Here is a 72,089-nt window from a genome sequence, read left to right on the forward strand (position 1 = left end):
CTATTGACCAGGTAACATGTTGTCTCCACCACCTCTGCCCAGAATTCTTGTCTGAACCCGGCACCACTAAGCATGCTTCTTGCCCTTTCGATCAATGCCTTGTTCATTCTTTCTGCAACTCCATTTTACTCAGGTGTGTATGGAGTAGTCTTCTATCATGTTATACCACACTTCTTACATAATTTTTCACATTTCTTGCTGCAAAACTCTCCACCATTATCTGCCCTCAACACCTTTATCTTCTTCTCTGTCTGGTTTTCCACCAGAGCCTTAAATTCTTTAAACTTGTCAAAGACTTCAGATTTCTCCTTGAGGAAATATATCCATGTATTCCTTGAGAAGTCATCTATAAATGATACATAGGACATAGACTTACCCAGTGATGGAACCTTCACAGGTCCAAACACATCACTGTGCACAAGCTTTAATATCTGTTTCGCCCTCTTACCACCAGAGGAGACTCACTCAATTCTGCTTCCCATATACACAATTTTCACAGAAATCAAAATCCAGAGAGCTATTAGTCATACCTTCTACCATACCTTTACCATGAAGTATTCGAAGGCCCTTCTCTCCAATATGTCCAAACCTTTGATGCCATAGCATGGTCTTTTCTCTAGAGACCACTAGATTTTCTTCTCCACTTTCAGGAACAATAGAACTGTTGCACCCATCAATAACAGTGCTACCTTGGAGCTTGTACAGAGTTCCAATATGAACTCCCTGCATCAATACCAGTGCACCAACACCATCTTGCAGGTATCTTTCTCGAACACTGTTTTTACACCTGCATCATCCAGCTTGCTTACAGAAATCAGATTTCTAGCCAATGCAGGAATATGCAAAACACCCGCAAGTGTTCTAACCCTTCCACCTTGCAACTTCAACTTTACCTTTCCACGACCAATGATTCTAGCCTTCATATCATCCCCTAAGAAGACATCACCACCATCATATTTCTCATACTCGCAGAACCACTCTCTATGGGGAGTGAAGTGAAAGGATGCACCTGAGTCAATCAATCATGCCTCATGATCTACATTCATGCCTCATGATCTACATGTGTACTTGAAGAAGCCAAGTATACATACCCACCTTCATCTGAGGTGGTTTTCACCTCTACAAAAGGAGCATCATCAGATCCCTTTCCTTTGACAGGAGCTTTAGATTTACAGTCCCTTTTGTAGTTCCCTTCCTTTCCGCATTTCCAACACACCACCTTTATAAGTTTTCCTGGAAATTTAGATCTCCCTCTAGATTTAGATCTCCCACTCGATGACTTATTTTTGTTTCTATTCTGGGATCGTCCTCGTAAAGACTAGGCATTACTCTCCATATTTTTCCGTCTCATCTCCTCTGTCAGCAAGGATGAGACTATTTCATTAAACTGCAAGGCAGTTGCATGGCTACCTATTGCAATAACTAGACTATCCCACGAATCTGGTAGGGAACACAACAAACTAATGCACTTATCTTCATCTGAAATTTTAATATCAGCAAACAATAACTGACTTACCACAGTATTAAATGCATTCAGATGCTCTGTCACCTAGTCTCCATCTTCCATCCTCAGGTTATACAGGTTTTTTCGTAGGAAAAATTTATTCACCAGAGACTTAGATTGGTACAAAGTCCCTAACTTGTCCCATAAAGCCTTCGTTGTAGCTTCCCTTGATACATTCAGCAACACTGAATCTGAGACACACAATCATATTGTGCTCTTTGCCTTCCAATCCAACTTTTTCCATTCTTCATCGAACACTCCGTTGGTTTAGTACTTGGATCTACCGCGATCCACTAATCTTTATACACCCACAGATCCTCCATCTTGAGTTTCCATAACTCAAAACTCTGACCATTAAATTTCTCAATCTCTATCTTTCCACTGCTCACCATCTTCTTTCACCACCAGAATCGATCCCACAGATCTCCCACTGAACTGGGTCTACCATAGGCCCGAGCAAAACCCCTCAGCAACAAAGGCATCCCCTTGAAGCCAAAACAGCTCTGATACCAAATGTAGGTTTTAACCTCGTACAAAAATTACCTGCATACGAATTCGAAAACACATAAAATAAACAATAGCGAGAGAATAACACATAAAACACATATACACAAAGATTTTCCCCTAGATCCCAAAATCAGGACTACCAACTTGATTTTTCATTATTTTCCTTTAAATGTTACAATACATATTTATACATGCCGAAGCATCCAATACCATGGACCGAAAATCATCGCGCCCAAAACCATGTGTGAAAACCATGCACAAAACCATAGGTAGGTCCGGCCACCTAATATAGGGTCCAAAAAAAAATTCCCCAGGGCGCTGCCCCAGACCTCATAGAGGGGGGCTACCCGCCCCCCTCAAACCCCTTGTGACCTCCTCACTGCGCAACGAAGGGGGGGCTACCCACCCCCCTTAAACCCCCTATGACCCCCCCACTACGCAACAAAGGGGGGGCTCCCACCCCCCTTCTAACCCCACGGTTAACCAGGGGAGCTAGTCGTGGAAAGAATATAACACAACCCAACATCTTGATGCTAATTTACCTACTCTTGCCCTTCCTCTTGATATGTGTTTGCATGTTTCACAAATTTCTTCAAATGATAATTGGTATACATCAACTCTACTCATGAGATCAAGGAGATTAATCCATTCATCCCTAATTGTTCTAAGTAAAAGGGTTTTTAGTGTGTCGGATTCTAAATGATGTAGTTTTGTCCTCTTAACATTATACATAAACCTTTCTATTAGATCCTCTAGACTCTCATCTTCTTTTTTATTCATTCTAAAGATTTCTTCTTTAACAACATGATCTTTATATTTTCTAGAAATATCTTTTTCATCTCACTCCATGATCTTATTTTTTTTGCTGAAGCAAGAGTAGGACCTTCTTTACTATTAATAATATACAAAATTTACAAAAAGCCACTATGAAAAGTGGCGAATGAGATCAGCCTCCCAAAGGAACCGAGAACGGGCCTAGGCAGAAGACTCGGCACAAAAAACTTACCTTTCAACACATCAAAGCTAAACAGGAAAAGCCAAAAATAAACCTAAGTAGTGGATGGACCAGAGCGAAAGAAAAAAGGGCCCCACTGGCCCTCCAAGACCTGGAGAGAACCGAGCCCCACCGAAACCATACAACAAAGAGGGGCCCACGCTAAACCCGCCAAAAACCAAATCTTTTATCAGAATCTGCAGTGAAGAACCATCGGGCCCCATCCAACGGCTCCAAACAAAATCGCAAAGGAGAGAAGCACGCCGCTTAACTGTCATCACCTCCAACCTGCTCGACCTATCGTCACCATTGATTTGTAAAAATGGATCTGACGGTCAAACATATCGCTCCCGCCAAGAATGCCGGACATTAGCGTGCGATGGGGCCCCACCAAACTGCTCGTTCAATCCCGAGCGTTGATCTCCCTCGCTCCATCGAACGACTGAGCTGAAAATCACGCGCCCGAAGTTGTCGCCCTTTAGGGAGTGAGGAGAGTGGTTTTTGGATCGGGCCCGCCACCACGTGTCCTACTCTCTATGGCATCACTGCCAAAAAATAAAAACCACTTTTGACATAAAAGCGGTGTGATTGCTACGAAACCGCTCCCTGGGCGGAATTGACATCAGCCAATGAACAAATAGGGTGATCCAGAAGTTTAGATGCTGCTTTCTTCGGTCAGGGAAACTCTGTCGCCAGTTGCGGAGAATATTCCTGATCGTGGTCAACAATGCCGCCAACTTTGTCTTACCTCCCATCGTGTACCTTTCAGTCCAACCTTGTGAAGCCCTCTGACCATTGTCCAAAACTAGTTGGATTCCATCTTTTTGCTTCTATACTCTTCTTTGTCCTCCTCCGCCTGGTTATGACAGAGTTTTTTTAGATCGCTCTGCGCCATTGTGCTCCACCTCCTTAAAATTGTGTTGTCTTTGCAGCTGACACCTTGATTGGCTAGAATGTCCGCCAATTTGTTGGCCTTTCTCCTCACATGATTAAATCTGAGTGTACGAAGTTCCTGTAGATGTACTTGAATCCTATGTAGAACCTGAGTTAACCTCCAGTGTTTTGTGACCTTTTCCGGCCCAGTTCCATCACTGATTCTCTTGGCTGCATTTATAACTAACTCTGAATCCACTTCCATTATGGCATTTTGACAATTGTTTTGTATCATAAATTATAAGCATTGTTCCAAGGCCATTAGTTCTGCCATGTTGTTAGTTTCTTTTTGTAAGTGTCCATGGAAGAGGGAGATTATGCTACCTTTATCATCCCTTAGAACTCCCCCAAAGCCAGCCACCCTCGGGTTGCCTTTGGAAGCCCCATCAATGTTGTACTTTAAAAAACCCTCAGGGGGAGGATGCCAGAATTCCTCCACCTTATCTCTCATGCTTGCTTTCCTGTCAAGACCTTGAGGAATAAGCCCCTGCATGTCTAACAGCTGGAGGATTCTTAACTCTTCTCCTGAGGGAGGATTTTTGGGGAGATTCCTAACCGTGGTGCCAACTGTCTCCTTAAGTTGTTTTACGATCAGCTTCACCAGGCTAAGTGAGTCAGTCTTTACCTCTTTGAATATTCTTTTGTTCCTTTCTTTCCACACATTCCAAATAATGAAGCTCGGCAAGAGATCCCAGGCTGAATTGAGAACTTCATTATCAGAAAAATTATTCCTCCAATTGTTAAGAGTGTTAGCAATACTTTCTTTGTCTCTATCAGACTGTTTGAAGATGTTGGTAAAAAAATCCCATATCCTATCGGTGAAGATACAGCTGTTGAGAAGATGCTCAATAGTCTCCTCATGGGTCTCACAGAGATGACATCTGGAGGGTCCCAACATGCCCCTTTTTTTAAGGTTGTCCCAGGTAAAATTTTTCCTGTGGTGAACTAACCACATGAAGAGTTTGATTTTCATCCAACCTTTGTGTCTCCAAAGCTTCTGCAACGTTTTATTTGGAGCTTGGGGTTCCTGATCAAGGAGAAAACCTTTAGCTTCTTTAATATTAAAATTTCCCTCTTTGTTGTTACCCCATCTCAGTTGGTCCTGCCCTTCCGTAACTAGAATTATTCTCTGATACAGCATTCTCTTAAGGGACTCTACTTTACTGTCAGGCATTGGCATATTTTTCCTTCCAGATGCTTGCCCATTGAGCTTTAGGATCCTTAATCCACCTCCACCAAAGTTTGGCTCTAAGAGCCTTGTTGAGAATCTCAGGATTGTCCAAACCCAGGCCTCCTTGGTTCTTGGGTTTGTAGATCTTTTCCCATGAGACTAAAGCCCATTTTTTTGTTGTTTCCTCTTTGCCCCAAAGAAAATCTCGTTGAATATTCCGAAATTGTTGTAAGACTTCTATTGGAGTTGGGAGGGCTGATAGCATAAAGATTAGGATCGCTTGGAGAACTGCTTTAGTAAGGACCAATCTACTAGCGAAATTTAAAGATCTATTTGTCCATTTCCTGACTTTGTCTTGCATTTTACTTGCAAGATCTTATTGAATTAGTCTCTAAATTCATGAACCATTTAAGAGCTTTATCCTTCAATGTTGTCGGAAACAATATCAGTTTTTGAGGTTTTAATAAGTAACCATAAGATCTACAAATAATTTCAAATTAAAAGAAAAAGGTTTCTTGATCCTCTGACCTTAGACCATTAAATTTTGGAAGAAAAGATGGAGGGATGTTCTTCATGTGCACACTAACATCAGTATCTTGAATGGGGAATCCGAGAGGATCTTCCTCATTGTCATCATCTCCATCCATTTCTTCTACATTCTTTGCCATCTTCTTCTTCTACATGCAAAAGTGAATGGTGATGTGGCTCTTACTGCACCACATGATCAAATGGGGGTTGGGTTGGTGTTCGGGATTTTGTTTTCTTTTTATGATTGAATGAAAATACTAATGCAATACACTTTTCTATTTTTGAAATGAAATATGCATAATGCAACTATTTTTTGTTTTTGTGAAAAGTAAAAAGAAATGAATCAACTAGGGAAGAAAACAATGCATACTTTGACACCTCCCCGGCACGATGCCAAAAAGTGACGAGCCTCGGTATTGCAGCAAGAATGCTGCAACTCCCAATGCTACAAAATTTTAATTATCAGCCCGAGGTTCGTACAAACTTAAGAGGTATCGACACTATATGTGCAACATACAATGTGTCCTTCCTTTGCTTTCAAGATGTAATGGAGTGCATGTACTGAACCCAAATCCTAAACTAATTGCAGAAAATGAAATGCTTGAAATGGAAACCTTAACCTATTGCAAAAAATAAAGTACAAGGAAAAAAACATATTCTAATTACATAAAGATCATGAACTAAATGTAAAAGAAACCTAGCTTAACCATATTTATCACGTGTGATGATTTAAACTAACTGAGCATGAAATCTGATCTAGAGAGTACTAACTGTTGTGTGCATGTGTAAATATAAAATAACTCATTTTTTAATCTTTTTGTTTTATAAATGCAAATGCTAATCCTCACTTGTTCTTTGGCAGGGAAGACAGGAATGGAGGAAGAGGGTTAAAATGGTCTTGATGGCATGGAGGTCAAGTAGAGGCCTAATCCTAACTTCAATGATGATTTTTCTCAATTCGGGCTCAAAACAGGCCGCTACAGGATTTCCTACAAGATGTACTAGTTTTCCTACAGGATCCCCTGTTTTACTACAAGATGCTACATATTTACTATACAAAATTATAATTCATCGAATGACCAAGCAAATCAAATCCTAATTGGATGGGACAAATTTTGTTATTGGCTAGGATGTCTTAAGTCTCCATTCCAAATGGAATCACTCAAAAGACCTTTGTTGACCCATGCTAAAAAATAGCAGAAAATTACTAGTCGAAAATCTAGAAATTTGAGAACTAGTGAGCTAATAAATCTATAAAATGCCTAACCTAATCAAGTGCAAATGAAATGGGGTAATTTTTGTTATGAAATAGAATGTTTTTGTGATCTAATTCAAGTGGATCAACTTGATCGTTTGCATGCTCTAAAAAATAGCAGAAATTTACGGCTAGTTGCCACAAAGGAGTTCCAAAAATCTAGATTTGGGAATAAGAAGACCAATCCAAGTAGCTCAATGATTACTATGACCTTCCAAATCTTTTCCAAGGATGAAATGATGCTTGTAATCCTGCAAAAGAACTTACATCAACCATTTAACCCAATCCTACAACAAGAAATCATTAATACTAAATGCAAAAATAGAAATAAATAAAAACAAGAGATGCACGTGAATAAGAAGTGAAAAGAAGGAAAGAAAATGATACATAAGGGCTTTGAGGCTCCCATGATGGCCAAGCCCAAGGAAACTCAGAGACCTATGGAGGAGAACAAGATTTAGAAGCTGAACATGACACAAATCTTCATTATTTTCATCAATACAATTACAACCCTGCAAGAAAATACAATGGAGTTGCAAAAATACGAGTTCTCTCCACAAGAAAACTAATCAAAATCTTCCCCTAGAGGCAAATTCGACTTGGTACTTATACAAAACGATTAGAAATCATTCCCCGTGAATGGAGGAAGCTTTCCCCACCAAAAGCTCTTGATTAGTGGATCTGGTTCCCAATACTAGGAATCTGCATTAAATGGCAAGGAACACATTCCTAGATTTTCTCAATCATTGGAGTTCCACCATCTGTGCCATAATTCCATAATATCTTGTTGATTTATTATTTAATAGTGATCCTCCTGTAATAGGGAGTAAGTCCCTTAATTATCTCCTCCTCTAAATCTTCATAATCTGCCCAATATTCTCGTAATATTCCACAAAAATAAATAATAATAGGCACAAATATGCAATTATTCATAAATCTTCCTAATGAATATATTAAAGTTAAAAATACATTATCTAATGCAAAAAGAGAGGTTTAATGTGTTGAAGGATGGTCATAGGCCTTAATTTATGTTTAATTTAGAGGCATGGGCCTTAATTTATATCTAATTTAGAAGCCCATCAATCACCAAGCAAAGAAAAAGAGCATATGTCTGAAGAATTTAAGAAGGAAAAGCCACCTACAATTGATGGGGATATGAATAAATAAGAGGACGCAAAAGCATGGTTGCCAGGGGTGAAGATTTTTTTTAGAATACATGACTATTATGAGAATATGAAGGTTATAGTTGCTTCTTACAACTTAAAAGGAGAAGTCGACATATGGTGGGAGGACTTGCAGAATGTTAAAGTCATTATTGAGAAATATTTGACCTCGGAGGAGTTTGAGAAGCTTTTAAGATAGAAATACCTATTTAAACGCTACTATGATAATAAAGGCAAAAAGTTTCATTAACTCAAAATGGATTAGTTAACCAGTGATGAGTATGTCACCAAGTTTTTGGAATTGTTGAGGTATGTACCATATCTCAAGGATAAGAAAGCCAAAATTCAGAAGTTCATAAGCGGGTTGCTTATGATATTCAAAGATAAAATTGAATTGTTAGAACCTCAAACCCTGAAGGATGATATCAAGAAATTAGAACACAGCTAGGAAGAATCAACATGCAGGCCTGATATTAAAAGTAATTGGTAGGCCAAAGATAACATTGGACATAAGAGGAATTGGCCCAATAAAAACTCAGAAAGGAAAGAGGGGAAACACCCAACTTAGACAAGGCATTTTCAGTAAAGAACCAATGTTGTTGTTAAGAAAAATGTGTAGCAACTACCGTTAACACAACCCAAGTTTGAAGGCCGGGAACCACACAAGTGTTGGACTTGTGGTGGGAACCACAAGAGGGACTATCCACATCAACAGGAGGTCGGACCAAAGGTTTACCACACCCAGGAGGCAAGCACAGTAGGTGAAGTAACTCAGAGTAAGCCAAGAATTTACACAGCAGTGGACAACTGTCAAACAGATCACCAAACATCCATCATTGAGATGGAAGCTAAGCTACAAGAGCAAGTAATTTCTATTTTCATTGATCCAAGCTCTAATTATAGCTATGTCAACCTAGAGCTTGTTGAGAAGTGTGGATTGGACAAGGAATTGCATCAAGAACCTTGGTTGGTTCATTGGCAACGAGAACGAGGAGAAGAATCAACCATTGGGTAAAGTCATGTGTATTTGAACTCAGTGGCATGCCCATAACAACCGACTTGAATGTGTTACGATTGGTTGTGTATGGCATATTACTTGGCATGGACTAGTTGTACTTACACCAGACCAAGGTAGATTGCTATGAAAAAGCAATAGAATGCTTAGATGAGCATGGAACAAAAAGAGTGTTGCAAGGTAGGAAAAATCTCATATTAGTGAGGTTGATCACTGTTATGCAAGCCAAACACAGTAGAAGAAAAGGATGCACATTGTTTGCAGTACAAGTTTCCAAGAATGAGGAAGTTGACATAGAAACAAAAGATAAGGAAGTTGAATTGCTTCTAAAGTACCTTTTTTGCAACAGTATGTGAACATCTTTCTAGTGGATGCCCCTGGATTTCCTTATCACAGAGAGAGAAAATTTTCTATTGAGATGATACTTGGGGCAGCACCAACATCTAAGGATCCATATAAGGTGAGCACCCCAGAGTTGGTTGAGTTAAAACTACAACTGAAAGAAATGCTTGACAAGGGCTACATAAGGCCAAGTGTGTCTCCCTGGGGAGCATCAATATTATTTGTAAAGAAGAAAGATGGAACCCTTAGATTATGCATTGATTATTGACAACTGAATAAGGTAACCATTAAGAAAAAGTACCCACTACCAAGGATTGATGATCTCTTTGATCAATTAAGGGGAGCAACAATTTTCTCCAAAATTGACTTGAGGTTGGGCTACCATCAAGTAAGAATCAAGGAGGAAGACATTCATAGAACTGCTTTCAAGACAAGACATGGACACTATGAATTCATAGTGGTACCCTTTGGGCTTACTAATTCCCCTACCACGTTCATGTGCCTGATGAATGGAGTGTTACATCCTTACTTGGACAAGTTCGTCATTGTGTTTGTTGATGACATATTGGTTTATTAAAAAACGGAAGAAGAACATGAAAATCATCTGGCTACAATGTTACAATTGTTGAGAGAACATAAGCTCTATGCAAATCTTAGCAAGTGTGAATTCTTCCAGTCACAAATACATTACTTAGGGCACATCATCTCTAAGGAAGGCATATCAGTGGACCCTGAAAAGATCAAAGCCATAAAGGAGTGGCCAACTCCAAAGAACGTGGATGAGGTTATATCATTCATGGGATTGGCAGGATATTACAAGATTTTTATTTATAATTTCTCCAAGATAGGCCATCCCATTACATCCTTGTAGAGAAAAAGGAAAAGATTTGAGTGGATGGCACAATGCGCAAAAAAAATTGAGCAGTTAAAACGATTGCTCACCAGTGCGCTAGTGCTGAGAATTGCAAATCTTGACAAGGATTTTATGGTGTGTATAGATGCCTGCAAAGAGGGACTCGGTGGAGTCTTAATGCAGGAAGGGCAAGTCGTGTGCTATGAGTCTAGAAATTTAAATAAACATGAAGAAAATTATGTGACACATAATTTAGAATTGGCTGCCATCACTCATGCCTTAAAAATGTGGAGGCACTACCTCCTTGGAAGGAAGTTTATGCTCATATCAGACCATAATAGGATCAAATATTTGTTTGGACAACCAAAGTTGAATGCTAGGCAAACAAGATGGTTGGCCATGCTCAACGAATTTGACTTTGAAATTAAGTACATAAAAGGTAAGGAAAGCAAGGTTGTTGATGCTTTGAGCAGAAGAATCCAAGTAAATCACTTGGCAACCGTAAGTTCATATGCAACAGATTTGGAAGAAAGAATCAAAAGCACTAGACAACAGGATGAGAATTCCAACAAATAAAACAAAGGTTGTGACAAAGTAGTGAGGATGAGGGATATCACCTTAATGAGGATGACTAAGTCATATTCAAAGGTAAAATTTATGTGCCTAACAATGATGAAATGAAAAGACAAATAATGAAAGAGTTCCATGTTAAGCCTTATTTAGGCCACTCAGGGTATCAAAATACCGTTACAGCCATTAGAAATTACTATCACTGGTTGAATCTGAAGAAGGAAGTGGCAGATTTCATATCAAAATGCATAGAATGCTAAGAGGTAAAAGCCGAGTGCAAACGTCCACAGGATTGTTGCAGCTTATCCCTATTCCATAATGGAACTAGGAGGTGATTTCTATGGATTTCATTTTAGGATTGCCCAAAACATCTAAGCAACATGATGCAATCATGGTAGTGGTGGATAAGCTTAGCAAGGTAGATAATTTTATGGCAGTCAAATCCACCAATTATGCTAGTGACATAGCACAAATCCTCATAAAGGAGATTGTGAGGTTACATGGCATCCCCAAGAAGTTTGTGTTAGATAGAGATGCTAGGTTCACTTCCAGGTTTTTGAAGGAACTATTTGCACGATTGGGAACAAAATTAGCATTTAGTACAACCTATCATCCACAAACAAATGGGCAAATAGAAAGGATCAATTGGATCCTTGAGGACATGTTAAAGATGTATGTGATGCCAACCCAAGAAATGGGAAGAACATCTTCCACTTGTGGAATTTGCATACAATAATGGACACCAAGAGTCCATAAAGATGAGCCTCATTAAGGCATTGTATGGCAGGAGTTGCAACACTCCTATTAGTTGCAGTGATCTATTTAACAGAGTCCATGTAGGACATGATATGCTTAAGGATATAGAAAAAAAAGTTTAGATCATAAAGCAAAATTTGAATGTGGCACAAGATAGACATAAAATCTATGCAAACAAGCATAGGGTACACAAAAAGTTCCAAGTTGGAGAGCATGTTTACCTAAGAATTAAACCCAAGAAAAATTCCCTAAGGATGGGGACACGTGCCAAGTTAGCACCGGGGTATTGTGGACCATTTGAAATCCTTGAACGAATCGGACCAGTAGCATATATGTTGGCTTTACCTCCATCAATTAGAGTTCATGATGTGTTCTATGTTTCTTTAGTTAAAAGGTATGTACATGATTCTAATAATGTGACTGATTAGTCTGTGCTACAGGTTGAACCAGAGGGAGAGTTCTAACAAAAGCTAATGTGCCTTCTAGACTGGAGAAGTCTCATGCTCCGGAATCAAGCCATAAAGCAAGTGAAGTTGTAGTGGAAGCACTTTGGGCCAGAGGAGGCCACATGGGAAATGGATGATTCCATGAAAGTTAATTATCCCTTCTTGTTTGATGGTTAAAGCGTGTATAATTGTAAATATTGTATAGAGATGTGTGTATAAAGATCCAAGAAACAATATGTGTTGTATAAATTGCATTGTAAATATTATACAATATTTGAAAAAAAGAAAGAAAAGGGGATTGAGTCAAAGGGACACAAATTCTAAAGCTAGGGAGGAGGATTGTTTGCATGGGATGCTATGGTTTCTTGTGCAGATAAATAAACCTGAATTGCATGACAACCGATAAAGGTTGGTTGGTCCATGAATTAATGAATTAGCTCTTGAAATTTAATGGGTTGTAAGAGAGAGTACTTAGGTCCATGTTGCTTTAGAAGCAACCACAAGAAAAGAGGACAAAGTATTGTGAAGGGGCTGCAAAATACCAGGAAATAATGACGTGATAGTAAATGCATGCACATGCAAGAAGCACGAAAAAGGAGAGAAGGCACCATTCAGGGGGGGACACTAAGAAAACCCGATTAGAGAAATCACGTAGGAGAGAACCTAGGGGATTTTTCACACAACAAGTGAAGCAAAGACCTTATTTTTTGGAAAAATAAGGGAGAGGCAAGCAGGGAGGTAGACAAAGAAGGAGGAACTAGAAATCCCGTGAGATATTTCAACAGGCAGCGTCGAAGAGAAGATAAAAGAAGGGGTTTGATTCTCTGTCCCTAGAGGTTGTGGGTAGAGTTGATAGTCTTTGGAGCCTATAATAGCTTGGGGTCCATGGAGGCTGTGGGCTGAGATATGATCCCTGGAGCCCTATAAAAACTTGGGTCCTTGGAGGCTGTGGGTTGAGACAAAGGTCTCTGGAGCCCTGTAACAACTTAGGTCCCTGGAGGTTTTGGGTTTGGATGGAATCTCTAGAGCCCTATAACAACTTGGGTCCCTTGAACTTGTGGGTTTGGATGGAATCTCTGGAGCCCTGCAATGACTTGGGTCGCCTGGAGGTTGTGGGTTGAGATAACAGACTCTAGATCCCTGTAACAACTTGGGAAGAGACCATCCTAGAGAAGCACTAAAGGAAGGCCAGACTGAAGGCTTGTGGTTAATGTGTTATAATTACTGATCCAGGTCCGAGTGTGAGGAAGGACCTTTCCAAGACCTTTTACTTTCGTGATGTGTTAAAATTGCATTTTAAAATAACATTAACAAATACAGCTGCAGACTGTAAAGAAGAGGAACATATCAATCATCAACACATGAAAACAAGACGTTGATAACGGAGTTCGTCCAGGAGGGACTACGTCTCCGGGCCCCGGTGTCAAGATGGTATAGGCCGTTGCATTATGTGTTGTCAATAAGGTGATGTACATAGAGATGATGTCTCGATTATACAAGGAAGAATGCCCTCACGCAGGAGTGGCTCTAGGAGATGTTCCACAACTAGAACTCTCTATCAAAAGACTCCTATCAGTATGACACAAAAACAAGCATGGTGCGCATCCCGCCAACATGGCACAAAAGGGATGTCAAAGCAAAACACATGCATGACGACAACAAGAGTATCCCAACAACATACAACAAGGGATCTCAAAACATAACATTAAGAGTTATGACAGAAATTACATCACATAGAAAGATTCCACATAAAATGAAGCAAGGAATCATGACAACATGAAATTAACAAGTCCTGCATCAACATCAATCATGGATCTGTACAACATAATGTAGAAAGAAGAAGCACATGAACACATCATATACCTCACAACCAAGGGCTGAAGAAGCGGATGTCTCACTGCTGAAGCTGCTCGAACCATTGCTCTCAAGGCATCAATCTCCTGAAGATGGCTGCTCGCACATGAATGTGGACATCTGCACTGGCACTTAGAAAAGTGACTAGAAGAAGAAATAAGAGAATAAGAAATCTGAAGACACCATTAGATTTGTGGTGTTGAGTAGTGTTGAATCGATTGTCCAAAATTCGAATTTTGAGAAGTTGAGAATTCTGGGCTCAAGGAATCTTCTAGATTCCCCCAGGATTCCTCAAAGATTCTGTTCCATGGATGGACTGTAATTCTACAACTTAGATGTTGAATCTGATCGCTCCATTGTGATCCCTATGGAAAACCATGAAAAACAAGTATAAACTTGACTATATTCTGAAATGTCAAAATTTTACCTCCTTGGGAAAATTTCATGGCTCATGGTTCCGCTCCATGTTTTTGCTGAAATCATGGTTCCATGTGCATTATGGAACTGACTGGAAAATTCAGACCTCTGATGAAGAAACAAATAGCACCATGGTGTTCGTGGCGATGAGAGGTGTAAAAACCATATAAAACTTGTCAAATTCTGACAAAGTGAGAATTTTGCCCTCCTGCAAAATTCATGGTTCCTGCATTAAAATATTAATTAATCTACTACCTTGAAATTCATGCCTGCATTCTGCCTCGAAATTTGTGCCTATAGTCTCTCTCCTCCTCCTCGAACTACGTACAGAGGGAAAATTCTGAGTTTAAATACAAACTCATCGGCGGATTTTCCAACGAATAGGCCGTTGGCCTGATGGTAAAAGAGGCTTATGGTTACGGAGAGGTTGGGAGATCAAATCCCGCCTCTTCCCCTATATAACTTTTTAACCACAAATTTGTTTGAAATAGGGGTTGGGTCCGCTTTGGGTTCCCCGCCCCTTAAACTCCGCATTAATCCATTATCAGCAGTAACATATATCGGCGCATATACATCGCAATCGGCGGTCGGAACAAGGATCGGTGCTTACATCGACGTGAAATATGAGGTCCTGCTGATATCCATATCGGATATCGGCACAAGGACCGCCGCTTATATCAGCGCGAAATATGAGGTCCCGCCGATATCCATATCAGCGATCGGCAGTTACGATTGCACATATATCGGCGCTTTATCCGGGATGTCGTCGATTTCCACGTCTACAATCGCTCTTATCGGCGGACGACGATATATATATCGGCGGACGACGATATATATATCGGCGATCGGCGCGACGATTTTATATCGGCAATATATATATATATATCTATATATATATATATATATATATATATGTTTGGTTGGGCTGTCAATATATATATGGCATAATATATATGCGGGATATATGGAGGAGTGTTCGGCGGAAGTTATTGCCGTCGATCCCAATCCCATATACATATATATATTCATGCGATTATTGTGATAACTGGTTAAAAAGGGTTCGGCGGGGTTTTTTGCCGTTGATCCCGAAACCATGTCTTAATGTGATTTTTGGGGTTTAAAGGGGCGATTGCGATTTGTTTATATAGTTATTAATAACTATTAAACAACATTTTGTTATATGGTTATTAATTTAACCATTTCCCATGATTTTTATCTCTTATGCCAGTTTATGAGACAAATGAGAGAATGCCACGTGTCAATGGCTGATGGGCTGCCATGTGGGTCTCATTTTCTTACTGGGATGCCATGTGGCATGCTGTGGGCCCCACTTTTCCCCTATCATGTCAAACTTTGAAGAGCTCTATTTTTCGCATACGAGCTCAGTTCGACGAGTCATTTGCACCACCACGATCAGGACGACGAGGTCTTCGATCTGGTCCTTGTTCGAGCATAATTCAAACACTTTGATTTTTGGGCCATCTTTGTCCCGTGTGTCTCTCTGGAGCCTCCTGGATCAATTACAGTGGATTTTGGACTCCCTAGAAGGGGGTGAATCATTGTGTGTGCATGTGGGAGTGAGGTGGAGTGCCTCTCGACTCCCTTTGTGCAAAGTAGCAGTCAACTAGTGCAATTGGGGAAGGAGGTCCTTTGGAGTCCCTATTTCAGTTGGTAGTTGGTGTTTTAATCCCTTGAGTAAGCACCCCCCTCAGACTTTGGAATCTAGCTCGAAGGTGACAACTGCAAGTAGACGTGGCTACAACTGTCTATGGTTGGGTGGAGAGCCCTTGTCCCAGACTCAGTTGCTTTGCAAGTTCAAAGATAAGTATTTGTGTATGCTTATTTACCTTTTAATGAACCATGTTGCACTATTGTTGGCAATGGTTCTGGATCCAAGGATTGCATTTGTGTTGTTAATGCTTACATATGTGGGGCATCTTGGTGGGGATATGTCACTGACATATGTGTTGATTATTTATATGTATGTGTGGAATCTGAAAGCAAAATGTTGTGTGGTAATATGCTAATGGTGAACCCACAACATCTGATGCATAAATGTGAAAACGAACCACATGATAATCAAGGCTATGCTACATCCTTGAGTTGAACATTACTTTGAATAAATGCTTAGCTATATTGAAAGTAGTAAATAAGTAAGCAACCAAGGAATATAACGCCTTGACGCAGGCTGCAACAGAAGCTTGAATAAAAACTTGAAAACAGTGGGCTCAGAAACCCAATTTATTAATATGAAACAATTACATGAAAGACCCCCACGTAGTAGGTATGTATTTTCTTACAGTCGTTGTTACCAAGTTACAAGTTGCTGTGCCACATGGCAAGCAACACATTAATGTTGAGGGAAGTTCCCCTAAGGCTAATTGAGCCCATCAACTTTACCTAAATGGCCTTCAACCTTGCATTCTCATTAAGTTGGATATTTTCCATTGGAGTCTTAGTGTTGTCAGTGAGGCACTGAAATGCTCTGTGTGGTACTATAGAACTGCTTACATGCTCGACATGGTGTGTGGTAGTGATCCGTAAACTACCATGGGTATTCCACTAGACAGTTCATCACAACAGATCTAACAATATTATATTAAAACTCTGAAAATTCACACTATTACAGTTTATTAAACTTTAAGATCTGTGGATTTAACTGTAATTAGTGCATGCATGCGAATGGAAATAATACAACAAAGTAGAGAATGACAAAATAAGCACACACGCACACAAGAAATAATATATGCTCTCTGGGAAACCCTTTTGAGAGAAAACCCAGCTGGAAGGTGAGGTCGCTTTGCTATCTTTCTCTGTCTGGAAATATGACTGCAGGTACAAAGAAGTAATTCCTGTGGCCTGTGGGATGCTACAATGCACATATCATCTCTGTGTGCTATACCTCCTATCTCTCTTGGATATCTTTGCTAAGCTACGGAACAAAACTCTCTTGAAAGAATGGAATGCCTCTTCCTCCTAGTGGCCTAGTTATAATACAACCCGATAGCCTACTAGTGGTTAAGTTTGACAGCATCAACTCTTAACTAGAGTTACAAAATAGACTCTACTAGAGTCTTTTACATCAAAAACACGTGGCTAGCCCTTTTTCCATGAATAATGGGGCTTGATGCGACATCCTCCCGAACTATAGGTGTGAAAACCGGAAGATCAACTTCTGAGTGGCATAAGTTTTGCATACGGACTCTGATTGACGCACTTCTTGTGCTGTTGGAAAGGTCTCTATGTGTAGAATAACATGAAAAGCTATGCGCTTAAGCGCGAAAGTTTACCCCCCAAAAAACATCATTTGATGCCTCAAAACGCTCTCGAAAGGTTTCAGACCTTGTTTTGCCAAACAGGATCTCGCCGGTAAAAATGGTCCCGTGAGCTAATTCCTCCACTTTTTCCACTCCAAATGCATCGAGATGGATGACAAACAATATAATGATCCAATTCGGATAAGGAAATAGACACAAGAGTGCCTACGTCGCCATACGTGGAATTCCCTACCTAAGGACAGGGAAGACCCACAAGCTGAGGACACATTGAAGAATCTATCACACAAGCTCAAGAGGGGTAACTTTGATGCAGACTTGGAAGTCTACCGAACTACTAAAATAGAGCCATGGTCGAGGAGATTGGATCAAGGAGGCCTGTTCAGTGGCAGAGCTTGTCTCTGGGGAGATTAAATAGATCCTCGTCTGAAACATTGCATGAGGCAGAGCCGAAGTCCCTTGACCAAGTCATGGCGGAAATGATAGGGAAGGATTCATTGTGGCACAAAGGAGCAAAGCCTTGAATTTGTAGGAAGGAACGAATATCCTTATCCCTTAGATGGTCAAAACCCTAAACTAGAAAAGCTTCCTATTGGCGGGGCCAAATTTCCCCTTTACACAATTGGTCATGAGCGTGATGATATGGCTGGAAAGTTTGGAAGCCTCGAATCTCGTAAGTTGTTTCAATTGAGCATCGGGGAGTCAAATTTAAATATCAGCGGGGTTGGGACTATCAAAAGATAGAAATGGGAATTTCCCTGTTACTTGGAACTGTTAAGTCGGAAGGTTGGAAGTCTAAGAAGGACCATATCCCGTAAGTTGTTGCAATTAAGCATTGTGGAGTCAAATTTAAATAGTGTCGGGGTCAGGGACTGTCAAAAGACAGTGACAAGAACTTATTTTCGTTACCTGGATCCATTAGTTGGGAGGAGGGGACAGAAGTGGTTAGCTCGAAAGCCCATAAGCCTATCTAAAAGGGTTATGGGATTTCCTTGAGCAAGAACAAAGCCCATAGGGTCGGAAACCCAACAACCATTTGTTAATTGAAATTCTTAAAGGTTGTGGGTCCCAAGGATCGTTAGTTGATGAAGCACGGGTTAACAGAGAAATTCTCTGCTACCCAAGACTGTTAGCCCATAGGTTATTTTAATAAAGCACCGAGGTTGTGGGGCTCGTATGGGAGTGAGCAAATTGGCGGGATAATGGTGTAAAGGTTACGTGGCCATTCTGGAATCTCGTAACTATTTTTGAATTGAGTTTTTTTTTAAGTGCTAGGTGTTTCGAGGTAGCGGGATGACGTCGGAAGGTTGTGGATATGGGCCCACTCAAATGCGGCATGTTATTGGTTAGAGGGTTGGTCCACCACCACATAGGTCTGGGAACTTTAGTCGAAAGGTCGGAACCCTTTAAGGGATTTTTAATTGAAATTTTATAAGCGTTCCGGGGACCTAGGGTCGCAGGATTGGATGGAGGGGGCCCATAATAGTTTGCGACTATATCCATTCGTAATTTCTCACTGTAATTCTGAGGTTTCAACTAGGATTTGACCTCGTTGGTTTGGATGAAGCGCTCAGTTAAAGGCAACTGAATTTTTTTCTTACTTTACTCCATTCATCTAATGAGAAAGGAAGGGTTGGGTGTGTTATAGTTGGCAACAAATGTTAATTGTTTGCATATATTTGGTGTTCCAAGTTCTTGTAGTCCCTGTATCTAAGATCTAATGACCCACTTGCTTAAGTGCGTCTTCATTTGATATAAAACTTCTCTCCATTCTAACTTCTCATTTGCTTACTCAAATTTTCGCTAGATTGAGGGTAGACTGCCACAGTGGCAGACTTTGGATTAATTCTATGTTGTTGTTGATTGAGTTAAACATATTTTTATTTTTTAATTGGATTATTTGTTTATATATATATATATATATATATATATATATATTTATTTTTCAATATATTCAATAAAACTATTTTAATTTATTTGGTCAAGTAGGTAGGACCTATGTCATAGGGTTTGCTGAAATTGAACCATGAGATTCAAAATTTGGTGAACTCTAGGAAATCTATAGAAATTCATTCAAGTTTGTTAGGTTCGAGGGCCAAGCAATGCAAAAAAACCTTGGGCGAGCAGGTTACGGGGCATAAAAATTCTTATGTTCGAAGCCAAGCGACAACTGCGAGCAATGCATAAAAAGTTGATGGTCCACTTGAATCATATGCTCTTGAAACTGGGCAACTCGAACCATACGTTAAGCTCTTGAAATCAGGCTACACACATAAAAATTCTTATGTTTGAGGCCAAGCAATAGTTGCCATAGAAAAAAAACCCCAAGTGAGCAAGTTACAGGAAATAAAATAGTTCATTTGGTTCGAGGCCAATTGGCACAAACATGTGAGAAAATTACTGGTTGCAAATAAAATGGCACAAAGTTGTATTTCTAGGCTAAAATTGCACACAAATTGTCTAGTTGAGTTATAGGTCTAATTGTGAATCTACAAATTGCACCCGAGTTGGGGATCTGGGTTAAATTTGATAAGTTATGGTTAAAATCTCAAACTCTTCTAATGGAATCGAGGAGGATGAATGACACTATTTATTTTATCCATTCTCGAGAGAAAAATATGTTTTATGAGAGACTTTTCCGCGTAAATCACATGATATTTCATTTATCGATGTGTTTCGAACCAACCAGTGTGGTTCATCGTCAGGACAAGTTGAAGAATCAGATCCAGCATTGCATGTTAAATAGTCCCAGCAGAACCTCCAACGGCTATAATCCTAGACCAGGCAACGGCTATATTGACTAACGGCTATATATGACTGGGGGACAGTTAGACGGACCAGGGGTATAAAAATAAGTTAATTTCATAGCTAGTTAGTTATATTATTATTAAACTAAAAGTCAAAGGGACAAATAATTATCCTAGGGGTTTTATATATATATATATATAATTTTAAAAGATTATTAAGTAGATAGTTAGTTATAAACAGTATTAACTAATTAATAAATATAAATATTAGAATAAGTCAAGTGTTAGAAAAAATAAGATTTTAAATATTCATATTTAATTAATTGTCACATTAACCTAGAGGTATTTAACTAATTTAATTGTTTATATGAATTTACCTAAAGGTCTTTACTATTTTATGAAATTTTTATTTATAAATATATATATATATATATATATATAATTTATTTATTTACTTTTTTTTTTATCATTCATATATATATATATATAAATTTATTAAGATAATAGTTAGTATAAACAAAAATAAAATGATAGACTAAGTCAAAAGTTGGAAAGAAAATAGTATAATTAATCGTTTATCTTAATTGTTAGAATTAACATATGATTAAATTGAAAAAAAAAAGAAGGACACGAACAAGCCAAAAAAAGAGGGAGGGAAGGAAGGGAAGAAAACGACTAGGAAGAGAGTGCTGGGACCCAGCAACTACTAATCTTCCAGCCATCTTCTCTATTAAGATTGCTCGGCCTTTTTTCAATCTCAAGGGCTTCCCTAAATTTCCGATGATGGAATTGGGAAACTCTAGCAATCACGCTAGCCTCCTCAATACACACATGATGCTTGGTTCTTTCTGCATGTTCAGCTAAAGCGAAAGATTTGGTTCTCTTGTGATTAAGGTCAGCTGCATGCTCACTAATTTTTTGATTAGTGTAAGGATATGAAAGGGGTATATATTATCCCTTGTTCCTGTGGGACCCCCTATATTGGTGAGACTGGTCGCTCCATTAATCAAAGGATTAGTGAACATGCAACTGACCTTAAACACAGGAGAACCAAATCTTCCGCTTTAGCTGAACATGCAGAAAGAACCAAGCATCATGTGTGTATTGAGGAGGCTAGTGTGATTGCTAGAGTTTCCCAATTCCATCGTCAGAAATTTAGGGAAGCCCTTGAGATTGAAAAAAGGCTGAGCAATCTCAATAGAGAAGATGGCTGGAAGATTAGTAGTTGCTGGGTCCCAGCACTCTCTTCCGGTCCCAACACTCTCTTCCTAGTCGTTTTCTTCCCTTCCTCCCCTCCCTCGTTTTTTTGGCTTGTTCGTGTCCTTTTTTTTTCTTTTCAATTTAATCATATGTTAATTCTAACAATTAAGATAAACGATTAATTATACTATTTTCTTTCCAACTCTTGACTTAGTCTATCATTTTAATTTTGTTTATACTAACTATTATCTTAATAATTTTATATATGTATGTATGAATGATAAAAAATAAGTAAATAAATAAATAAATAAATTATATTTATATATATATATATATAAATAAAAATTTCATAAAATAGTAAAGGCCTTTAGGTAAATTCATATAAACAATTAAATTAGTTAAATACTTCTAGGTTAATGTGACAATTAATTAAATATGAATATTTAAAATCTTATTTTTTCTAACACTTGACTTATTCTAATATTTATATTATATATTTTTATTAATTAGTTAATACTTTTTATAACTAACTATCTACTTAATAATCTTTTAAAATTAATTTATTATTTATATATATATTTAAAACCCCTAGGATAATTATTTGTCCCTTTGACTTTTAGTTTAATAATAATATAACTAACTAGCTATGAAATTAACTTATTTTTATACCCCTGGTCCGTCTAACTGTCCCCTGTCATATATAGCCGTTGCGTGGTCTAGGATTATAACCGTTGGAGGTTCTGCTGGGACTATTTAACATGCAATGCTGGATCTGATTCTTCAACTTGTCTTGACGATGAACCACACTGGTTGGTTCGAAACGCGTCGACAAATGAAATATCATGTGATTTCGCCGAAAAGTCTCTCATAAATTTGATATGGATCACAGAAGCCTCAATTCAACAAGAAAATATGTTATAAATTAATACTTTTAGTATATTATATAATATAAATTAATATAATTTATATTTATAAAAAACTTATATATATAAAATTCCACGAACTTAATGGTGAATTTTATCCAAATTTCATAAACAAATTTGAATTTGGATCGAACTTTATCGTTATCAAACTTGAATTTGAACTAGAACCATGTGACATTGGGCAGGACTACCCACTACTCGAACTCGAATCATGTGACATTGGGTAGGACTACCCATTATTTTGAACCGAGTTGTCTTTAGTGCGACTTTTTAGAAGCTTTTCCGATGGATTTTTCCGGCCTAATTTCTCTAAAATCCGATAGGAATTTATTGAAATCACAAGTTTGATGGGTAACCCTTGCACAATCAAAGTGCCCTAGGGGTTTTACAAGGTGTTACATACATATATACAATCAAAAAACCAGTTCAAATAACAGAAATTAAGATTTCACCTCAAGTTTTCCGCCAGATTCCAGCACCAAAAAGTCCAAAAAGTCGCACTAAAAACAACTCCATTTTGAACCAATAACCATAACATGAAGCGATGCCTTAATAATACAACCAATCATAGTTTATTCAAAACCTCAAACTTTTAAAATTTAAAAACATAAAATTAGAATTTGATTATTTATAAATACACAAGTCACAAAATCATTTAATATAATCTTTCTAGATACAGCCATTTGATTTGACCACTACCTCAATCCTAGTCTATAACTTTGAATTGGACACAAACCCTTATCTTTCCACCATTAAATTTAATATTTTTGGAAAAACAATTTTATTTTAAAATGAAATTAAATAAATTAAACAACTTAATACAAATTTTTTTTATTGATCTTTATATTTGTTGGCCTTTCCAATTCTGGTTATATTTACTCTTTTTTAAAGATTTTTTTAAATTAATAAATTAAAAAACTTACTTTGAAATATTTGACGGATTCCAACACTGTTCGTGAAAATATTTCTTAACACGTGAGACACTCCCCTGGTCAATTGACTTTGTCATGATGTTTCATGTGAGTTTCGTCAAAAGAAGGGCTTTGGTCACATGGGAGAGAAATGAAGAGAATTTTGACCAATTTATTGCTAATTGGGCCAAGCGTACAGTTTCTTCGTCACTTGTGGTGGATTTCGATATTTCATCCATTTATCTCGTTCGTCATCTCTTCTGTTCGAAAGCATGATTATTGCAGGTGGTTTTGCATGATGGAGGTATTCTCGATATTCTGCTGTTCAGGTAGGCCATGACTGTAATATTTATTTATCTCACAAGTCATCTCCTTTGTTCCAAAGCATGATTTTTGCAGGCGGTTTGGCATGAAAGAGGTATTCTCAATATTCTGCTGTTCAGGTAGGCCGTGATTGTAATTTTGTATGTTGAGTCGCTGTAATTCAATGTGTTTCAGGCTTCGAGACTGGCAAATTCAGGTCTTGTAGTGGCTTCAGTTCTGTGAATACTGCAGACCTGGTATCAGATTAAATGGGGTGGAAATCAGGGTTTCAAGTGATTTCAAGGACAAGGAAACTAGGGTTTCAAGTGTACTTAAGGATGGGAAACTGGGTTTTGATGTAATTACCATATGTACGAAATCTGGTTGAGTGGCTGCTAAAAGAACTGCGGAAACTAAGGATTGCTGTTGGGACGGGATTTATGGATTGTGCAGAGGTTTAAATGTGAATTCGTCGTTGGGAAAACGGGTTTTGGGAAAAAAAAAGTTTTGGAGCTGGAAAGCAGGGATTTAACTTAAGTGAGGGAACGGGAAACTAGGGTTTGATATAATTGCCGCGGCTCGGTTGCATACTTGGAGTTTGGAATGGGGATTCCTTGTATAATGTCGGCTAAAGAATTGGGAAACCTGGAATCGGTATTGGCACAGGGTTTGTGATTATTGCAGACGGTTAATGGTGGGATACTGGTTGTTAAACTCGGTTTTGGGAAAAAAAGGTTTTGAATTTCGATTAAAGAGAAATTGATATACTGGCGTGCAGTTGTGAGCAGAGTTCATAAATTTGTGGTGCGCTGGAAGATTTTCAACTTGCTCCTGACCGCTTGGTGTACGAGAAAATGTGTATACTCTGTGTAGCATCGCGGTGGTCCCGGCGAATTTTAACGATGATGCCCTGGCTGGTAATTCCATTGATTATATTCTGGGCATTGTCACAGATGTTGCCGCCGGGATTCAGGTTTGAGGTAACCTCCCCAAGGCTGGCATGCGTTTTCGTGCTCTTGATTACTCTTGGATGGTATGAAGTCTTAATGCCACGGCTTTCTGCGTGGAGGGAACAGAGGCGTGATCTTTTGAGAGAGAGGAGAAGAATTGCAGCATTAGAGGCAGCGAAATGGCGGAAAGAGGCCACGCGCAGGTGCAGGAACTGTTTGACGGCATACAAAGATCAGAATCCTGCAGGTGGTAGATTTATGTGTACATATTGTGGTCATGTTTCTCGAAGGCCTGTGTTGGATATATCCAATGTTGCAATTCACGGAAATTCTGATGGAATTGCTGCAAGTGGTGCTCCCTTACCTGCCAGTATTGCACAGAGTGGAATTGGTGATTTAGGTGGAAAAAACCTGAGGCTATGGAATGGAAAAGAGTTGTCAGATAGAGCCAGTTGGACTGGAGGGAAGTCATGGATGGGTGGTCAGCTTTGGGCAAGTGGTTCTAGACTGGGCGGATCTTGGTTAGGATTAGCAAGTTATTGGGGGCACAATGTTGTGTCATATAAAGGGATCTTTGGTGGAGGAGAACAGTTTTCAGTGGATCAGTCTGACTCCAGTGCTGAAAATTTTTTGTTAAGAGTTTTAGGTTTTTCCGTATTTTGTACCAGGTGGGTTTGGAAAAAGTTATTCAATGGTGCATCTTCAGCTGAAGATGGAGCACTAAATGCTAGCCTGAAGGCAGGCTCAAAGAAGGCTGAAGATGGCTTCAACTCACAAGGCAACAAGGGAGAAAAAGCCAGGAGGAAGGCTGAGGAAAAGAGGCAAGCTAGATTGGAGAAGGAAATGCTGGAGGAAGAGGAGAGAAAACAAAGAGAAGAGGTTGCCCGATTGGTGGAGGAAAGGAGGAGGTTAAGGGACGAGAAACTGGAGGCTGAAAAAGTAAACGAAAGAGAGGTAGCTCCTGAATTGGAGCGGGATAATAGGAGAGAGAGGGAAGCAGAAAGGAGGCGACAGGAGAAGGTAAAAGAGAGGGAGAAGAGTTCTGGTAAGGATAAATCTTACCCTGATGGCGAGGAGGCAAAGAAGAAAAATTGTAAAGAAAATGAAAGGAAGTCTGAATTCGATAAGAAGGGCGAAACAGAAAGAAGAGATGTGCCAAAAAATCCATCTCAGCATTCAATAGAAAATTGTAAGATTATAGAGACCATCCCAGCGCATGGAGAAGCAGGTTTTAAAAGCAATGACCATGGCATGAAGGGAGGAATAAATAGTGCGGCGAAGATCAGTGACTCCCAATCTTTGGACAATACGAAAGGTTCATTTATTTATCCTTCTAAAAGTTCTGGACTACACACTAGTAAAGCGACTTCATTCTGGGGAAAGAGCCTCCAAACAGCCTCAAGTTTGGGGATGAAATCTGGCAAGCCAGTTAATTCTGGTGAATCTCCTCAGATGTCTATTCCTCATGGGTCACAAAGTCTACATTCCAAACAGAGCACCAATTCCCCGTGGAACAGAATGGCATGGGCAAAAGTTTGGGGTAAAGGCAGTGGCACTACTCCCAAGGATGTGTCCAAACCACAAGTTGTTGCTGCCACTAACATGGGGAACATGCATGGTGGCAGTGTAGAAGTGGGGAAACCTGGCATGAATGGCATGGGCAAGAACACAGGAACTACATTTCCACAACCACCTGTAAGTTGTTCGATAACTCTACAATCTTGTATTTTCTATAGCATGTATATGTCATGCATACAAAAAGAGCAATATGCTTAAGTTAACAATCAGCTAAATGTTATAAATAGCAAGGTAACGATTCAATCACTAGGGGGACACTTCAAGAAAACTAAAAGTTTCTTACTCCCTTTGTTTTCATCAGATAAAAGTTGAGATTTAACAATGACAAATAAATGAAAGAACTAAGGAGAACCCACATAAATTGTGTTTTTTGGAGTCTTTAACGCACCAAATGAAGCTGAAGTCTGTGGTGAACTAAATGAGAAACAATTGTTGCATTACTAATTTACTTTCTAAAGATGCGTCCTATTGTTTCCCAGGGATTTTGTTACCAACATATATACTTGCATATCTGCAATTTCTGGATGATTTAATATGATATGCTGTTATTTGCACTTTATAGAAAAGATTTATTTAGAGTTTTTTTTTTTGTAGGTTATAGTTGATCCGCAAATTACATCAAAGGCAACGAATCAAACTAAATCATGGCAACAATTGTTTTCAAGCACGTCAGGTTCTTCCTCTGCACCATCTTCCTCAGATACTGGAATTCAACTGGGTTGTCAACATCCAGCTGAAACAGGAACAAGGCCTGCTGCATCGGAAGCACATTTGTTGGGATCTTCTCCCAACAGTATTTGTTTTGGATCATCTGCACCGGTAACACTTGATACAGCCTCTGCACCATCAGTATTTAGCAACTCAGTGGTGGTTTCAGTTTCTGCTGCTGAATCCATAAATTCACCTGGTACTTATCCACTTCCAGATAGTCTGCCTCTTGTCAACTCAGTTACAGGAAAAACTGATACTTTTGAAGACCCGTCATATGTACCAGATCCAGTCTCCTTGCTAGGACCTATTACAGAATCTCTTGACACTTTTCCTTTGGACCTTGGAACTGGGTTGTGTTCTGACACAGTAAGATCTGGTATTTCATCAGCTGCCTATGGCCCTATTTCTGCCCCAATCAGTAAACCTGCGTCTACCGAGTGTCCTTTGTCGGAACTCTTGCCTTCAGCAATTGTTGATGAAGTGCACTGTGCAGGAGACCAACATCCTTCGTTCAAACAACTGTGGGATTGGCCATCACTTTCACTGGATGGTCCAAATCGTGCATCTGAACAAGGACAGTGGCAGATGTGGGACACACCACAGGTGGGGCAGTGTGAGATTGGTGTTCTAGGGGAGCCATCTAATTGGATTATATCTAATGGAAATGGCTTTTCAGATCAGTACAATGATCAGTACAAAGACCTTATAAGGCCTTTTCCCCCAAGGACTGGGCGACCACTATTTAAGTCAGAAGAGCATCTTCCATGTGTTTTTTCTCAACAAACAACCCATATAATTCCAAACCAAAGTGTGGCTTCAGTATCAACTGGTAATAGCTTGTGGCTGAACCAACCAGCATTTGAACCTGTTGCAGCAAGCTGGGATGAATCTTGCCATCATCAGTCACATCCTAGTTTTGCAAATGGTTCTACGGAAGAGCCAGAGACAGTGGCATATGCTTCTAATAGTACACAATCTCCAACAACGTATTGGTTCAAGTAAGTGATCATTTACCTCTATACAACAATCATTTTTGTTTCTTGGTGATTATCTCTGGGATTGCCTGCTCAGAGTGAATTAATTGTTTTAAAGCTGCTTAAAGGAGGACTTGCAACAATTATATATATGAACACTATTTTTTGACCATACATATTTAAGTTACTTTACAAATGACTTGATTTCAACTCTACAGTTTCACTGTAAATAATGGAATGCTTGTTAATTGCTACAAATTGATACAATTGTAATTTATGAATAACCCTAATTACTTGTTGATGGCAAAGTCTTAGAAGTGCCTTATTTTATTGCATAGTGTTCTAATGACGTGTGCTTCGTGTGTTGTGCAATAATGTTTTAGACACTGTATAATTAATGTTAGCCATTTGAGGAGCTAGGTAACTTGACTATCTAGCACATAAATAAAATGTATTGAGACAAGATGTACTGTGGTTTTCATCTTAATAAAAACTTTGTTATAATTCTCAATATCTCTCATATATCTTTATTTGTGTGCATCCTTTGTAATTCTATATGGTATTAGAGGAATATTGATCGAAAGCAGGCTTGCGACTAGAGGTGAAGTTCAGTATTAAACGAATGTTTGTTTATTGGATCACATGTGCATGAAAATGACCAAATTATATTGAAAGGTCAGATATATTAAAGTTAAAACTTTAACTTTTACAATTTTTTTTTCCAAGGGAAACCTTGCAGGGAAACCCAAGGGATGCTTCACGACTTTCATTGATGGCATTCCTAATAAACCTGTCAATGTGGATTTGGTGTGCCTAACTCAGGGGTATTTGAATTGTGAACTTGCTGACATGGAAGTAGCCAAATGTTCAGCAACATTGGTGATCATTGATTGAGATAACCCCATGGGCCTAATTTTTATTGAGTTGAAAAAGCGGGCTGGATGATTTAGATGTTTACAAAGGCTGACATTATGCATTAAGAACATTTGTTTCTGATTGATAACAATATATGCAATTTCATGGACTACTACTACCTTAAAAGAACAAATGTCAAAAACCAACTCACAAATTTGCCATAATGTAGTAGATAATAGTATTTTTTAATCATATTTTTTTGTTTTATTTTGTCAAGAAATGTGTTATAGAATCTCTTAGGATAAGCTGCCATGCTATTTCCGTGGTCTGGCTGGAAGACCATAAGTGCCGGTGGATTCATTATTGAATGTTTGACTGTTGGGCACATATTGATTTCCATCATACGGATAGGGCCCTACCCCTACCAGTGAGATCACTTCACTGTGTACGGGTCTTTGTGCGCCAGTGAGGTCTTTTCACATGCTGATATAACATTATAGATAAGTAAGGTGGGCAAGATGGGTTGTTTAACTGAAAATTAATATTTGGGCAGATCATTGTATTGACGAAGCAACTGGGTTCCCAAAGGCATCGCATATCTTTTTCTCTATCCGTGGCTGAACCCCAATACGTCCTTGTGTGAATTGTTTTGGAGTCGAATCGTAGTTGAACTATGGCCTATGCGTAATATACCACCGTTGGGGCAAGTCGCATATGTGGAGTCGATCATTGATCATATAGAGCAGTGCAAATTTTTTGGGAGCATTCGTGGAAGCAAACGAAGTATTGTTATTTATCTGCCACTCTCGTCCCCACTCGTTGCCACAAATTCGAATATGGAGATAAATTACGTAACTAAGGAATGCAAAGTCTAATTGATAGACACTCAAATCGTTGACTTGGTCAGGGGCGGATAATTAAGCACGGGCTTGAGTATATTTGCTCGTGTCGTGTTTATCAATGTGCATAGAAGTTGGTTTTCTCTGTGGAGCTGTTGAGTCAGCTAAGGCTTATTTGAAGTTACATAGTCAGAATATGTTTACTCATGTGTTGCATAGAAGTCGGGTTTTCTGTGGAATTGTCAAGTCAGCTAGGGTTTATCTATTGCATTGATTGTATGTGAATCAAAGTCCGTTGGATTTTGTCCATTGTATTGATATGACAGTTGGGTTATTTTACATTGATATCAATACTATGGATTAAAGATTATGTTATTTGAATTAGATTGAATTGCTTGTATAAAAGGAATTTTTTTGAAAACCTTAATTACTAAAAAACAAATTAGGGTAAAATCTCCTTATATTATAATAGAAAATGCCCCACCTCCGATGTCACTCCTGTCATCATTAGGAGTGTTGTCCCCTAAGACCTTGTGAGGACTTTTGTTCTGAATATAGACTACTATATTACATGCTTCTACCCACAAGAACATAGGTAGATTCTGATCATGAATCATGGCTTTGGCAGCCTCAACGATGGCCATGTTTTTCCTTTCAACAACCCTATTCTACTGCAGGTTATAAGGAACTATTAACTCTTTCTTAATGCCTACCTCTCTGCAAAAGTTCTTGAACTCATTAGAGGTATAATCACCCCCATTGTCTGATTTAAGGACTTTGATCTTCCTCCCTGTCTAGTTCTCCCAAAGAACTATAAACTTTCGAAACCAACTGAAGACCTCGTTCTTGGCCTTCACAAAGTAGATCCACGTCTTCCTAGAACAATCATCTGGCAAGGATAATAGTTGTACCCACTCAAGGACCCCATTGACATAGGACCACACACATGTGAATGTACTAGATCCAACAACCCTTTGGACCTAGAATCACTACTTGGAAAAGCAGTCTTGGCATACTTGCCCAAATCACACCCTTTGCAAACACCTTATTTCTTCATGCTGAACTCCGGAAGGCAGTGACAGTCTCCTGTAAAATAGGTAATGCCCTGCTATGCAAATGTGTTATCCGCTTTTGGCATAAATTGCATAAGTTGTCACTGAAACCAATGCTTGTATTAGTTGACCCCTTACTGTATATAGGTCCAATTCTCTCCTCCTAATTACTATGCATGTGCTCGAAGTGGAATTCTCAACTTGAAAAATACTTGTCCATCTCTAAAGAACACCTCATACCTCTTGTCCTCCATGGCTGAGACTGCTAGAAGGTTCTTGGTCAATCCAGGAATGAACAATGCCTTAGTCACCTCCAAAGGCTCCTTTGACTCAAGCTGAAATTGGATAGTAACACATGGCATTGTTGCCAAGCTCCACATGTACCTTTGAGTCTTCCTTTGAAATACTGGGGAACAAATCATGTGATTTTGTCAGATGATGAGAAGCATCACTATCCGTGAACCACGCATCCATGGCTATGGTGCCAGAAAGGCAAGATACAAGTGAGAATTCCTTCTAGAATTTGTTGGCAAATTCTCTCACCTATGTATTTGCTGCAACTGCTATCTAAGTCTTCTCCTTGCCCTTCTTCTTCAAACATTGGCCTACATAGTGGCAAAATTTGTGCCATGAAAAGCACTTGACTTTGCTCATGTCCTCTCGAATCTCCTCCTGTATGGAGTCATCCCATAACCTCTCCCAATTAGGTAAGTGCTCAAATGCTATGATCCTTTTGACAAAGGATGCCCATGGCTTGGAAATGCCATTCAAGGCTGTTCTCATCAACTCTACATTTGTCATGAACTCCCCAATTGTAGCCAAACTCGTCTTGGACCTGTGTGATCCTGGCAAGAAATGTAGCAACTGTATTTGACTTGGATATCTTGGTGTTTCTTAGCTTCTTCTTCAACACTATTTTCCTATTTGCATTGTCACTCTAATATAACTTAGTCAGAGCCTCCCTCATTTCTGTGGTAGATTTCCTTTTGGAAAGATGAGGGATCACATGATCTTTCACCCCATCTAGAATGATTCTTTTGGCTTTCACATCCTTTTGGTTATGGATAGCTAGTTGTGCAACACTGGTAGGAGGAACAAGTTGTTGATCTGCAAACTCCTAGATCCCATTCCCCATCAACACCAATACTATTCTCTACTTCCAAGGATTGTAGTGACGCATCGTCCAACTGGCCTTCAAACCTTAACTTTGTTGCAACCATCCTTGTAAACCTCCAAATCAAATACCCAAAACGCCAAAAAATATAACTGTTGGAAAACTAATAGTTTGTTGTTGTAAACCCTTATGGAAAATCGATCTTCCCCATAGAGTTTCTATTGCTCTTATACCATGTTAACTTTTAATACTAGGTTTGATTTATTTTTCCTCGACAATTATTTTATACCCAAAAAAGTTTTTGCTCAGTAAATTTTGAAAACCTTTGGAAAATAAATACACTGGTATTTTTAACTTTCAAAAATAAATTGCAATGGTATTAAAATAGGAAAATCAACCACAAGAACAACAAAAATTTCTGCCCAAACAAATCGTCCTTCACTCTATTAAATCTGGAAAATTAGGGCCTTGAGCAATAGAGAATACACAAAAAATACAATACACTTTGAACTTGGATTTCAAACCACTGGAAAATTCGATCTCTAGAGAAGTTTTCGTCCTTGGAAAATACTCGACCTTGGAAAATCTCGACTCCACCTATAAAAATCAACCTCTACCTGTATAGTCTTTGCGCATAGTGAAACTTGACCTTCCTTCCTCTGCGCAAACTTGGTTGGAAACTTGACCTTTTGTACACAATTTCAGATTGCCCCGAAAATTCAGCCTCTCTCCCAAGTTTCAACCTCTCTCTCCACAAGCTCAACCTCCTCGAATGTCGCTCTAGAAATTCCTTGTTGCATACCTTTTCCTTCTCTTTAGTCCTTGAGTCTCTCACTCTTGAGAAAATCTATCTCTTAATCACAATGTGTCTTTCACCTCTCCCTTAGGCTTATTCATAATTCCATTAAGCCAAATCCATAACCCTAATCTTCAAATTCATCAATGGCCAGGATTATATCGTAAGCCTCACGTGAGATCAAATGATAGAGAATAGATCTAAGTCACTTAAATAATTAAATTGTTTATCCTTAGAAACTTGGCTTAATAGTTGAGTCCTTATCGATTCCTTCATACTGTGGTGGTACCAAGCCTTTCTCACTGTGGAGGCACTAAAACAAAGTTACAAAGATAGCATCAAAAACAAATTGTGGATATACTGAGATCATCTCCTACCCGACCTCATTGAGATGGTCACCAAACTGTGATAGCAACGAACTAGGGTGGCATCAAGATTATATTTCTGAACTGTCATGACACTAAGAGAAAGAGACCTTCTTTGTGATAATATCGAACCTTGATCACTATAATTTCACCAAATTTCTCCTTGCTGTACCGGGACAAGTTTTTCCTTTGACTGTGAGATAGCGCCGAACTTATCTCTACAATCCTGTATCCTTATCCGAGCGCTCCTTCACCGAACTTGCCTCGACAGTCCTATTCGAACTTACCTCTGCAATCGCATCCGAACTTGCCTTCGTATATATCATCCGAATCTCAAAGATATCCGAACTTGCTTTTGTGGAATAGGCCGAGCTGCCTATTTATAGTAGTCTGCCCATGAATATTAGCCAACATGATTTGATGAAGGGTTGTGTGTCCAAATTAGGTGAGCCGACATGAGTTCTTCACTTTATCTTGAGGCCGACTTGAACAAGAGTAACTAGTGCTTGTCTTGGAGGGCTTGTTGACAATTCTATAGACTCATATACATTTGTAACATGCCCGAGAAGGGTATGACATTGACTCCTTTTGATAAATCCTAAACGCTGACAATGGGAGCCATCTAAAAATAAAATCTCTTGCTCATGAAACCCATGAAGCAAGCATTACAATAATAATTTTATTTTTCTTCTTTACATCATTTACAAAAATCACAATTACATGTCATTATGAAGACTCCCTCTTAACTAGGGAGGTATTGATAATGGTACTTGGTCATTTTCAATCTGAAGAATTTCTCATAAGAAGAATTGGATTGGTAACCCATCTGTATAGCGTCATATCAACCAACATTGTCACATACCAAGGCCTTGACTAACAACTCTATCTCTCCATAAGGCTCAATGTTGGCGAGACCGATGATTTATAGACACCCTTATCATTGTCTCTCCTGGAACATACCCCACCCGGGTTCTTAGGGTGTGTTCCATCAGGACCATTCTTATCTTGGATGCCCTATCTCATCCTCAAAGAGCATCAGATGCCAGATGATTACCCAATCATCCATTCTGTCTTCCCAACTGAAGACCAAAATGATGTGTCTATCTCTCCCTCTCAATTAGGGAGGACATATTGCTTCCAAGTTTCTATCAAGCAAGAAAACTTGTTTCCAAGCTCCCTCTTAGCTAGGGACCTACAACAACTCCTCAGGTGGAGATGAAGGGACAACCAACTGCTTGAAGAGGTCCTTCCTTCAATGTCATGAATTTCTTCTTCGTCAGGAGTCTTCATCTTTTGGGACTTCTTCATAGGGCACAGACCATCCATCACTTTCATCCACGAGTTAGTCATGTCATCATTCCTTTCATTAGAAAGTGATCCATCAATCTACATTTGGCCTTGCTTCATGTCATGCTGCCTTCTTCATGCTATCTTCTTTGGAAGGATCTTACATCCTTCTACATGGTCCTCTTGGAAGACATCCACAGTTCTTCCCTTGGTAGTCTTGCATAAGCCCATCTAGATATTTGTTCAAAAATAAGAAATGAACACTTAAATCAAAATTACCTTTGTGATGGTCTTTCATCATGACATCTTCCTGTTGGCATCAACATCCTGCATACAAGTTGACACATTTCCCAAAGATGTATATTGTCAAGGGTCTCCATCTTTTTCAGACTTCCATCAAAGTCTTCATATCTTTCTGGGAGATATCATAGTCAAATCTTTCAGTTCTTGGATGTTGATTGCCTCCTTCCATGGTTGCATGATCTCTTCCTTCCTTTCTTCACACGTTTCATTCCTAGGAATTTCCGATCAGAGTTCTTTCAATTACTGTCAATCACCTCATATTCCATATGAGGACATATTATGTTGATTTCATCTAGTGTGACCCATGCCTCCCTACATTTTTTCATAGGAGGAGATTCCTTTCCTTTGATCATGCTTCTCAAGATAGAGCAGTGATCCATGTTACCTGCAACCATACGACATGACTTTATAGTATTGAATACAATCATACATACCTCATTTACCTTTAGGTCATCTAGGCTTCTTTCAGCAACTTCCTTGATTGAAAAGAGCTTCAACCCCTTGATCTGTTTCATGTCTTATAACATCATAACATCATCTTACAAATTGTAGGAATTTACAGGGTAAGTTCCTTAGATAGAACACCAAAGGACATTGCTCACAAACAAATCACAGATCAGTACACCAGTATTCTTGACGTGGTTAAAACCCTCAAAGAGGGAAACAATGCACGACCTGAGCCAACGCCGCCACTTCAGGAAATTTATTAATGTAAAAGAAAGAAAATTTACATAAGCTTCTCTCATGAACGATCACTAACAAATGATCCTCCATGCTCTTTAAATAGAGATCATGAACCAATCGGGTGTTAAGCCACTGATCAAGTGTCAGTAATACCGAGGAGAGAATGAACTATCGCATCACTTCAGGTCTAGAACATATCGTGACCGTCGGATTGTAAGTTACAAAAAGTACATACTAAAGAAACACACTTTACCTAATTACACACTAGACCAAGTTATACTTAATTATTTCCTATGTGTCGGAATATCCTAACATTCCCCCTTAAGAACAACTTGGGATAGGATTGAAGGATGTACAAAGATGACATAATAGGAGAAGGAAGGAGGCATTAGAGCCTATCCCCCCTTGTGACAACTTCTTGAACTCCAATCATAAATTGAAGTTTAGTAAACTTCCTAAATTCCAACCATAAATCACTGATGTTGGATTGGATCTTTGCATAGTTGAATGGCACTTTGATTATCACACCAAAGTGTAGTCGCATGCTGCTGCTGAAAACCAAACTCTGACAGGATCTGACGAAGCCATAGGGCTTCCTTACTAGCTTCAACGATGCCAAGATACTCTGCTTCTGTTGAAGAAAGAGAAATGACACTTTATTTCTTGCAAGCCCATGTAGTAGGTCTAGAATCAAGAGTGAAGACAAAACCTGTAGTAGACTTCCAATCATCAGGGTCACCAACCCAATCAGAATCAATGAAACCAACCAATAGAGAGATGCCTCTGCATTGTAATGAATCCCAAACTAAACTGTACCTTGAACATAACGAAGTATTCTTTTAACTGCTTTCCAATGACTTTTATGTGGGTTTTGCATAAACTGAGAAACAAGGCCAACAACAAAGGAAAGGTTAGGACAGGGATGGGTCAGATACAAAAGTTTTCCAACAAGCTGATGGTATAAGGTAGCATCAACTTCAGGGGAAGTACAAGCGATTGAAAGTTTGGCTCCAGATTGAAAGGGAGAAGGGGCTGGCTTACAGTCTTCCATGTGAAAGTGGCGTAGAAGATCACAGGCATACTTGGACTGGGAAAGGGAAATACCTTCCTTGGATTGCAATATTTGAAGACCAAGAAAATAATGCAAGTGTCCTAAGTCTGTCATTTCAAATTGCTTTTTAAGGCTGGACTTCACATGGTTTATAAGGTTGGGATCACTACCATTAAGGATAAGATCATCAACATAAAGAACAAGAGTGATAAGAGACTTACCCACTTTCTTGGTGTAGACAGTATTGCCAGAATGACACCTAGAAAAGCCAATATCTAAAAGTAGGCTATCAATTTTGGCATACCAAGCCCAAGGGGCTTGCTTGAGACCATAAAGGGATTTCGTAAGCCGACATACAAGGTTGGATTTTGTTTGTATAAAGCTAAGAGGTTGTTCCATATAGATTTCTTCATGCAAGTCCCCATGCAAGAAGGTGGATTTAACATCCATCTGATGGATTTTCCATTTGAAAGATGCAACAAGGGAAAGAACAAGGCAAATAGAGTTCATTTTGGCAACAGGGGAGAAGGTTTCAGTATAGTCAATGCCTTCAACTTGTGAAAAACCCTTAGCAACAAGATGAGCTTTATGTTTATCAACTTTTCCATCTGGTCAAAATTTGGTTCTGTAAACCCATTTGCATCTAACAAGTTTTCGTCCCTTTGATAGAGGAACAAGGTCCCATGTATCATTAGCCAATAATGAACGATATTCTTCATTCATTGCTGCGTCCCAATCTGGATGGTCTGAAGTTCTGCAAAGGTGTCAGGATCATAATTCGCTAAAGCTTGAGCCAGTAAAGAAGAGGCTCTATTGAATTGAGAACGTGTACGACATTGATCTGTAGGATCACCCGCAAGAGGACTTGCTGCATCTCGAGTAGCGCGAACCCATTTTGGAAGCTGAGGCGTTGAAGGAGGATTTCGAGAAGGTGGGGGAGGATTGTCATCCTCTCTGTCATCATCTGAAGAAGGAATATTTTCAGAAGTAGAAGGGATAGAGAGAGGTGGCACATCTTGCCAAACTAGGCTCGTAGGCCGATATATTTTCAACAAACTTTACATCTCTTCTAATGATAACATTTTTGTATTTAGGTTGAAGAAGTCTATATCCTTTCACATCTTCAAAATATCCAACAAAAATACTTTTTCCACTCTTAGGTTCTAAGGCTTTATGTTTCTCATCTAGAATATAGGCCCATGCTTCACTTCCAAAAACACGAAAGTGACTTACATCTGGTTTAATTGAGTTCCATGCTTCTTTTGGAGTGATTTTCTTTAAAACCTTAGTAGGAGTGCGATTTACTATGTAATTTGCATAGTTACTTGCTTCTGCCCAAAAATTAAGACTAAGTCCTTTAGATTGAAGCATACAATTAGCCATTTCATGCGATTCTTCCTTTCAGCTACACCATTTTGTTGTGGAGTATATGGAATAGTATGTTGCAATTGAATTCCATGCTTAGTGCAAAAGTTGATGAATTTGTTGTTAACATATTCTCCGCCATTATCAGGTCTTAGCTTAAGAATTTGATGTCCAGATTGTTTCTCAACAAAGGACTTAAAGGCTAAGAAAATGTTAAAGACTTCACTCTTGAGTTTTAAAAGTATACCCAAGTGCGTTTGGAGAATTCATCAATGAAAGTTAAGAAATACTTATACCCAAAGAATGAAACAACTGGAAGTGGACCACATAAATCACTATGCACAAGTTGTAAAGGGGCTGAGGCGTGCTAATAGGCACATTTTTCAAAACTATCCTGATGATGTTTTCCGAGTACACATCTGGAACAAACACCATCTCTGCAAGATACCATAGGAATACCTGTCACCATATTTTCTTTACATAGATTTTGAAGGGAGCGATAGTTTAAGTGACCAAATCGCTGATGCCAAAGTTTGCTCATTTCATCATTATGAGCAACAAATACCAAGGGAAGAGTTGATGATCCAAAGTTGTTAAACTTAAACAACCTTGTAGAATAATCAACAATGCCAGTAGCTAAAATCTGTCTAGGATCTCTTAGGTCCTTAATTACAACATCATGAGGTGAAAATTCAACGGTTTTACCATCACCTGAATGAGTTATCTGATATACAGATAGAAGGTTGCATGATAAGATAGGAACACATAATACCTCATTAAATTGACCATTGTCTAGATGAATAGTTCCAGTCCCTACAACACTAAGAGATCTATCATCACCAATATATATATAATTTTTGGTGTTACAATCATTTAAAGAAGAAAACATGGTTTTGTTTTTGGCCATGTGATAAGAAGCTCCAGAATCAATGAGCCACTCATGAGAATGAGAAGAAGAAGATACATTTAGTGCATAACCAGACTGAGATGCTTGGCAACCACATGTAGAAAGTGTTATTCTTGAAGATGAAGTTGAAGTTGAAGAGTGCTCCAAATGGATGTTATGCTTCTTCATTGTTTCTTTCAAGGCTTCCATCTTCTTAAAGCATTTTGATTCTAAGTGACCATCACGATTACAAAAGTTGCAATGTCTATCAGTCTTTTTCCCTTTGTTTTTAGTTGCCTTATCATTTTGTTGAGTTGATTTTTCATTTTGAGACTGAAATGTCTTAGGACCCTTGTTTGGTTTAGGACCATTCTTTTTGGATGCTGCTCTTTAGGATTCTTTGAACCTGGTTGCTGTTGGGCTGCTAAAGCTTTCTTAGAAGAGTTTCTAGTATTAAGAAGACCAAGATGTAAGAGTTTTTCTTGTTCTCTTATTAAAGAATCACAAAAGACATCAAAAGAGGGGGACTTGTAGTCTTGTCCTTGAGAAATAAAGACTTCTCCAGTAGAATGAAAGGTGGAAACAAACATAGAGTAGGTTGGTCCTAACTTAGGAAGAATGGAATAGATAAGGCTACCATCTTTTTTCTTAACCTTAACACCTTCCAAGAGAAGTCTAAGGGTCTTGAGCTTGGACAACAAGTATTCAATGGAAGAAAATTATCGGGGTCCAACGTAAGCAACTAATTTTCGAGTTGATGGGCTCTAATTTCATTTTTAATTTCAAAAACTTTATTGAGCTTTTTCATTGCTTCATCGGGGGTAACAATTTCTGCAATATGGAATCTAAGGTCTGGAGAAATAGACATCCTTGTCAATTCACGTGCTTGATCTTGCTTATTTTCCCATTTGGTTTGCTTATCTTCATCTTGAGGTTTAAACTCTTGGCCCGAGGCTATTCTATAATGACTTTTACTTCTAAGTAAATCCACCTTGTATGATAGCCATTGGAAGTAGTTGGTGCTGCCAAGAATAACTAGGCATGAACTTTCCATTTTAAAAGAAACTGAAGCTTATATGCCAAACTCAGTGTTCCAATGGAAAGATCTCGAAAAATTAGGCCGATTAAAAAAAATGGCTTTGAAAACAGCGTCCGGATGAAGAAGTTATGGCTTTTTGAAGAAAAGTTGTTGAAGATGCCAACGAACCATGTGAATGTTTGGAAGTTGATGATAATGTTATATTTAATAAAAAATTCTCCCATTTCCGAACTTAATCTAATTAGCTCACTTAAAAAAAAGATTACTTTATGTTACCTACTCTTATAAATAAGTGAAAGTCACTTTTACAATGATACTTTATGAACTATCCACTAAATTGTAACTTGAATAAAAGATAAAGTGACTTTAGAATTATAAGTGACTCACTTTTTACAAGGTGAGAACACTTTTACAAAAAGTAACTATAAAACATAAGTTACATGTGTTTTTTGAAAAAGTAACTCAACAAAAAGAAAGACTTGAACCCAAGACCTCTATTCTCATAAAGTAACTTTAGACCAAGTGAACTAGTTTAAAAGGTTAGTAATTGTTGGAAAGGAGGAGGGGGGTTTTCTTTCTTTTGCTCACTGAAGCTTTGGGGTGCGTGCTTACTTGAAAAACCCCTTTTTGCCTACAAAACAAAAAAAACAACCACACAAGCCAAACGAAAAAGCAAAAGTATCCAAGCCTTATGGCTTAAAGTTAGATTTGGTTGGAAACTAGATATTTTCTTCAATGTTTTTTATTTTTTGAGATCACACTAAGGCGCAGCGGAAAAGAGCATACGCATGAGAAAAAACCAGTGTTGCGAAAATCGCGATTTTTTGAGTTTAGCGATATTATCGCCCGATTTTTACGTTAATTTTTTTTTGCAAAAAATCGCGATAACTTGAAAAGATCTTGATTAAAAAAAAGATATTTTTTTTTGGCCGATTTTTTGATGAGGAGCAACAGGAGGAGGAGGTGACACAACCTACCCAGGCTACCCCTGTCACCAGTAGAGGACGTGGTCTACCTCCTGTAGCTCCTAGTTCTTCAGCTTCTAGAGCACAGCAGAGTCCACTGCCAACTCCACCGGCATCTACATCTAGAGGGAAAGCTATTGCATTTTCTCGCAAGAGGGGCAGAGGAAATCAGTGGTAGTAGTTACTTGGTTCATTTCATTGTACATGACATTATGACTCATGATATGAGATACATTATTATATTTTTTGTTGATATTTTGAGGCCGAGTTGGGACTCAGGAGTCAGGACTGACTCTTCAAGACATGATTCACTGTTATGTGTGATGTAGCACTAGAAATGATATTACACATCTTATATATTAGTTCTTTTATCATATTTATGTGTCAACGTATTTATTTTATGTTGTAGATGCTTTAGATATTAAAAGAATTGAAAAAAAATGAATATTTTTGTATTTTACGTTTTTTTCCCTCGCCGATATTATTCCAATAACGATTACTGCAACATCGGAAAAAACCTTTCTTTCTGTTTTTGGTTTTGCCTAGATCACACAAAGTTGCAGGGCAAAGAGCATACGCAGAAATGAAAGGTATAGATCCAGTATTTTTTATTTTTTATTTGTTTTGGTTTTGGTCTTTCTAATTATTATTATTTTATATAGGACTATAAACCGAAATAAATAGAGAGACAAATAACTATAACTGCAAATAAACACTGTATACCTCCAGATCTTAAAAATGACGTAGCTAGGGCTACCATAAACCTTTTCGCGTGAAACAAAAGGTGTTCCTCACTGGAACAAATGCTCCTAACACAATAGAGCAATCCTCTTGGCCCGAAAGTAGTCATAAACAATAGATCTAGGAAACGACAGTCGAATGCAACTGTACTGGCTTTGGATTTGGATCACCAATGGATGCAACCCTCAAACAGCTCTAATACCATGTAGGAATTTACAGTGTAAGTTCCTTAGACAGAACACCAAAAGACACCTCTCACAAACATATCACAGATCAGTACACCAATATTCTTGACGTGGTTAAAACCCTAAAAGAGTGAAACAGTCCACGACCTGAGCCAACACGGCCACTTCAGGCAATTTATTAACGTAAAAGAAAGAAAATTTACATAAGCTTCTCTCATGAACAGTCACTAACAAATGACCCTCCATGCTATTTAAATAGAGATCATGGACCAATTGGGTGTTAGGCCACAGATCAAGTGTCAGTGATACCAAGGAGAGAATGAATCGTCGGATCACTTCATGTCTAGAACATATCGCGACTGTCGGATCGTAAGTTACAAAAAGTACATACTAAAGAAAGACAATTTACCTAACTATACACTAGACCAAGTTATACTTAATTATTTTCTATGTGTCGAAATATCCTAACACGAATTCCACAAGTTGGAGTTCCCGATGAAACACTTGCTTCATTTCCAGATTGGTGAACCTTCTGATGAGGATTCCATCGGATAATCTTGAGGATCTTGCATATCCCCTTCCAATAGATGTTTCCTTTTAACTAATGTATGACTTGTCCTAGATGACATTTTCCTTTTTCTCATAATTGTCACTTGAGCTTTTAATGAGGTCACCAAGAGCTATATCCTTCAAAGTTTCCTATGGTGATGTCACAAGCTCTTACTTCTAATGCTTTTCCCCTTCCTTGGATATCTTCTTTTTCAGCTTCCTCCACTTCTTCAGTGAAATGGACTTCTTCTCTATCTTACTTGTTATTGCCCTTCTTGGGCTTAGGACAATCTTTCCTGTAATGCTTATAGCATTGAATCTTAGCTATGTTCTTCTTTCCTTTCGACAAATGTTTGAACACTTTTTGTCCTCAACCTGTCTTCTTCTATCTTTTATAGAGATCACAAGTTGTTGAATGGAATAGATTTCTTATCCTCATAGTCATTTTTTACCTTGTTCATCAGTTAGTGCATTTAGAACAAAGGAGATCATTTCCTTATCTGAAATCATCTCTCCCAGATCTTTATGAAGATGATCCTTTATCATTTGATACCTTCAATTTGTGTAGATCAGATTTAAGTGATATGACCTTCTACTGCATCTTCAGAGAATAATTCCACCAGCTTATCATGTATCTCTTTTGATGTCTCCAATCTTGCTATATGGGGAAGGAGGAGATCTTTGACAGATTCCATAAGAATCCCTTGAGCTCTTAGATTCTTTTTCATGTATTCAGATAGTGCTTGACCTTCGGATGGTTTGGAGACTTTTCCATTGATATGATAATGACTTCATTTTTCTTCGAGTACTATTTCTACCCTCTTTTTCCATGCAAAGAAGTTTTGGTGACCCAACCAGCGTGTAGATCTCCTTGCAAACTGAAGTCATTTTACCAGATTTAGAGTATAGAATAAAATATACTTGTCAAGTAAAGATGAAATCTTCAACTTTGATCGATTCGCTGATGATTGACGAATATGTATTAGTGCCCCTTTTGGATGATCTTCTACCAAGTGAAATCCTTGCTTCAATAAAGAGAAGATTGCCCTTTTTATGACAACACCTTTTGATCTAGCCTTTTATGGATGAATAATTTTCAAGATACTTCAACTTCAAATTGATTGAGATTGGATCCCAGAAATGCTTCCTTGATTGAGCTAGGGCTTTTGCTTTCCTTAAGATGATGATGTAATCTTGATCTTATAGTGCTATTCTTGGATGAATAAACTTCAAGTGACCTTGACTCGTAGATATCTTCAACTTGATTAGATGTAGGGTCTTTGTGGTCTCTTGAGATGGCTTGAGGGTTCCCCCAACTTCTTTGTAGACTTCGTCTTCGATCTAGGGTTATGATGCTTCCTTGAAGATCTTGTCTTCAAGATGATCTTTGCTTTGATGCCTTCCTCAAAATTTTATCCTTGAGTGCCCCTTGGTAAGATGCCCTTCCTTAACTGTTGCCTTAGCTCTGATTCCATGTTGAGAAATCTAGGGCATCAGTGGTTAGGTGATTTCTCTATAGTTAGTGACTGCTTGTGAGTGCTTTTTACTTCTTTAGATTAGGATCTTCTTTACTTAGGTTATTAGTGTTCTTCTTCATCAAACAGCTCCAATGCATGAACATAAATAGACAAGAGACACAGAATGTAGGCTATCAGCCAGGGGCCAGGGCCAAAACCTCTCTCTTTGAGAGTAAAACCCACACAAATTCTTCTTATAGAGATTTCCCAAGACCAAGACCCTTGACCTATTAGCCACTCCAAGACCAAGACACTAGTTCTCTTGACTGTCTTCTTCTCTTTTCTTCTTCTTGACTCCTCTTCCGCTTCGACCTTCTTAGCACCAAGACATAGTTACCACTGAGACCTTGTCACTGACATGACACAAAGATCTTATTTCTGTGATGGCATTGAGTCCTTATCGATTCCTTCATACTGTGGTGGTACCGAGCCTTTCTCACTGTGGAGGCACCGAAACAAAGTTACAGAGATAGCATAAAAAATGAACTGTGGATATACTGAGATCATCTCCTATCCAAGCACACTGAGATGGTCACCAAACTGTGGTAGCAACGAACTGTGTTGGCAGCGAGACTGTATTTCTGAACTGTCATGACACCGAGACAGAGAGACCTTCTTTGTGATAATACCGAACCTTGATCACTGTAATTTCACCAAATTTCTCCTTGCTCTACCGAGACAGATTTTCCCTTGACTGTGAGATAGCACCGAACTTATCTCTGCAATCCCGTATCCTTATTCGAGGTCCTTCACAGAGATATCCGAACTTGCTTCTGTGGAATAGGCTGAGCTGCCTATTTATAGTAGTCTGCCCATGAATATTAGCCGACATGATCTTATGAAGGGTTGTGTCTCCAAATTAGGTGAGCTGACATGAGTTCTTCACTTTATCTTGAGGCTGACTTGAAGAGGAGTAACTAGTGCTTGTCTTGGAGGGCTTCTTGACAATTCTAGACTCGTATACATTTGTAACATGCCCGAGAAGGGTATGGCATTGACTCCTTTTGATAAATCCTAAAGGCTCACAATGGGAGCCATCTAAAAATAAAATCTCTTGCTCATGAAACCCATGAAGCAAGCATTACAATAATAATTTTATTTTTCTTCTTTACATCATTTACAAAAATCACAATTACATATCATTATGAAGACCGAACCTAGTTACACTTTTGAACATCATGCATGTGTCCCAACCTGCTTGTATCCCTACATGCCAAAAACTTATTGTAACATGCCTACTTACACCCTTCTTGATAAAGGAAAATGGGTATAGGACTCTTGTGCAAAGTGGAAACAAAGAAAATCATAGTGTCTGTCCCCCTTTGGCATGTTAGATTTCTTAACATCATGCAGTGTTAAACATTTTATCACTTTGTGAATCTGCTTTAGTTGCAATATTCACTTATAAGAGATTTTTTTTTATCTTATTAGCGTGGACTATAATTTTCTCATTGACATTCCTAATGCATTTCTGAAAATTCATTTACTGTACAACTTGGATGACGATGACATTTGAACTGAAGTAAAAAAGTAAGACCATTAGGACAACGCCCAACAAATGTTGAGTATGTACCTCTCATGTGCTGTTATTTGAGAGCATGAAGTGAGGCACATACATGTATGTCCATAATGGATGTTGTACTCCTAGAAGACGTGCTTCAATGTCTTTGAGCTGTTGCAACATGGCAATGGACATCTGTCTACACACCCTTAGCATGGGTGAGCTTTAGGTGGAACTACTGGGTAAGCAACCAACCAAACAAAAACATGGATCTTATAGATGAAGCAGAGAGTCCAAACGCCATGCAACTATTGAGTTTATCGATCCTTTGAATCAGAAAGTTCAATATAGCATTGAACATAGGAGATGAAGGATACTTTTGGTCTAAGAGCAAGTAAAGTTTCTTAGTGAGATATTGTTCGAGCTACTTTTCAAATCTCCAACCTCAATCCTAGCATGGAGGACCTTGCATATCTTAATTCAGTTTATATTTCTCTTTAGTGGGGGTCAACCTTATTATATCTTTGAGAGTCGATTTGTCGGAGGCCAACATGACCTTCTGAAGAGCAAGCAATCTCTGATCCATTTAGTACTTGGTCTCAAAATCTCTAAGATATGTCCAAAGAACATTGCTTACCTACTCAATCTGCGCACATAAGATCTGGGACACTCAACAATACAATGACCTTGATGAAACCAACTCTGGATAGGCACCAGGCAAAGTTTTATCTTGCATGGCTCCTACAGGAGTTCTACTTGACCAAAGAGGCAACAAATTTCCAAGCCTCCCACATGCTTTGATAAATGATTGACCCAAAAATCTTAGAGGTGTAGGGAGGATATCATATCACATAACTTGAAAGAACCTTGACCAAGAGTGAACGTTGAGCAGACTAGAATTTGTATGGCAAGAGTGTCTACCATGGAGCAGAACCTTCAAGACATCTGACTATTTGCTTTGTTGCAAAGATATGGCCTTGAGTGACTGCATCATAAGGTTAAAAATGACCTCTTCACTAGGCATAATACTCTCACTTCCATACTTGACCATAAAAAAAAAACTTGTAGATTTGCTGCAATTTCTTGAGCTGGGTCCTTTTTGCAAGCTAGCAGGAAACATATTGTTAGTGTGCTTGCAGAGGGAAGATCCTTACCCCTTGCCAAATGAGTAGTTTTCTTGAATCCAGGCACCAATTTCACAAATCTACAACTGAAATACTGGACAGAGTTTTTAGGTACCAGACAATCACCCTATGTTGGATCCAATTCCATAGTGAAGGGATCCAAGGCTCAAGCTAGTGCATCGTGAAGCCTAGCCAACTGATAATCATTTTTTTTGCTCACTAAACATTGCTCCAGAAGCATTGCAAAAAATACCCAAGCAACCCCTAGTATCTTCCACTGAGTTTTGATTTCATTGAATCAAGATAAGAGAATTATCAATAAAATGGTCATTGACCATTCTGGATGCATCTGGAAGAGAAATACCCTGAATTATTCCTTGCATCCTAGCCGACTCCAATAATAAACCTAGAGCATCAACAACTAGAACATATAGATTAGGGGCAAGAGGGCACCCTTGTCTGATTGAGTGATGCAATGGAATATGATCAGTTTAGTTATTGTTCACAGAAACAAAAGTTGAGGTGTTAGAAGAGGGTATCCACCATGGCAATGCACTTGGAGCCAAATCCAAGGGACTGAAGCACCTCTGTAATGAAATGACCAGTCATCACTATCATATGCCCTTGTCACAATCAATTTTGAGAAAAAAAGAGGCCTGGTCAGTCTCTCTAGCCCAGTCCATGGCCTTCCATTCAAAATCACAGTATCAAGGACGAACTTGCCCTGGACAAATTCCATATGCTCCTCTTCGACAATATGCGAAGCAATTCTTTGCATTCGAAGTGCAAGAACCTTAGCCAGAATCTTGTATGAGATGCTAATACGAGTAATGGGTCTCCATAGCTCAATAGTGTTGCAGGTGGCATTCTTCGGGATCAATTTAATAACCCCTTGGTGAAGAGAGGTTGTCAGATTACCAGATGGGAAGGCAGTACTAGTTTATAAAAGGATTATCAAGATGTCACCTGGTGGAAAGACATTTGCACGAGTTGATATTACAAAAGATGAAATTTATTGAAACACTAAATTCCCAAAATATGTAAGCCGTGTGTGGTATGGATATGGCCACAGTTGAATCAAACTAGACATGGCTAAATATTTTAGTGTGAAAAGCATTTTTTTCCTGAAAAGTGGAAGAGTGTACAGTGGTTTTGAATCTTTGCAGATTTGATCAAACAGACTGTAATTATATCATAATATTGTAAATTCAAGGGAATATGAATGCTCATAGAATCTGTGAAACTGTTGAAAACTTGAAAGTGATTGTCATTTTGGAGGTCCAGGTAGGTAGGGAGGAAACATGACAGTATGGTGGATATGGAGTTTGAGTAAGGTGTAGCAATTATTTTTGCCTTTAGGTAAAGGCTGTGGATAGAGCAAGAGTGATGTGTCTGTGAAATTGTGAATGCAAAGGAGATTATTTAGGGAACATATGACGGGTTAAAATACTACAGAATGAGCAACTGTGTCTATTCTATAGGGCAAAACAAAAAGATTGCTGCTTTTCTATGGGCCATGACAGTGACAACCTGGAAATTGGAGACTAGTGACAAGAAAACATGACAGATATAAACAAGAATGGTGGAAGAGTACCAATGGCAGACTATATAGTCTGTAAGAAAGTGTTAATTTTAGCTATGTTCTATGCTAGAGCAATTTATTTAAATTTCACAGTTAGCAATCACATCAGCGTTAAAGTAAACTGCAGATAGAACATGAATATAAATTGCAGAAGACAAGCCAAGACAAGAGGACACAAAATGTGGCGCTAGCCAAGGACAAACCCCACAATGTGGGGAAACCCTTGATCAATTCTTCTTTTATGTTCTTCATAGTTCAGCAGAGAGAGAGATAGTACATTTACAACAGAAGCGAACACTTTGACTTATCTAGATCTGAGCATAGATCATCTCCTATAACGATGATACATGAGATCAGTTGAAGACATTCTGCTTCAACTGATTCTCCAAGGTGACGGCTTCACCTATAGTAGTGTTTCATTTCGTCCATTTGCTGCACCTTACCGTGTAGCACCATGCTGTACCATCACAGTGCTGGACCTTGATGACTGAGCTGCTCTCATCTGCTCTCATCATCATGCTGCCCATTATGCTGCATCTTCCATCATCATACAGTCTCATTACTGATCATGCTGCCCTTTACATCATTGCTCATCATGCTGCAACACTATTACACTGCCATATGTATATCAGCCTTAGCTGCTTGCTATGGCTTGCAGCCTAGCAAAGCAGCTAGGCTATGTTACAGATTCCTTCAAGCATACAATACTCAAAGGATATGCTGATTTAGGGTATCTAAGACCAATGTATAATGGCCTCCTAGAGCAGTGAATAAGGGCTGCGTAATAAGTAGATACACTCTCTTGTTTAACTGCGGCCAGATCTTTGCATGACTAGACTGAGTGCTATCATATATATATACGCTGAGGCTGCTAGGATACACAGTGATACATTTGTAAAGTACCCGAATTTATGACTGCTATAGTGAGGTGCAGTCAAACCCTTGACTGCGGCCAATTGTGCTTTTATGCCTGCAACTCTTACGTGCTTCATTACGTTATCACTACGGCTTCCATGCTTCTATGCCTGCGGCTCTATCTCACTACAGCTACATGACCTTGACTGCGTCTTCATGCCTTGGTCCAATACATGACTGCGGCTTCATACCTTGATAGCGGCTTCATGCCTTGACAACGTCATCATGCCTTGACAGCGTCATCATGCTTGCGTCCGAAATTTGAACATGACTGCACCTAATACCTTAGTCGAGGTGCAATCATATCTTAATACGAACCTGCCCTTTCATGCACGAGTTTCCATGCGAGTTCTTGTGCTTCTTTGGCTGTGAGATCAGGTATTCTTGCTGCGTATTAGGTGTCTTCATTTGCCAGCGGATAGATGTCTTCATGACCTGCGTTGGATTAGGGCATCATTTGCAGCTATGGCATCAACGTACTCTTTAGTGTCTTTCCTTCTCCAAAAACCCAAGACGTGGAGAGGAGATTACATGAAGAGTGTCTCTCAAATGACTTCAAGTCCTCACCTATTTATACTAAAACGTACATGATGAATAGACGTGACTATTGGGCTTTTGAGCCTACACAAGTTGCTGGCCGACTTGACAATTTGTCTTGTAACATAAATAAATTCATAACTCCATGAATACTTATCTGAATCAGATGATCTTTAGATCAATCCTACACCTCTCGATGGGAGGGATCCAATAAAAATATCAACTGCCATAAATAAGATGACCCACATGGAGTTTGGCCCTAGTACCAATTTTAACACTCCCTCTCAACTAGGGAGAATTCCATCCGCTGATCCATATGTCCGACTGTACTGTCTCTGCCATCATTGCCCTGCTCTGCTAGCTCTGCTCAGCTCTACTGGCTTTGCTGGCTCGACTCTGCTTTGCTCAGCTCTGTTGGCTCTGCTCAGCTTTGCTGGCTATGCTTAGCTTTTCTGGCTTTGCTCAGCTCTGCTGGCTTTGCTCTGCTCAACTCAGTGCTGCTCTGCTCAGTTCTGCGCAGCTCAGCTCAGGTAGCTCTGCTCAGCTCTTCTCTGCTCTGCTTTGCTTAGCTCTGCTCAACCATGAAGAAGAAGAATTGATCGATAATGTGTCATACCATTCTCCACTGACTTGAAGTCAGTCTCAGAGTGTGTACCACTGGTCCCAGACCAGTCCTCAACCGACCCGAAGTCAGTGTCATAGTAGGTACAACTCTTACCACTGGTCTCAGACCAATACTCTACTGACTCGAAGTTAGTCTCAGAGTATGTACCACTGGTCCTAGACCAGTCCTCAACTGACCCGAAGTCAGTGTCATAGTAGGTACAACTCCACCACTGGTCCCAGACCAGTACTCTACTGACTCGAAGTTAGTCTCAAAGTATGTACCACTGGTCCTAGACTAGTCCTCTACTGACCCAAAGTTAGTGTCATAGTGGGTACAACTCCTACCACTGGTCCCAGACCAGTATCATTGATCCCAGATCAATGAAGGTTATCCTAGGTATCCTACCACTGGTCTCAGATCAATACTCTGCTGACTCGAAGTTAGTCTCAGAGTATGTACCACTGGTCCCAGACCAGTCCTCAACCGACCCGAAGTCAGTGTCATAGTAGGTACAACTCCTACCACCGGTCCCAGACCAGTACTCTATTGACTCGAAGTCAGTGTCAAAGTATGTACCACTGGTCCTAGACTAGTCCTCTACTGACCCGAAGTCAGTGTCATAGTGGGTACAACTCCTACCACTGGTCCCAGACCAGTATCATTGATCCCAGATCAATGAAGGTCATCCTAGCATAGGGAGTACGGTAGATACAACGATGCGTCCATCAGTACTACTATGGTCCCTATCCTCATTTCCTTGCTCATTGATCAGATGAGAGGTACTTCCCATGAGTCCCAGACTGCATGGGTAGGATGCCTCGATAGGAGAACTAATCATCCTGTCCACAGGAGAGCGAATCATCCTGTCCAGTGGATGCCACGGAGAACTAATCATCCTGGCCCACAGGAGAGCGAATCATCCTGTTCCACAATCGCCATGGAGAACACATCATCTAGGCCTCACAGGAGAACTAATCATCCTGCTACAGAATCGTCATGGAGAACACATCATCTAGACCTCATAGGAGAACTAATCATCCTGCTACACAATTGTCATGGAGAACACATCATCCAGACCTCACAAGAGAACTAATCATCCTGCTACAAAATCGTCATGGAGAACACGTCATCCAGACCTCACAGGAGAACTAATCATCCCGCTACACAATTGTCATGGAGAACACGTCATCTAGACCTCACAGGAGAACTAATCATCCTGCTACATAGTTGCCACGGGGTGTCATAGGGAAAGTTTTGATTCTTTTGCTCAGTACAAGTGCACCACCAGGGGATGGTGAGTCACCCTGTGGTCATATGTTGCTCCAAGAAGTGCCCTGCGCCCCCCAGAGCTCCCAGAGCTTAGTGCATGCAACATGCAGGACCCTTATAAGAAGGTCTCTCAATGACACCGAGTCGTTCGGGAAAGTCACAGATTTGACCTTTCCGGGGCTTAGACAAAATGTTTGCGACCTGTACATTAGTCTCAATGTGATGGGGCCTCCTTGCTTATCGACTTACCATATCCCAGATAAGGCAATGTCTGATGTTTATCTGCGGGAGCAGTCATTGAATACGAGATTCCTCAATAATCGAATCCCACCTCTGGTTGTCACAGAGAATCACAGTGTTATTCATCATGTGAACAAACGACTCACTTAAGAGCTTCTGCAACCATGCAGCTTCACATGAGATCATACTTATAGTTATGTATTTGGTCTCCGCAGTGCTTATAGCAACCGACTTCTGCTTTCTGCTCATCCATGATATCGAAGCAGAATCCAAGGAGAACCAACATTGAGAAGTGCTCTAGTGATCCTCCACACTGCCTGCCCACTCAGCATTCAAATAATCATGTGGTTTCATATTCCAGGCAGTGTATCTCAATCCATGAGAGATTGTGCCTTGAAGATATCTCAGAAGATTCTAGGCACCATTCCAGTGAATCTCAACCAAATATGAGCTCACCATGCTAACTGCAAAACATATGTCCGGACGAAGGTTCACCAAGAACATCAACATGAATGAGTTTATGAAACTCAGAGGCATTTCCCAAATCTGGTCTGACATCACTACCATATAACTTCTGAAAGTTAAGATCCTTGAGGTAGTCACAGGCTTGCAGTTTATCTTTCCACATTCAGAATCCAACTCCCTCTGTCTTCTACAAATGAGAGGGTTTGCACTTGTCAGACATAGGTGCCGGTATGAGAGGTCTATCATCCACAACCTTCGGGTAATGGTTTGGATCGGTTTCACTCCTAGTGAATCTCAGCTTCATCCGATAGCTATCAATCCTCTCATACTACGCCCGGGGTGTTTTGCTTCAAGCCATAGAGGGCTTTCTTCCACCTGCATACGTGAGATTCCTAATCATCAATCTCAAACTCCTCGGGTTGTTCCAAGCCTGTGGACCTGCTTTTCATCGATGAGTGCCACCTCGTAACCTTAGACTTCCATTGTTGAAATGGACACCAGGTTCTTCTTGCGATCAGGTACATAAAAGAGATTCTGTAAATGAATTGAGTTACCCCCATTCAGTTGAGGGATAACATTCCCAACATCCTTTCTGGGATAGGTGGCATCGACTCCAAGTATAATCCCACGATTGTTTCCATCTCTACCAAATTAGAGAGTGTACCCATCTATCCGATGAAGTGCCTTGAAGCACTACAATCAATAAGCCAGATTCCCAAAGAATCTGAAGGAGAGGGCCAATACAAGATAACGCTTCTTTATCTTATCAGAAACAACATTTTATTCTTCATACCCGGAGTTCCTTGCTTTCTCTGAAGAGACGACCATGTCCTTGATGACCTGCATTACTTATCATTCCTCAGATCATTGAAGATGTCCCTGGAATGATTATTATCTTCATCAAGAGATGTGACTCTGCCATTCGGACACTCCTCGCATAATGGCCGAACTTATTGCAACCAAGGCATCCGCCTTTCCTTCCACCCTTAGATCCAAACTTCCCAATGAAGTGATCTTTAGGTAGGCCATCAGAAACTTACGCTGCACCATTCTGATAATATTCTCTGCTTCGACTTCACCCTAGGTGAATTAGAAAGGGATGAGGAACCCATTGATCCTTTTGTCCTATCCCAACTATCTTCAGTTATTGCTCTTTCACTCTTGCTGGGGCATTGCCTTCACCTCAGCTCTGATACCATGTTAATTTTAGGTATTTTCTATGCTAGAGCAATTTATTTAAATTTTCACAGTTAGCAATCACATCAACATTAAAGTAAACTGCAGATAGAACATGAATATAAATTGCAGAAGACAAGCCAAGACAAGAGGACACAAGATGTGGCGCTAGCCAGGGACAAACACCACAATGTGGGGAAGCCCTTGATCAATTCTTCTTTCATGTTCTTCATAGTTCAGCAGAGAGAGAGATAGTACATTTACAATAGAAGTCAACACTTTGACTTATCTTGAGCATAGATCATCTCCTATAACGATGATACATGAGATCAGTTGAAGACATTTTGCTTCAACTGATTCTCCAAGGTGACGGCTTCACCTATCGTCCATTTGCTGCACCTTACCATGTAGCACCATGCTGTACCATGATGACTGAGCTGCTCTCATCTGCTCTCATCATCATGCTGCCCATTATGCTGCATCTTCCATCATCATACAGTCTCATTACAGATCATGCTGCCCTTTACATTATCATGTAGTCTTACTGATCATGCTGCCCTTTTCATCATTACTCATCATGCTACCCATGCCCATCATGCTGCAACACTATTACACTGCCATATGTATATCAGCCTTAGCTGCTTGCTATGGCTTGCAGCCTAGCAAAGCAGCTAGGCTATGTTCCAGATTCCTTCAAGCATACAAGACTCAAAGGATATGCTGATTTAGGGCATCTAAGACCAACATATAATGGCCTCCTAGAGCAATGAATAAGGGCTGCGTAATAAGTAGATACACTCGCTTGTTTAACTGCGGTCAGATCTTTGCATGACTAGACTGAGTGCTATCATATACATATATACGCTGAGGCTGCTAGGATACACAGTGATACATTCGTAAAGCACCCGAGTTTATGACTGCTATAGCGAGGTGCAGTCAAACCCTTGACTGCGGTTCTATTTTATGACTGTGGCCAACTGTGCTTCTATGCTTGCGGCTCTATCTCACTACAGCTACATGACCTTGACTGCGTCTTCATGCCTTGGTCCAATACATGACTGCGGCTTCATACCTTGATAGCGGCTTCATGTCTTGACTGCGTCATCATGCCTGCTTCTGAAATCTGAACATGACTGCACCTAATACCCTAGCCGAGGTGCAGTCATATCTTAATACGAACCTGCTCCTTCATGCACGAGTTTCCATGCGAGTTCTTGTGCTGCGTGAACAGGTCTCCTTGCTGCGTATTAGGTGTCTTCATTTGCCAGCGGATAGATGTCTTCATGACCTGCGTTGGATTAGGGCATCATTTGCAGCTAGGGCATCAATGTACTCTTTAGTGTCTTTCCTTCTCCAAAAACCCAAGATGTGGAGAGGAGATTACGTGAAGAGTGTCTCTCAAATGACTTCAAGTCCTCACTTATTTATACTAAAACGTAGATGACGAATAGACATGACTATTGGGCTTCCGAGCCTACACAAGTTGCTGGCCGACTTGACAATTTGTCTTATAACATAAATAAATTCATAACTCCATGAATACTTATCGGAATCGGATGATCTTTAGATCAATCCTACACCTCTCGATGAGAGGGATCCAATAAAAATATCAGCTGCCATAAATAAGATGAACCACATGGAGTTTGGCCCTAGTTTCCAATTGTAACACAAAGGGCCTAATGATGAATAGGAAAGTGATATACCCTTGAATTCTTGAGCAAAAATTATGATTAAAAGCCTATTTGGGAGAATAGCAGGGGACACGGATCCCTTCAGTGCAAGCCAATTCTTGTCATTATGCTAATGCAGAAGGATAATGGGAGCTGTAGTTGAATGAACACTTATGATCTCTCAAATAAGTAAATGAATTTGCAAAAACTAATGCTATTGAAAGTTGAGAATTAAATATGACAAAAAATTTACAGGGGAATAACTGTGTAAAGCTACAATATCGTTCTGAAAATGGCATTGTTGTAAGACTATCAAGAAGACATGAGCTAATGGTCTATTTTAAGAATGATTGAGATGTGGCTTAAAAGTGACTGGTCCATGAGAACATATTTGCTCAATATTTTTCAGAATGCATTAAGGGACAGTGACTGATCAGCGAGAACATATTTGTTCAATATTTTTCAAAATGTAATAAGGCGCAGAGATGAAGACTGGGTGCTGTCATAACAAGAGAGCAAATACTAATACATGAATGGTAACACTGGTTATGAATCAAAGCTATTGAAATGACAAGAATAATGATGGTATGTGCCATGAAACAAATGTATAATTTCTTGGGATGATTGAGTAAAACATTCAGTCTTTTCAATTGATACTTTGTATTGAAAACTAGTTCAATAGGTTCAGTTTTTTTTGGCAAGAAACTGTCTTTGATAAAGTAATTATCTAACTTTTCCAAAACCAAAATTTGTTTTGATATTGTCCTGGGAATGTGTGCCCAAAAGCTGTCAATGAACTGTTGATAAAAAAAAAGAAATATGCAGAGTCCACTCAAGATTCCCTGAATCCTACCTTGATCTAATAACACACATCCTATAAGTATATGGTAATTTACACATCTAATCTACAATAAAACTAATATAGTGATTTCGAACCACGGTACCAGAATGAGGCGATTAAATTGTAGAGAAATGATTTTCATCCATTACTTGAGTAAAATAAACTTGAATGAATATAATGCTCCCATACTTGTTTTTCCCCTTTCAAAAATGAAAGCTGCCTTTTTTGTGGGCAGTAAACCTAGGAAAATCTTTGGCCCTGTATTTATGCACGGTGTAGTTGCTGATACATTGTCCAGCTCAGAATTACATGTAATCTGCTTGCAGGCTCCGATAAAAATGCAACAGTGAATAGCACAATGCCCAAAAACGCACTTATTCTGGCAACATCTAGATGGGTATGTGCCCAAACAGAGGCTCCAAGGGATCAAGCTACAATCAGCATGATCCCGTGCAGAGGAGGAGCAAGCCCATCAGGATTTGAACTTGGGTCATTATCGTAGTAACTGCTCCAAGTTGCTAGTAGACCATGGCTTGATGGATTTAATTAAATTGAAGGACATGGGGTGGGCTTTGATCCACTTATGTGTGCAATTTCATGTGATCATTTAATATAATCTCTTTGGGTGGAATCACATGTTTCATCACTATATCAAGGTGACCCCATGGCTCCAAGAAATTCTCTCATGGGAATTGATTATTGAACCTTGTGCACTGTTGAGAAACTCCCTGCTGCTCACCAATATTTCCAACCCCTTTGGGGATAATGATTCCAAACTCACCAAGAGTGACTAGTGCTACCTAAGATGCACTAATCCTCTATAAGACTTTTCCTTCTTTATCCCAATCATTAATTGATTCCTCAAATGAGAATTCCCCGAGTATGCTACTCTAGCCCTATGCTATACATATTGACAAATACTTATACGTCTGCCTTTATATTTATATATAAAAAGAGAGAGATTGTCAAATTAATTAGTTTCAGTCATGGCATGAATTCTCCTAGGTTGCTAATGAGAAAACAGGCGTCCTATTGTGTGCTAATATGTAGATGCAAAAATGTCTCCTTCACGATTTAAAGGAGGTTCCATATTATATTTATAGCAATTGGATCTTGAGCAGTAAGAAGGTAGTGAGAATTAATACGATGGGATAAATACATTGCACCAGAAAGACAAACTCGACTGTAAAGTTAATTCTTAGCAGTTGAAATTTGGCATTGATGATTATGAATAAACTCTTGTTGCTTACTGTAGAAGCTTGGGCACTTATCCCAGAGGAAAGCAAGACTTCTCCTTCCATTTACTTATCAACAAGGTGACACCTGGATTGGAACTGGGGATGGATGATTTGCAGCCCTCTGCCTTGCCGCTTGGCTATGTTGCCAATATATGGGAATGCTATGGACAGATTGAATCATTGGTTCGTCCTTTAAGTATAGGATGAGATGGATGCTAAAGTCAACTATAAAGGAAATGGATTTAATCTGTTCTCCATCTTTCGATCTTACTATTTTTATTAGGAATTTTTCCAAGTGAGACCCCTACCATGAACAGACTGATTTTTTAGAGTATATGGAAAAGTTCCAATTGCTACTGAATTGAAGGTTTTTTGCTACTGTCACATCTTTGAGAAAAACTAATTTCATTGTATAAGAAGATGAGGGTGCTTATAATAGGAAATATTGTTTGCTTATAATTGTTGTGATCTCTTTTCTAGACCTTGCAGTGACTGCTACTAATTTAGACGAAAATTGTCATTCCATGTGCAATGCTAGCGTGTTCAATGTAGGACATAACTATATCGTTTGTCTAATGGTTTTGTGGCTTTCTTATCAGGTCTCTGCAGGAAGGTAACAAGGTCGAAAATAACTGTTCCATGGAAAGAAGTGGAACTTCATCCTGGTCAACAACAGCAAATGTATTGACAAGACCTCATATTGGAGGCATTTATACTACCCCTGATGTACAGTCTGTCTGGTCATACAAATGATTTTGCTGTACCGCTGGACCATTTAATATTACTCATGCATTTATCATCTTGTCTTTTTTCATTTGCTGATGGTCTATTGCATTTATGAGTGATATTGTGTATGCATATGTGCATGTGCTTTTATTCTTTCCCTTTTTAGCCACAGAGAGAGAGAGAGAACCCACATTCCTTTTTACATTATGTCTACAACTAATCTTCTGATTCTCTGATCTTTTACTGTTTTGTTGCCTACAATGTTATTTTTACTACCTTACACTAGGTGCGCACCTGATAAATGATAGAAAAGTGTAGTTCAACCAAAGGCATATTCCCTTCTATGGAAAGCAGCGTCATAAAATTTACAAACAACAGTTATGAGAGCCAATATAACACATTTTAAAACAATGGAACTATTTTTCACATTTGTTTTTCCTTTTCATGATTTGCATTGTCAGGTAATCTGCCTTGATATTTTATATTTTCTGATGTGGCACTTCATTCAAATTGTGTATCAATGCAATGCTGTGACGTATAATTAACTATATACTTTGAGCAGCCGGGTCCTTGTAAGTGTAGCCCTGGTCATGTATTTATAACATTCTCATGTGAAGAATGTTACACTAAGAATGTAAGGTGAGCTTTATCTTTAATACTTATCTTCATGATTATTTTTAAGGATAATCTCATCCTTAGTGCCCAATTATGGCACGATTTTGTATTACATGTACATGTGGAATCTCAAAGAGTGGACATCCTGTGCTCGATTAGAATGCTTGTGCTCTTGCTCCCTTGTATCTGTTTATAACCTTTATTTTCGCTATGCATTTGCATCAATAATTTGATATCGGAGTAGCATTTTAACTTTCATCTCGGTTCTTTTCGAAGTATGGATACACAAAGTTCACAATCACTCCTTTTCTCTTTAAACTATTTTTATCTGAAGCAAGAACGTAGATGTAAGATTTCTTTTGCATATTTTGAAGCTTCTTTTATACAATTTTTATCCTTTTCATTTTGAGATGATAACAAAAGAGTGGATAGAAGACCCTGTAAATTGGGGTAATGATTTCTGCATCTGCCATCAACCCATGTTGTCTGGTGAGGTCAATTCTCCAGCAATTTGGTCTATGTTACCCTCCCTCTATGGACTATCCATAATCCATGGATTCCAATCCGGATTTGCCTGGGATACATTTCCGATTTGCAAACGCCGAAGGATTTGTTTGAGATCTGCTTTTGAGTTGCCGAAAAAGCCAAGCTGGCAGAGCCTAACAAAGACCGTTTTTGTTAAAAACACATTAAAGAACATAAAATAAAAGTAAAAAAAGTTAAAGTGGAAGAGTTTTAATAAAAAATAAAAAAGGCAAAGTGAAAGGCCTTAAAACCTCAAATCTTGCATATAAAATAGCTCTCCTTCCATCGTAAAATACACAAATATAGGCTTCTGCCAATATATAATCTACCAGCGTACTGGCACTTTCATAGTGATTGATGAGTTGGATGAGGAGCTTATAGTGGTGAACATTGACAATAAGACATTTCATGCTTGTAAGAAAACGTTTATCACCCATAGACATTCCATGCTTGTAAGAAAATGTTATCACCCATTGAATGCTGCAGTGTTCATCATGTTCCAACAATTAACTCTCATTGCTGACATACTGGTCAGTAGGGGAATTGTTGGAACCCAATCTCATCGAAATTCTAAAATAGACTCCTCATCAGTACAGTGGAAAGAGATAGGTCTAGCACGTTTAGGAGAGTGCAAAATCCAAGCACGAGTGTTGAAAATAAAAACACGCTAGTGCATGTAAGAGAAAGATGGTGATCACAAGAGACATTCAGTTCCCTTGGCTTATAACACTTTATATTTCATATAAAAAAGATTACAAGATTACATGATACAAATGATGGCATAATTTGTGTATTTATACACTACAATGAGGCATGCCTTCAAGAGTGACAGACCCCCTTTCAAGAGGGGGTTATGGGTCCTTAAAACCAGGGCGCACACCCAAGAGAGTTATTGAGCCTAAATGCTAAGTTTGACGGATGCACACCCAAGAGAGTTATTGAGCCTAAATGCCAAGTTTGACTAAGTTGGCCTTAAATAATACAATAAATAAAATACTCAGTAAGTACAACAAATGAAATAAATTATGATCTTAGCCATAGTTACACTTACATAATAACACATGAATGGGTTACATCCACATGCACATATTGTGCCAACAATTCCAATATGTTTAAACTTGAAGAAGGCCCACTTTGTCTTAACAATTTTGCTTCCATTGTATGGAGGCAACTCCTTATTAACAAATTTATTCCAAGCCTCTTGAGAAGTATAAGATGATCTTCTAAAAGATGCCCTATAAAATATCCGGTTGATAGATGCATAGAATATATTTTCGAGATGGACCCCACTAAAGACCCTAGAATGGTTCATCCTTGTTGATATGGTGGTTAATATTAGAAGTTGGATAACTGTTAATAGTAGAAGTTGGATATTGAAAGGTTTGTGGAGGAAATTTTGGAGGTTGGGATCATAATTCTAGGTAACAATATCTTTGCTGCTCCAATTTTCTTAATTTGTAAATATGATTGTTTTTATTGCGTCTGTATTCACTAGAGAACGTATAATTAGATCATTATCAAGAATAGGTTGCCCATTTTTCACATTGAGGCCTTGTCGATAAGCAACATGGGGACTTTTTGTTTGTTTTGTTTTTCCTTCCCGTAATTTTGACCTCGATATTGGCTATGACTAAATACCTATATGGCTCCAAGACCAATAGGAAATTGCCTTTGGGACTCATTAGAGCTATTGCCAATTTCAGTTGATGTGATCAAGCCTTTGTAATGCTCGTGCTACATTTCAAGGCAAAATGAACAAGATGTTTGGTAAGAATCTTCTCAAGTTTTCCTAGTTTTTTTTTATGATACGCCAGAGTCATATATAATATCACATTCGTAAAGAATAAGCTTTATGCAAAAGAATCCAAGTGTGAATTTGCCAACGACTTTGAAATATCTTTGACCATATTATCTCTGTGAAGGGTGTTCATACTATTCTTGCAAAGATTCAATTCATTTAAGAGTGGTTAGTGCCTAAAACCCTCAATAAGCTTAAGGGCTTTCTGGGCTTAGTAGTTGTCTATCAAAAATTTATTTGCAATTCCTCTCGTATCGCTTGACCTCTAACTAAGATGATGAAGAAGGATTCCTTTCATTGGCATACTGAAGCATAACAAGACTTTGAGAAATTAATGGAATCCCTTTGTTCAACACCACTACTCACTATCCTTGATTTCACCCTGCTCTTCATCATTGCGTGTGAATTCTCTAGGTTTGAACTTGGTTTAGTGCTCTTATAGATGATAAACACTTTGCCTTTAAAAGTTGAAAGTTGAATGTCAAGGGAAGATACATTTCCACATATAAGAAGGTAACATTAATTATACTTCATGTAGTGGCCAAGTGCTTTCAATTTCTTCTCAATTTGATCACCTTGGCTCGAAGCATTTATTGATGAAGGGTACAATAACAAAGGAGGGACATTAATGGATTAACCCCTTCCATGGCTAAGATTTTTGAGATCATTTATAAGAAAGGTAAGGTAAATATTATTGTGGATGTTTTATTACAATGGGATGAATTATTCATCTTCAATTCCATCTTAGTTTTCTAACATGGTTGCGTACAAGTATTGTTCATAGAGTACATAGTGGATCCCTTTGCAATTCAACTTCAACATGATTATTGATGGCAAGAAGGGTAATCCTTGGACTGTTAAGAATAGTGTCATGCTTTTTGAAAATCACGTCTATTTGTAGCACGACTCTCCTTTTTTCAAACAAGCTAGAGTAGGACATACACATTTCCTTGTGTTGGTCATGTAATTTCCACAAAACTTACAAGAATTGGCCAAAAAGGAAGTCTCTATTAAGTGATTTATATTAGAGTGTGACACTTTCCAACAAAATAAGGTGGAAATAACATGATCCCTCAACTCATCCTTGATAGAGAGCTCCAACTCCAACAGGGTTTAACATCCTCCCTTATGTTCAATATTCGAGACTTTGTTAGTTTCTAACATCATTATTGTACTAGCACGTCATTTTATATCCTTCATTAGCTAGACATTTAACCTTCAAATAGATACTTAGTTCTTTACTTTTGTGTTGATTTCGTTGTTTTTGCATTCTAAACTATACCTACAATAGATGCATACTTTTAATTCCATTGGTTTAGTTTTGTGGTCATTTGTTAGACATTAATAAAATTATCTTGTCTTATCATGTTATGCATATATGTTTTTTGAGAGCAACTTGGATATAACCTATTCATAGGTTTAAAATTTGGTCGTTCTTCCACCCTTTAATTTTTTGTTTTATATATATATATATATATATATTTGGATTTTGACTTTCCAAAAGATTTGATTGGTTTGTATTTGTATGTGGATATGTTGTCATGTAGCGTAGAAGTTAGCCTTTTATTATACACATTTATTTGTGCTTTAGTGGGATGACCACCTGTTTTGTAACTATTATTGTCAAATTGTCTTTTTATAAACTTTGTAGATTTATTACCTCTTTTGCATGCCTTTGTGTGTTTTCACGTTGACATTCACTGCTCACCCCATCTATTGTTTGGACCTCATGTCGACCCATGATCCTTCTTATTCCTTTTGCTATCCCTATTTAATGGTGTAGATACACTATATTGGTTCTTAGGTTGACGACAAAATTAGTTATTGATTTGATGCGAACTGTGATATCAAAACGAGAACTCTAGCTATAAATATCCATATCTTTGGACTAAAAAACCAAAATAAAGTCAAATAAAAAAATGTTCTCCTAGAATAACCTTTCTTTCTAGTGTTGTTATACTCATTTTCCACCATGACTTCAAATCTCCCCAAAGTTGTAAACAAAAATCTCAAAATCAACCCTCAAATTGAGTAGTTCTCCTAGGATCACCCACTCTATTTTAGGGGCTAATTATAATATTTTTGAAGTTGTTGACTCGAAAACCATTATTGTGATGAACACAAGTTTTAAAATTGATCCTCATAATAAAAATTGGTACTGGTAGTAATATTGATATTGTGACCTTAACGATCAATATATTGTTGTGCACTGAAATCTCAAAATCAACTTACGAATTAAAATGTAGTGTTTTTTTTTTTAAATATTAAAATTACATCATTTTCAAAATGAAAATATAGAAAATGGATATTATTACAAACACAATCTAAAATTAAAGAAAAAATATGTTAGAATTTTGGGTAGCTCAGAAGGTATTTCTGAGAGGGAATACCCACTAAAAATTAGTTTGTTGGTAAACTTACCCGAAAGTGGGGTTTTGGACCCAAAGTACTGGGTTAGACCTAAAAGAAAAAAATATTTATTCTAAAGGGTTGGGAGGCTAAAACCCTAGTTCTAGAGGTTTCCTAAGTGACCTGAGAGAAAAGGATAAATAGAGGAGCCTATGGAGAGGCTCAAAGTATTTCAAGTGAGATGGACTTCACTTGAGGAGGTCGTTTGCTCTAGGAGGGCCACACACCATAGAGAGAGATAACCGAGTAAGGAGCAAAAACATGGTTTTGAGGAGGCCGAGTTTTGTTCAACATGGATGAGTTCAAGATGTCCAAGGAGGTCGAGATCTTTGTGGTTAACCTGTGCTGGGTTGGAGATTTGCTCTGTCCAAGAAGGCCGAGATTTGGAGCCAACAAGGATGTCTAGCTGAGATATGGTTATAGCACTGGAAGTAGCCTCAAGTGCTTCTAGAAACAAACCTAAGGCCATGGGTCAAGGAGATCTGTCAAGAGCTAGACAATCGAGGCCTAATCATTTCTAGGAAAGGGTGGCCGCAACCAAGAAACGGTTGGTCGTAGGTGCTAATGTGAGGCCACTAGCTAAGAATTTGCCCAAAGATGCAAAAGAAGCCTGCATGGATAAGCCGAGGGTAGAAGGACATACAAGCCTAGAGTTTTAGGGCAGGCATGTGATTTTTATGTGTGGACATGGATAAAAGGAAAAAGCTAGGTTTGTCTAGCAAGCAAGTTAAGGAATCTGTGAAGGGTAGAGTGCAATGGTTTTGTAACAATAAAGGTTTATATTTGTGGTGTGAAGGCCACTGAAAGGGCTGAGCACCCATGTATGGTTAACATAGATAAGACCGTGGCCTAGAATGAAACTGAGTCTAGTCTAGACCTAAAGAGCCACTAACCAAGGGTGTAGAGAGATTTGATAGGGCCTGCCACATACTATGATAAGCTATAGGAAGGGTTGATGCAGTACCGAGACCCTTAGTCTTAGGGTTAAGATCTGTCAAGTGATGATCATGAATGAAGAAGGGTAGAGAAAGGTGTAACAAGAAGTGATCTATGCGCTGAAGGGTTTAGCCTAGGTCTAAGAAGCTGATAGAGAAGTTTTCCATGTGAGCAACAAGCTGAGAGAAAAAGGAATTGTTCTCTGTGTAATGAAGGCTTATATGTAGTGATCTAGAAGGGTTGGAAAACTGTGAGTAGCTGATATATGCAAGGTATTTGAAGGAGCAAGTACATTGTGAGTAGCTAGTATGCAAAGATATTAATTGAGTAGTATCTCCGCGAGTAAAGGAGGCAAAGGACCTACCAGGGAACATTAACAAATGAGGACTAAAAGGGTTGATGCTAAAAGGGTTGTATTAATAAGTAAACCATGTGTATTTGTTCTTGTATTTTTGGGTAGTTTGCAAATTTGAAGAAGAAAATCACAAGCGCTAGTTTTGTATGCTATTTATACTAGCTGTAGTAGTGATCGAAGGCCATGATCCTTGGTATAGGAGCCCCATGATTCTTTTATTGAAGGACTAATAAATTAATCAAGCTTTGGGCTCAAATCTCTGTGTACTTAATTCATTTCATTGTTGAATGTCTCTGTTGTGTAAAGTGCTAGTAATTTGAGGGTTTCTAGTGTGTTTAAGTACGTGATTAGCCATAGACAAGATCTAGGGCTTGAGGAAAATTCAACAAAATATACAAAAGGAAACCATTAATATAAAAAGTTGGTTTTTGGGCCATAATCTGTACATTGGTCTACATGTTCAATAATTAAATTGCTTTTAGATGACATTACTATGGCTAGCCTATTATTATGGCCATTTTTGCCTACAGTTCCAAAAATATGCCTGCTATAAACCTTACAAAAAACACCTAACAAAAATATATTTGCATAACATCAAAAATATTCTAACCGTGGAAATTTATTTGGCAATGGGAGACCATTTTTCAACATTTGTTCCATTCAGCTGGACATATCATTATTTTTTCTGTTGTATTTTCCCCTTGAGCTACTCTGGATTTTTTCTTCTTTGGCTCCACGTTGGTCCTAGCTTCATACTTGTTGATTTGGATCCCACTATTAGGAGTTTTCTTTAATTTCAGTCACTTTGATGCCCATAATTACCAATCCATAGTAGATCTGTTAAAATTGGAAACTAGGGCAAAACTCCATGTGGGTCTACTTATTTATGGCAGATGATACTTTTATTGGATTCCTCTCATCGAGAGGTGTATGATTGATCTAATGATCATCTGATTCTTATATGTATTCATGGAGATATGAATTTATTTGTGTTATGAGACAATTCGTCAAGGTCGGCCATCAACCAAATTGCCCCCACTTGTCCTCAACGTTTTAGTATAAATAGAGGTGGCCTCCTAGTCATTTAAACAATCATCTCTTGTGATCTCTCTCCACTTATCTTTGAGTCGTGGTGGGAGGAGAGATCTAGAAAGGATACATTGCCCTATCAGAGATGCCCTAGATCTTGACGTTGTCATGAAGAGAGATCCCTTTTCGCATATGGTATGATCGAGTTCATTATAATCTCTGGTTCGCATAAGGTATATCCGTGTATGTCATAATCTCTGGCCCACATATGGAATAATCGGTGACTCGCTGAAAATTATAGTCATGCTAGCATCAAATTTCCATAGAACATATGTAATTACAACACACTGTAATACATGTATCACATTTCAATATGTATGGTATACTATGTCATTTGTAATTAACATCACACATTGTATAAAATCGCATTGCACTCTGTTTGCATTATATATTATCATCACACTGTGTATGGCATGGTATGGCAAACAACATATGGCAGATAGTGGACAACATGTATATACATGATATGGAAGACAATGTTTCTTTGAAATGACAGACAATGCTTTGACATGGCAGAGAGTGAACAACATGTATATACATAGTATGGTTGCCATGATTTTGGTATGGTAGATATATATATATATATATATATATATATATATATATGACATGGCAAACATAGTATCCATGATAGGGTAGTCTCCCCAGTGACATGACATAGTAAATGTGGCAGACAACGTCATGTATCATGATCTACAATATGTATTCTTTGTTTCTCTTGAGCGATACACTTTGTTTCTCTATAATATGATTGGCATCAAGATACTTTGGTTTTCTTTAGGATACGACATCAACTCACATTGCTCCTCTGTATGGGAAGCATCATTGTATGGAGAGACCATGAATACGAGCAATGCCATCTCCTACTTGAAGTACGGTGCCAAGATTACCAACTCTTACTTCGTTGTTATATTGTTCGATCTGTTTCCGTATAATACTACTAATTTCGTTGAGTCTAATACTTCCCACTAGCACTTATTCATTATCTGTTCAGAAATAGGTCCTTAACCTTTTTAATTATCTATTGAGAAATAGGACCTATAACAACTAATCATTTGTGTTCATCATAGTTCTAAGCATGCCAATATTGTGATCGATCGTACGTAAATGTAACTCAGTATTCAAAGGACTATTCAAAGTTCCTATAGCTCCTCGTAAAGCTTGGCGAGAAACTTGTTGTCGGATCTGGTCAAATGCTCTTTGCTGTTTAGAGTAAATCGTCTCATTCTTGGGATCCTCTAATTGTTCCAAATTCTCAGAAGTAGTGTTGAGGAGATCCTCTTTCTCTCGTTCTATTTGGGAGTTTCCATTTACCTGGATTTCGTCTGCTATGATTTCCACATTCCTTAAGCAAGCTCAAGATTTCTTAAGCTGATCGATAGCTCCTTTACATAGTTCTTCCGAATTCCGAATAGTCTCCAATATTTTCTGTTTACGGTTATCTAATAGAGTACTAAATGAAAGTAGATTATCTATTCACAAATTTCACGAATTCATAATCTCTTCCCAAACCGAACACAAATCTTTCGATTCATTCGACTCTCCTGCTCAGTTCTTTTTTATTCCCCAGGAACATATACGTTCCCTTCACACCAAGCTTGCCCTTTCCGTTCCATTTATGGAAGATTAGAATCAATTTATAAAAGACTGAGATCTCCGAAGAGCTCTTCCAACAAAAGGGATTTGCAATTATCAAGAAAGTTTTGTGTTGTTTTTGTTTCCCCTTTTGTTTCCTCTTCTTCCCTCATGAAAATTGAATTGTTCCATTCAATCAATTAATTTGTGCCTCCTCCTTTTGGTTCTATCGAATAAATTCCCTTCTGTTTAGGTTGTCAGTTCAGCATTGGAACTAAAATTGGATGGGAGATTGGGACTATTTTCAGTAAATAGTTCAAATTATTCCATTGATATGAATGTTATATATCGGATCAATCTCTAACTATGCCTTTGAATCCATCTCATCTTGACATAGCGGTGGAAAGAATACCCAGTGAGTTGTGCTTAGACTTCAAACAGTTCAGCTTTAACCATTCTAGTGGTCCTCCCTCATTGGTTGTTATAAACTAAGAGTTCATTTCCCAATCAATTACGAAATGCTATAGTTCTTTGCTATTCCCCATTTGGAAGTAATTCGTTGAGACTATGCACTTTTCTATCTCCAAAGTGCAGCTGGTTGGGCCCAACCATATTATTCGAATATATAACTTGCACACACTCCCTTTCCAAAATAGATCAGTACACTAAGCACCACACTTGAATTTATTATATTTGTTTCTAAAATATTGGTATTTGATCCAAAATCCCCAGCGGAAGGCCAATAACTCAAGGAAATGAAAGGATCAATTACATTTTTCATACGCTTTCCCCTCATAGATAAGGATATGTGCCACATAATTTTGTTATTTTCTTATTTGATCATATCTAGTTCTGGATAATAATATTTGGGATACTTAACTTAGTCCCAGTTCTTTTATAAGGATAAAATGAATTTTCTTGCCCTATCCACTCCCTTCTCTGCCGCACGCGTCATGAATCTTTTCAACCGAAGTATAGTTATAGGAAGAATAATTCATTTGCTAATTATTCAGATCAACCTCTCCTGCAGTTGAACAAGTAAATTATTGGAGAAATACTAATGTAATGACGAGGTGTAGAGATCTTCTAATTTATTTATTTATTTATTTTTATTTTTATTATTTATTATTATTTTTTTGGTTTCAGGATTAAACAAAGGGATTAGCAGATAGAAGCACTAGGGCCACAACTAGTCCATAAATAGTTAAAGCTTCCATAAAAGCTAAACTTAGCAGTAAGGTACCTCGTATTTTACCTTATGCTTCTGGTTGTCTCACAATACCTTCTACAGTGTGGCCCGCAGCAGTGCTCTGGCCAACGCCAGGTCCAATGGAAGCAAGCCCTACAGACAATCCGACAGCAATAACGAAAGCAACAAAAATTAAGGGATCCATGGTAATCTCCTCTTACTAAGGTTGGGAAATAGTTGATAATACGACAGTTTCATATATTGAGTGTTCACTAATGGTAAAATTATGGAACGATTTCTTCCAAACAACTAAGAACAAAAATATTTATTGATGATATCAAAGTGATAATATCAACGAATAGGGTATCCCTTATGCAAATATTTCATCATAAAAAGATTTATTCTTCATAATATTCAAAATAAAGATTCCATTTTATTGGACATATGAATTCTTATCACGGAGAGAGAATAGACTGCGTAAGAGCCTATAAGTCATTATATATCACATCTATAGATGTGATATTAATCCTTATAATCTATAAGGCTTATAATCAATATAAATGGATTAATATATGAAACGAACTATATACAAAGTAAACATGTTTGAAAAAATCCTCCCCTTGATGGGAACAAAAATTTCATCGTTCTACGCTGGTACATTATTTACTCAAACAACTCCGATTAATGAACCTGTTCGATCTATTATCATATTTCTATACAAATGGACCAATCGGATCCACTCTATCTGGAGATCTAATGGACAGAAGTAGTTAACTGATCTTAAATCTTGTTACCAAGCTCTTTTTACTAAGAAATCTGATTTGCTTCTACCATACATATCAAGTCATGCGTTGGTATGATACCTAGAAAATATTTTGTCTGATTGGGCAATGATTTAATGATGACCCTCCATGGATTCACCTATATAAGCTGCAGCTAGAGTTGCAAAGATCAAAGCTTGAATACCGCTCGTAAATAATCCCAGGAACATTACGGGTATAGGAACTATTAAAGGTACTGGAGAAACAAGAACAACAACTACCAATTCGTCAGCTAATATATTTCCAAAAAGTTGAAAACTAAGTGATAAAGGTTTTGTAAAATCTTCTAAGATGTTAATTGGTAAAAGCATTGGGGTTGGTTGAATATATTTAGCAAAATAACCTAACCCCTTCTTTGTAAGACCTGCATAGAAATATGCTACTGACGTAAGTAAAGCTAGAGCAACCGTAGTATTAATATCATTTGTAGGTGTGGCTAACTCCCCTTGAGGTAATTTTAGAATTCCCCAAGGAAGAAGAGCACATGACCAGTTAGAAACAAAGATAGATAGAAACATAGTTCCAATAAAGGGAACCCAGGGACCACATTCTTCCTCCCCAATCTGAGTTTTGGTCAAGTCCCGAAAAAATTCGACAATATATTCAACAAAATTTTGACCACCGGTAGGAATGGTTTGTGGATCTCGAACAACTATGGTAGCTGAACCTAATAAGACAACAATTACAACCCAAGAAGTTATAAGTACCTGTCCATGAACTTGAAACCCCCTTATTTGCCAATAAAAATGTTGACCCACCTCCACACCGGATATCTCATAGATATGATTCAGTGTGCTAATAGGAGATCGTACGATATCCATATCCATATTACCCCCTTGTAAATATGAACTTAAAGAAGAAAATAAATTATTTTTGTCAAATGAGAGATTCCTCAATTATTTCATTCTCATTAGAATTTTTGATGTCACGAGATAATAAAAAGGGTATTCCATTAAGAATATTTTTCAATTTGGAGTAGCCAACCAAATCAATAAATGAAATTCCCTCTTATGAGATCTTGGATGGAATAGCAGCCAACTCAGTAAATCGTCAGGTCCTCCCCCCCTTTTTTAATTTATTTTTATTACTTTCTATTAGCCCTTCATATAGCTATAATGAACTTAATGCCCTTGCTTCTCAAATTGCTGACATTAATCTGTTCAAGATCAATTGGATTGAAGCTATACCATCATCATAGGCTGGAATTGGGATATCCACGAGATTTGGATCACAATTTGTATCAACCAAGCAAATTGTCAGAATACCTAAAGTTCTACATTCCCCAAGAGCAATGGATTCTTCTCGTTGATTGGTAATAATAGCAATATCGGGTAAGCTTGTCATATATCTAATCCCACCTAGATATTTTTGCAATTGGTCTAATTGCCTCTTGAGCATTGCTGCTTCTTTTTTTGGAATTTGATTGAATTGTCCCGTATATTGTTCTTTTTTTAAATCCTTGAACTTCTGAAGTCTCGTCTTTGTAGTAGACCAATTAGTTAACACACCACCAAGCCATTTTCTATTTACATAATGACATCGAGCTTCTGTAGCAGCTGATGCTACTAAATCAGTTGCTTGATATTTCGTACCGACTATCAGAAATTGTTTTCCTCTACCCGCTATATCAAACATAAAATCACAATCTTCTGATAAAGAATGAGCAGTTTTAACCAGATTTATAATATGAGTATCTTTACGCTCTGTAAAAATGTAAGGTGCCATCTTAGGGTTCCATTTCCTAGTTTTATGCCCTAAATGAACTCTTGCTTCCATCATCTCTTCCAAATCAATGTTCCAATATCTTTTGCTCATTCTTGTTCGCTTTCCTCCCCAAGATAGGGAAATAAAATGTATCGTAATATCTAATTATTGCAACAGAATCAATTACATCTCAAAGATTGCTTGTCTGTCTAGTATGTGATAGAAACGTTCTCACTCATAGAATATTTGATATTCTTCCTATTAGAGAAGAGATATTCATGAACATAACAAGAAATCTATTTCTCAAGACTATTTTAATTGCCGTTTTAATATATTGTGATATTTGTGAGAATTATCTTGAAAGGAAAAAAAATCTACTTTGTCATGATGAAATAAAATGTCCTTCACTTTGTTTCTAAATAGATTCCTATTCCCTATTCTTGGATCTATTCTGTTTCATTTCCCTGAACGATGAATATGTTGCCCAGTACCAGTAGGTATCACCCCCCGAGAATAACATTTTCCTTCAAGCCTTTCAACCAATCGATACGACCTTGTAGAGCAGCTTTAGCTAAGACCCGAACAGTTTCTTGGAAACTCGCTTCGGATATAAAACTTTGAGTATTCAGAGATGCCCTTGTTATTCCTAATAACATGGTTTGATAGTAGATTGCCTCTTCCAGAGCACGATCCGTTCTCTGTGCTTGTGATAATCCAATGAGTTCCCCCGGTGAAAAAACATTAGCCATTCCATCTTCTGAAATTAAGACTTTCGATGTCATTTGGCGTACAATAATCTCTATATGCTTATCACCAATTCGTACCTCTTGGGATCGGTAAAATTTTTGAATCTGATTGACCAAATGAATCTGACTTTGTTCCATAGTTATCCTAGCGCTTATGAATAACCCCCAAAGACTTCCAAGAAATCTTGTCATATCTCTAGTCCAATTTTCAAAACTTTCTTTCAGATTCATTGATATTGAATTATTCAAACGGGCTTCTGAAAATTGTTCAACTTTAGGAAGACCTTGAATTATATCACTGGATTTGAACCTTTCATATATAAATGTTATCAATGTATCTCCTTTGTCAAGAATTTCTCCATAATGACTATGGACAGTCGCTTTTCGAGTAGCCAAATAAGGTTTAGCTGATCTAATGACTAAAGATTCCTCATAAACTTCTATAATTTGACCAAATTCGGGGAGTGGTTCATCCTCGGATATCCATACACTTTCAGTTATCAATTGTCCAAGACTAACTACTGGAAATGTTTTTCTGCAGAATTAGGATTCGGATGAGGAAGAGCACCAATTTGGACCCAATAGATTGGAAATGATGTTCCTGCACGGATTGAAATGACAAATTATCATATTTTCATCCATGAAATAATATTTAGGTACTTGGAAAGTATTGAAAGAATTGTGGAAAATGGAATGTTTCTTTGATAATACTTTTTATAGGTTAAAAAATGGGAGGATGGAAAACATTTGGCTATACTACGTAAATTACCCAAGAGACCTGAAAATTCAATGATTTTTCTCATAGGATCCTTTATATTTGATTGGTTTCCCGTATCATAACATTTAGAATCATTGAATAGAACGATTCAAAAATAGTCGGATGGTGATATAACCATAAAAGATCCACTGTCTTCTTCCCCATTAGATAATGAACAAATAGTTCCTTGATGCTTATTAATTGAC

At 38.4% G+C, this 72,089-nt stretch overlaps 1 protein-coding gene across 1 annotated transcript; it reads left to right on the forward strand.

Moving 5' to 3' along the window:
* Positions 1–23,486: 23,486 nt before the first annotated feature.
* On the forward strand, positions 23,487–57,437 carry LOC149138575 (uncharacterized). Its single transcript, XM_089450380.1, has 4 exons — positions 23,487–23,693; positions 23,863–26,312; positions 26,790–27,904; positions 57,238–57,437. The coding sequence occupies exons 2-4, from the start codon at positions 24,522–24,524 to the stop codon at positions 57,389–57,391; spliced, it is 3,060 nt and encodes a 1,019-aa protein (XP_089306506.1). The 5' UTR covers positions 23,487–23,693; positions 23,863–24,521; the 3' UTR covers positions 57,392–57,437.
* The last annotated feature ends 14,652 nt before the right edge of the window (positions 57,438–72,089 follow it).

The sequence above is a fragment of the Pinus tabuliformis genome, chromosome X (assembly GCF_031772625.1).
Source record: "Pinus tabuliformis cultivar Carrire ecotype Pingquan chromosome X, CPIR1, whole genome shotgun sequence".
In the NCBI taxonomy this organism is placed as follows: domain Eukaryota; kingdom Viridiplantae; phylum Streptophyta; class Pinopsida; order Pinales; family Pinaceae; genus Pinus; species Pinus tabuliformis.

What these genes read in the sequence shown, in the direction of transcription:
- LOC149138575 (XM_089450380.1), top strand. Translation starts at nt 24,522, where the DNA reads ATGTGTATACTCTGTGTAGCATCGCGGTGGTCCCGGCGAATTTTAACG. An exon ending in CTACATTTCCACAACCACCT is followed by an intron (nt 26,313 to 26,789) that starts GTAAGTTGTTCG and finishes TTTTTTTTGTAG; the next exon opens with GTTATAGTTGATCCGCAAAT. An exon ending in CCAACAACGTATTGGTTCAA is followed by an intron (nt 27,905 to 57,237) that starts GTAAGTGATCAT and finishes CTTTCTTATCAG; the next exon opens with GTCTCTGCAGGAAGGTAACA.